Source organism: Coturnix japonica, chromosome 11 (assembly GCF_054131305.1).
Source record: "Coturnix japonica strain WE chromosome 11, WE-NBRP24, whole genome shotgun sequence".
Classification (NCBI taxonomy): domain Eukaryota; kingdom Metazoa; phylum Chordata; class Aves; order Galliformes; family Phasianidae; genus Coturnix; species Coturnix japonica.
This window is the reverse complement of record NC_140673.1, coordinates 2,919,283-2,991,371: the sequence shown is the minus strand read 5'-3', so window position 1 is coordinate 2,991,371 and position 72,089 is coordinate 2,919,283. Positions and strand designations below refer to the sequence as shown.

General features: G+C 39.1%; 1 protein-coding gene and 1 long non-coding RNA gene across 2 annotated transcripts; one reads left to right on the top strand and one right to left on the bottom strand.

The window, feature by feature from the left end:
* Positions 1-23,536: 23,536 nt before the first annotated feature.
* Positions 23,537-28,990, bottom strand: LOC146758929 (uncharacterized). Its single transcript, XM_085511986.1, has 2 exons — positions 28,799-28,990; positions 23,537-28,675 (listed from the first exon to the last, which is right to left on the bottom strand). Exon 2 carries the CDS (start codon positions 28,449-28,451, stop codon positions 25,479-25,481), a length of 2,973 nt encoding a protein of 990 aa, XP_085368112.1. The 5' UTR covers positions 28,452-28,675; positions 28,799-28,990; the 3' UTR covers positions 23,537-25,478.
* Positions 28,991-29,798: 808 nt separating this feature from the next.
* LOC107317315 (uncharacterized) lies at positions 29,799-53,201 on the top strand. The gene is made up of 4 exons (XR_014932931.1): positions 29,799-29,907; positions 48,933-49,024; positions 51,753-51,847; positions 53,021-53,201. It is a non-coding gene; the product is annotated as an uncharacterized LOC107317315 (long non-coding RNA).
* Positions 53,202-72,089: the final 18,888 nt, after the last annotated feature.

The following is a 72,089-nucleotide window of genomic DNA, read 5'->3' as shown; positions in this document are numbered from 1 at the left end:
TGCTGGGGCACTGTGTATGTTCACCAAACATGTCTGCAACAGAAAGAGCCACTTGTCATTTGTCACATGGAATAGCTTAGCAGAAAAAAAAAAAAAAGTGGGTGGTTTTGTTTGCTTGTTTGTTTGTTTAAATTCTTGCTAAAACTGCTGCCTTGTAACAGCAGGATTATGTGAAAAGTTTAGTCACTGTCTGATGCTCAGATAAAATATCATTGGAGGTGATTAGAAAAGCTAATTTTAGTCCTGTGAGATTAGAATTTCTCCAGTGTTTAAGGCAGTAGGTAATGCCATCAGGGAATTGCTAATTTCCATGTACAACTAAATGAATCGGTAGAAGGTTGTTAGGCAGAACAGCTTTCCTGAGTACTGCCTACCCTGACCCTCTTCCCCATCAAACCAATGTGAGTGCCTCCAAGCATCCACCAGATGGTTTCTCTTGGAAAAACATGGACAGTGTCTGGGGCAATTCCATCTGCACACAAGGCAGTGACACAACCTAGGTACTGTAGGCATATGTATTACCTCTGGCTTTGCCCGACACCTAGGAAGATTAACTGTGGCTCCTGTTAGTTAATTACCCGATGCACAGCCTTTTTAATGCAGGGTGAAATTGTCTCTAGCTTTCTGTGCTTTGACAAAAAAAAGAGTGAATGAGCCCAATTATTAATCTTAAGGTCAATCTGGAGATAATAAACTTTCCAGATTTAAGTGCAAATGAAGAATAAACCAACATGGGAACCTGGCTTTTCCTCCCAGGTATGTCACATGAGCATGGAATGAACGGTGTATCATTTCATTACCCCCATTCATCAGGTATGGACACAGCAGCACTGTGGGAAAATGTATGGTATTATCATGGTCTGCTTTTAGAGTATAAGGGAGCGAGAAAAGATTCAACCCATTCAAGACCCCATCTGGGTCTTGAATATCTCCATAGAAAGAGACTACAGAACCCCTCTGGTCAGCCTGATCCTGTGCTCTGTCACCCTGACGATAAAGCAGTTCTTCCTGTTCTTCTTGTTAAGTAAGGAACTTCCTACTTTCAAGGTTTAGGCATTGAGGACTACTTGCTTGTCCTATTGCTACACACCACTGAGAAGGGCCCAGCCTCATCCATTTGCCTCCAACCTCCCTTTAGATGTTTATCAACATTTATCAGATCCCCTCTCAGACTTTCTTTCCCCAGGCTGAACAGACCCAGGTTACTCAGCCTTAACTCACACAGGAGATGCTCCAGGCCCTTTACCAACTTTGCGGCCCACTGCTGGACTCCTTCTAGGAGATCCCTGCCTGTTTTGAACTGGGGATCCCAGAACTGGACAATACTGAATGCTGAATGAAACTTTTGAACAATGTAACAATTAGTGAGTCTGATGAGGAGAGAACTTCACCTACCAAGTCTGGAATCAGGAAGGGCTTTAACTTCTGCAGAGGAACAGGATGAGGATGCATAAGGATCGAGCCATGTATGGAATGAGATGACAAAGGCCTAATACGGTGAAATGCTATATTGACCTTAGTAATTTACTGAGGTCTTTAATAAGAACTAAAGTCACAATGCATCAAGATGATACTGAAATCAAAATAACAAAATACATGTAGAAGTTGGAAAATGTTGATAGTAACAAGAAGAAAGCAAAAGTACAGGCTTAGGCAAGTAGACCGAAATGCACTGACTGGGGACATCAGTTGCGTGAGCCATGATCTCTATCTAATAGAATCAAACAAATATAAGCAACTTATTGATCCAAAATGGCTTAAACAGATTCCAGGTGGAACACAACTTAGACAATTTTCCACTGGCAGCAGAAGGTAAGATTTTTTGCTATTCTGATCCATGTATTTTTTTGTATTTTTGAGCCCCTGAGATATATTTTAGGGACACCAACAGACAAAGAAAAGAACATATTTGTGGTTTGTGTTGTTTATTTATTTTTTTTTTTGACTGTTATGGTAATAGTGAAGGTCTTTGAGAAATGATGAAAAGCAGGATGATAGACAACACCACTACATTCTACATTCTTTTGTGTAGAAAAAGGCTAGCCAGACTGAATGATGTTGGTTATAGGATAAAACACAGACGTGTGTGCTTCTGTTTGTCTGCATCCAGATAAAACTATCCCCTTGCTGGGAATGATCCCTCAGATTAATACCCAATCACATCCATGCCAGTTCATTTCTTGTTTACAGGGCTTGATGCTGTGCTTAAATCCCTGCTTGAGGACATCCAGACTAATACTGCCAGGGAGTTTGGGCTGAAGCGGATCACGTATTACACAAAATGAGTACGCTGGAGAGCTCCAGGAGCAGCAGAGACTACAGGTGCAGAATACACCTCCCTCTGGAAAGGCCATCAGATAAGTGCTCTGAGAACAATGAGCTGTCAGAAAGGCCTCCTGGTCTTGCAGTAATTTAGCAGTCTTTGTCTACACAGACAGCTGAAAGCTGTGACAAGTAATCCTCTCAGCTGTCAGATATATGGACGTTGTTCCCTAATCTCCTGCTCAAGACTTTCAGTGTGGGAGAGACTCTCCTGACCTTCTGTGGGTCTCTGTGAGGGTCTCTATCTCTGCATTAATGGTGTGAGCAGAAGTTTGTGGTTAATTTTGGTTGGGTACTGATTTCTTTACATTCAGAATAAAGAAGAAAAAAAGGTAGTGAGGCAGAAACTGTGGCTGATAGGGTGGAGGGTCCGGTCTGCCAGCCAGGCGAGGAGAGTACTATTTTTGGGAAGGCTTCAGATCTGCTTTCAAGTGACCACACAAAGGACCATTAATTGCTTCACTTGCAGATCTCCCAGTGACACCTCTGCAAAGCTCAAAGTCTGTGTAAGATTTTGTGTGTTAAGTTTCTGGTGCAAGGGAAATAGATTCTGGTCCTGGTTATATTTGCATTTAGCTTTATAAAGAAGACTTATATTTGTAGAACACAGATTAATAAAAATTGAATAAATTACATCATTTGTGGGAGTTTATTTGGCCTGAGTATTGAATTCAGGATTTTGGAACAAGAGTAGTAAGGATAAATTACAAAGTGATTTTTTTAACATGCCACACTAAGGCACTATATAGAATCATAGAATAGCCTGGGTTGAGAAGGACCACTGTGCTCATCCAGTTTCAACCCCCTGCTATGTGCAGGGTCACCAACCACCAGACCAGGCTGCCCAGAGCCACATCCAGCCTGGCCTTGAAATATGCCCTGAGCCATTCAGTAATGAGAAAGTATATATTATTTGATCCTTACCACATTGTTGCTGCAACACCTTACAAGCCTTTATATTACAGAGATAGTAGTTTAGACAACATTCACTTAATGATGAAGAAATAATCCTAGGTGTTCTGGTTTAACCAGGAGATGGCTGAGCACCATACAGTCTTTCGCTCACTCCTCCCTTCCCAGTGGGATGAGGGAGAGAATCAGAAAAACATTGTAGAACTCATGGGTTAAGATAAAACTAATCACTAAGACAAAGAAAAGGAAAATAGTTATTAATGTATACATACATACATACATACATACATACATATATATATATATATATTTGAATGTATATAACAAGTGATACACATGCAATTTCTCACCACCCCCCAGCCCAATGCCCAGGTAGTCCCTGAACAGTGGAAGAGAGCAAGATGAACTCCTACACTCTTCAGAGCTCCTTCCTCATGATGACATATGACATGTGTAAGTCTGCTGTCCTCATACAGCTACCCTCTTTTTGTATAACTATAAGCATCAGCCTTTTTCCTAATACTGTAGGCTTCTTCAGGAAACAAACAAACAAACTGTACTCTTGAACTGATCTGCATAATTTTTCCTAAACCTGTAACCTTAATCCCTGACTCTGACATTTCCCACTGAGGCTGTTACTGTCCTTGGGACCTAATGATGTCTTTTGCTTCTTCTGCTCCAGGAACATATAATAATTTCACCTTCTGAACTATGAACCTTTTGCTCATCTGAGCCTGACTCAGACCCAGGTAATACCCAGGCTCTCCCACAGCCTTCAATGCACCAACGTGCTGAAGTAAACTTGGTCCTTGATCTTTCACTTTTCTTGGCCCTTACTCAAAACTTTGTGGTAGCTCAAGGAAAGCTTTCTCTGAGCTAGGGAAAACATATTTTCCAGCTATAATTCTAACTGATGCTGGTATTGCTGCCACCAGCCTTCTTCCTGTAAGAGTACATAGCCAGCAGTTCTGCTCTTGAATCTTATATTTTTCCTAATCCCAGTATAAATCCAAATCCTCATGTAAATTTGCCACAGTAAATACATGGGACTCCAAGTTCACACTGCTGAAAGAAAATGCTTTTAAATAGCATTGTATTTTAATTCACCATCAAAGTCATTTTCTATAGCTCTCCATTGTGTACCACTGAGCAGCAGAAAGACAACTGTGTTTTAGCTCCGATAACTTCAGTCAGCCCTCATCTCATTTCTGAAAAGACAGATTTTGTAATAGCATGTTTAACTGAAAGAGTGCTGTCTATGCTTGATGGTATAGTTGTCCTTTTCTCTCTGACTACTTCCTTTTTTTTTTTTCTTTTTGGCAAGTTTCTGTTTTTTATTCCAGAATATCATAAATTTCAGATAAACACTGTACAAAACATTGCGAATTGCCATAAACAACACTTAAGGATGTTAAAGCCATATTCTATTTCCTGTTCTGAATCGCTTTTGTCTCCAGTGCCACAATAATCTGTCTCACTCATATGCACAGTGGCACTGCTAATTGCCCTTAATTGAAACTGGTGGTATCTAATATGCAACAGTGGTTTTCTGCTGAATTTTGTACATGTGCTTACTGATAAGGGAATCCAGACTCAGACATTAGACCTTCCTATTGCTGTTCTGGCAGTCACAAGCACTGCAGCATGAGAGACCTCCTCCCTTTATAGGCAGTATTTCCAGACTCACATAATTGTTGACAGTTATCTAAAGATTTTAATATTCCCTTCCTTCTCTCTGAATGCTGAAATGTAATCCCTGTGAATATAACGACAAGGAGGCAAATTAGTTTCTTTATGTGGAATCTAGTTTTCCTCAATGTTTGTGCTGGGTGTTAAAGAAATAGAGGGATAATAAAAATATTTCTGCCAATGAAAGTTGATCTTAGCAGAGTTTTACATCCTCCATATTTCCCAGGTGGGCGTACAAAGGAAGGGAAAGACAGCATCAGAGATTTAATAGTTTCCACTAACGTGTGTTAAAGCCTGATGCAAACACAAATAATTCCAGCCAATTCTCAGGTTATGTAGGGGGCAAAACCCCATCACCGTCAGTAGCCTTTGGATGAGGTGTAAATACAAAAACACTTCTGTTGATCACAGATTCATCTTCTCCCCTTTCTTCTATATGTTGGCTATTCAGTATGCATTTTAGTCATGGTAGCTCTTCAAAAACTGCAGCAATTCCCTTTTTCTCAGTCTTGCAGCTGCAAGACAGAATTTCTTTTGCATGAATTCTGCTTGCCAGAGGTGTGAAGAGCTGTGACTCCCTGACACTGCCCCATCCACGGACTGTTCCAGTGCAAATTCAGCTGCATCGGTATCAGACAGCATATTTCAAAGTACTGATATTCTGTACAGGTACTAATGACATTTCATTATTAGTGCTGAATCCACCACAATAGCACTTTTCAGGTGTGAAATGCTGTACGTGTAACACAGCTTTGTTCTCAAATGTAATCTTAGTTTTGAATTTTACATTGTGCTTTGCACTGTACAGAGGCATACTTAACAGTGATAATTAGAGTGAAAATGTTGGAGTCTTGGCTTCTGAGTATCTTGACAATGACTGGATTGCAGCAGGCAATGAGAGCATAGTGCGTAATGGATGGAGGAAATGTGGGGAAATTTTTTCTTAGTGGTGTCTATTATAACTCAGTAAGCATCAGAATGTCAAAATACTTTCAAATGTGTTTTTATCTGGAATATCAGCAAAACAGAAATCAAACCCAACAGTTGCCAACAGTTTATACAACTTTTCCCAGGCAGTTTCTCTACTGAGAGACTGTTTGTTGATGCCCAGCTGCAAAAAGCAATTCGATAAATTTTCCAGCTTAAAAATGATTCATAAATTAGTTTACAGCATAGGTTATGTCACCAGTGGAATATTTATTCGGGCTGGCCCAAGTACAGTGTCAGTTCCTCTGGCATTAAATAACCTTTCTTTTTCTGACAGTCATTATTGGCCTTTCAAGCAGTGGCATGAAGTTTTTTTCTGTCCCTTACTTTCTGAGAAAGTTCTTATATTGTTCCCACTTGTTACAATTCAGTTTAAAATTCTGCTCCATACAGGGTAAAGACGTATGTATCATCAAGTCAAAACCCCATTAGAGAATCAGATGGTAGAGAACCAGTGCTAAAAGTATATGGCTTTATCTAATTGCTCATTTGTATTCCACCTTAGTGGTGGAGGTTATATTTTCTTCAGGAGGGTTAATATCTGAGAACAAAACCATAGATTGGGGAAGAGAAGTCTTTTTGAATCTGTAAAGGGCAAGCAATTAATTTATCTCATAGGCATGGCTCTGGGTGCAATGTGAAATCAAACAGCTGGAGCCATTTTGGCAGATGGAAATGGCACATGATAATTAGGATATAGTACAAGATAAAGAAGGATTAACTCACATTAAAAAAGTAATAAAAAAAAGCTAGCAAGGAAGTTCTCACATATGGATCTCAGCAAGTCACCATAGCAATTACAAATCCCCAAACTGCAGTTATTAGAGATCCCATCCAGCCCTAAAAACTGGCACCTTATTTTTAAGAATGGCAGATCTGGAATCTAGCAGACCATAAAAGGGAACCAACTGCTCTGCCCTCCTGCACAAATCAGATGACTGTATATAAAGTTCACCTTCGAGAACAATTGCATGGCATCCCTTAAGCTGTATCTACTGAAAGGTTTGTTCCTTTCTCCTTCGTGATAATGGTGTTAGGATCAAAAACACAAGAGACACATTCCTTTAGCTGTAGTTAATGTTTCTTTAATTCCAGGTAGGGTAGATTTACCCTTTCCTCTAACCAGTATATATAGGACTGATAGATTCTTGGAGAGGTGTAAAAAAAAAGGGTTTGCTAGAGCTTAGATGTCTCCAAGAAACTACTGCACTCATTTCAAAACTGACACAGGATATCAAATCCTACTGAAATTTGTTGTAGACATTTCTCATAGAGTTACCCTTTTAGCAGCCAGTGTTACTTAAGTGTTTTTCAGAAGTGATTTTTTAATTTTATTTTATTTTATTTTCCAAGAAACCCCTTTGTAATTCTACCCAATAATTTTTCTGTGCTCATTGTTTGGACAATTGCTATGACTTTTATTGCAAATACTCCAGAAGCACTTTATGGATCTTCTTGAAAGCAGGTCCTCAGGTGGGCAAACTGAGCTCAAGACAAAGTTGGTAATCCCCTGAAGTGATGGTAATTCTCAGTTTGTCAACATTCAAAGACTTTCCTGTGTATGTGTGCTTTGTTTGCTTGTTTAAACTGAATTGAGTCGTATTTCTTTCCTATTATTTTTGTTAAGGAAAGTATTTTTAAAAATCACCGATGTTTGGAAGATTTGTTGAGGAGAGAATACAGTAGAACCAAAGAATACAAAGTAGAGTTTGTGGTATGTAAGTAGCTTTTGTGTTGTCATCACCAAACATGCTTCAGAAGAGAAGGATGAATTTGCTCCCCTGCCTCTGACAGAGTGGTAGGCTGGGTACTATTTGTTCTTTACTTGCTTATATTACACACTGCATGGAAGGCTTTGCAGATTTTTTGTTTTTTGGGGTTTTTTGTTAGGACATTCAGGAATTCTGTCCAGCCTATTCTTCTGACTTTGAACTTTCCTTTTTTCTTTCTAAAGCTCTTCACAGTTCTACATTTGGTCTCCTCATCCTGCAGGCGTCTTTCTGCTCACCCTCAACTTGAGCACCTAGAACATATTTGGTTTTCCAAATATGACAGAAGATAAGTTTCATTAAAAAAGAAGTATGCTTAGATACTTCTTCATCAGCTTTGGCATATTGCCATGGCAGGAGACTACCAGGGCAGAATCTCCCTTCCATTCCTGGCTTTAAAGTTCCTTCAGAAGATCCGGCAGACCTGTGTTCACATATTTATCAAGTCACACTTATGCAGACAACAGAATGTGCAGTGTAACTTCTGTGAATGAGCCTCTGCGTGTGCCTGGACATGTTCCATTTTAAAAATTATGTCATGCTCCACCAGCATGGCATTTACTTGTGCTGTGGCCCTGTTTGATCTTGAATATGTATCTTTGTGGGAACTCCTGCAAGGAAAAAATGGTAGCTTAGTGTTTTCTGCATCTGGTGCCTATAAATCTGCCCTTAAGGCAGAAGAAAAATAATTTAACTCAGAGAGATGTCCTGGTAAGCTTGAAGGAAAGAGTCTTCTGCCTTATCATAAACAGCTGTCAACTTTCATCCTTCAAAGAAACACATCCATCCATGTGAAAGGCTCAAATCCTTCGACCCAAATCTTTTGGGGTCCAGGTGCACAACAGTCACGTTGATCTTCATTTTTTGTTGAGTTCATCTCATGTGTCAGATTGTTTGAAATAAAACATCTGAGTAAATACCAGAAGTGTTTATCCAAAAGACCTTTCTTTTGCTATTTTTAGTCTAAAGCTGTTGTTTTCTTTTCCCCTTTGATCATATTGGATGGAGAACAAAATAAGAGAATAAGGCATGCATCCATCGTACGTCCTGATTTTTTGAAGTGCCTCTGACACTCTGACATGACTTAAATTGTATTAGCATTTATGACAAAAGTTGGCAGCACACAGGATTTTGAGTGTGTGTTCCTACTTCTAGGCTTGAATCTCCCCTACTTGATTATTATTCTTTTGTCTCAGTTCCACTTGTACTTCAACAGTCACAGTGGATTCAAAGATTTTAATCATGCCTCAGAGATATTAAGAGAATAATTTAGCATAAAAGATCTCTTCCATTTTCCTCTCTGCATTATACTGTAAAAAATAACACCTACAAGTGCTTTATTTTGCTGTGCTACTCTTGCTCCTCATTCTCTGTCTGTCCTTTGGTTCATGGCTGGGTATGTTTCTCAAAGCAGGCAAAGGGCCATGAAAACAGCATCAGTCATCTCTTGTACTGTCAGTCCTTTCCCTAGATGGCCTTGCTATTATTTATATTCTTCTTGATGAATGAGAACATTTTCAGCCTTTCTCTCCCAAATGGAGTTCACCATCAGTCTGAAATGAAGAATAGTGGTTGTGAAAAATATCTTCAGTAATAATTTCAGGACGACACACCAAAAAGTCTCCAGTCTTGATAGTTGTTTTCAAGCATTGTTTAGTTCTCCGATAAAGGGCTGTTTTCCACACTCACTAAGGAGCATCAGGGCACCAGGATGGGGAGAAGAACCCATTAACCCAGTCAGAGATCTGGGTTGCTGCCCTGGCTGTTCTGGGAAGACACTGGTCCTGAGGCTGGAGGACTCATCATGGTGTGACCTGGTTCACTCATAAATTGAGGGGGCTCCTTGCTCAGAGGCAAAGGTTGCATCATTTGGGCTTGCAGGGAAAAGCATTTGGGGATTCTGTAAGCCTTATTATATGATGTTTAGCTGAGGAAGCAAGGGCTGGGAACATGTATTTCTGTGAAGTATTGAAGGTATTTCCAATATATTATACTTGCCTTGCTTTTAAATGGAAGTACAATGCAATGGCAAGAAGAGAAGAAGAAAAAAAAGAAGAAGAAAAAAGAGGGGGTAGGTTTGTTTGCTTTTGAAGAACTAAGGTTTTCTCAGATAATGAGCACTTTGAATGCATTTGCATCTGTTTAGGCAATGGTGCCAAGGCACTGCAGTCTGTTGCTAGAACCAAGATCATATTTCTCAGCCTGCCAGCATCTAAATGTGCGAAAAAACACATAACACAATGTCCCAGAGAAAGGAAAATAAGACATTGTCAACCCACAAATTGGCAAAAAAAAAAAAAAAAGAAAGAAAGAAAGAAAAAAAAAAAAAAGATGAGACAAGGGAGGAGCTGGATTTGCATGTTTTGAACACAGGGTACTGTTCTTTGACCTGTGTTTTATGATTCACCTACAGTGGTGCAAATATTTCACAGTAATAAAAGGGAGCAAATGACAGTTCAAAGGAGGCAGAAATAAATCTGTATTGGAAATTAAGGGAGTACTGAGAGATATAGCTGATATATACCCAAGCTTGGATATATATAACAAAACCTCTGACAGAATGCTTGCTTTGGATATGTACACTGGTGTTGCAACAGCTGACAATGTAAAAACTTTAGTAGTGATGGTGTAATTATTTTTTTTATAACAACATGGGGGAATGTAATTTTGTCAATGCCAAATTGCTGCTTTATAATGCAAAATAACCCCTGTCAGCCAGTTCAAGTTATTTTTGTTCGAAGAAATACCACTCAGAGACAATACTCTCACAGTCAGGCGCACACAGGCACCAATACGTGTAGGCATGTGATTGCCATCTTAATGAAACGGCCTTGTGTGTCCTTTTAAAGGGAGGGCATCCAGCAGCAGTCGAAAAAAGTGATGGCAGTATCTATTTGGTGGTAAACCTGACAAAAATTTCATTCTATGTTTGATGGAGTGTTGTATCAGGACTGGAGTTTTTGGGGAGGAAGACAGTGGGAAGATTAGGAGACAGTAATAAAGCAGTTGTTTCTCCCACCTGGAATTTTTTCACTGCCATTTCCTGCCTGCAGTTTTTTTCTAGACAAATATATTAATATCTACTTTATATATATAATAAATCTTTCCTAGTCAAAATAAATTAAGGTGATGCTCTGTCTCTCAGGCAGGTTAAGTTAAGATCAGTACCATCTCAAATGCAGTATTAAATCAAACTTATCCATGTTTTCTAATCTGTTTGACTAAGATGGTGAAGGGCCTGGAGCATCTCCCCTATGAGGAGAGACTGAGGGAACTGGGTCTGTTTAGCCTTGAGAAAAGAAGGCTGAGAGGGGACTTGATCCAGGTTTATAAGTACCTGAGGTGTGGGTGCCATAGTGGTGAGGCTGGTCTCTTTTCAGTAGTGCGTGGGGATAGAACTAGGGGTAATGGGATGAAAGTACAGCATAGGAAGTTCCGCACGAATGTGCGGAAGAACTTCTTTACAGTGAGGGTGACGGAGCACTGGAACAGGCTGCCCAGGGAGGTGGTGGAGTCTTTTTCTCTGGAGATATTTAAGACCCACCTGGACGCCTACCTGTGTGACGTGGTGTAGGGAGCCTGCTTTGGCAGGTGGGTTGGACTCAATGATCTCTAGAGGTCCCTTCCAACCCCTACAATTCTGTGATTCTGTGATTCCTTGCCTTTTCATAGAAACTGAAGAAGGAACACTGAACAGCTATGAAGAAGATGAGTGTAACTCTATGCAGTATTGAGCCCTAAGTGTATGCTGACATGGGATGAAAGCTGCTCAGAGACCTCAATGACACCCAAAAGGATGCTGACATTTGAGCAGGATAGTAGACTGTTTGGTAGCAGCTCCTTCCTGCAGCTGCATCCTCTGCCTGGGGAAGTAGCACTCCTCTAACTACCTTCATGCAAGCATCTTATGTTTGATCATATTCATAAAAGTAGTAGAGCCGTGACTTGAATAAACTATGCATATCTGAGTTGTTCGCCCTGTGGATCTTTCTCATGATAATGAGTAAGAACAATTTGACTCATTATTACCTCTGTTCTTCTGAGGTAACGATTTCTATCCACAGGCAAAGTCTCTGAGCAGCTGATGGTCTGCTAAGACAATTTATTATGAATTTGCATTTCTCTTTGGAGAAGCAGTACTTAAATATTTGCTTTTAATTATTTATTTAGATTGATCCAGCCTGATTCATTTACTTATGATGAATAAATACAAATGATCACCTTGCAACCAATTTTCTTAAGTGTTGGGTCACCTGCATTTCATACAGTTTATTATCAGAGAGGTGGCAGAGTATTTCAGCCACTGTCTCAACAGAGGCAGCGTAGGAGACTGAGAGATAATAACAGCTGCTTTCAGCTATCATGCTAGTGTGGGCTATGATGCAAATAATTGTTACTGCTATTATCTTCGAAGCCAGATGTTTGGTGTCCCTACGAGAGAAAACAGACTACTAATACTACATCTTAAAAAAAAACAACAAAAAACAATCTTTTTTTCCTCCACATTGTTGCTAAGGTATAACTGAACAGAGAATGAAATAGCTGAAGCCTGAGTTGAAATATAGAGGGAAAAATGTTTTTATAAATAACAGAAAGGATTAATTATATAATTAATTTATTATTAACAATTTATTAGTGGTATTCTGTTGTCAGAGTGTGCTAAAATGAACTTGTCAAAGGAAACAAATCACAAATTTTTCTGGCAGTGCTCTGTCAGGTGAACCTAATGTGAAAGCTCCTTAAAAAATCATCTGGCATGTTTATAAAAGAAAAATAAAAGTCCCTGTGGAGGCTGTTTTACTACACTGATAAACATGGGACAAGCTCATAAAAATACATGTGCTTTCATGGAACAGGACTTCAGAAGTTGTGTTTCATTTGAATATCATACTATAACTCAGATGTAAAGATGATGCATTTGTCATAGCAATAAGAGCGTGTTCAGATGAAGCTGGTAAAAATGAAAAGAAAGAAACAAAAACAGCAAAAAATCCCCTTGCCTCCTCTAAGTGCCCAAAAACATTAATTTGACTTTTGGAAATGTTATTTGCTAGTCCACAATCACCAAGCTAGATCCTATGGGAATAGTGCAACTGCTAGGTCATCTTCCACCATCTGCCTGGAAGGGTCAACAGTACGCACAGCTGGACTGTGTGCGCCCATGCCTTCTTGGTGCATTTCCCTCACTATATCACTGCTTGGCTCTGGATGCCTGAGACATGAATAAAACAATTCAAATCTTGCACTTGGTGGGAAGCAATCCCAAGCAGAAGGACATGATGGGGTACTCAAATGGGAAACAGCTTTGCAGGAAAGGGTCTAGGGGTTCTGACTGGCACCAGGTTGAACATGTCAGCAGCATTCCCTTGCCACTGAAAAGGTTATTGGTATTTTTGGCTGCATTAGGCCAAGTCTTGATGGGAGGTCAAGGTAAGATCTCTCTGCTCTACTCAGAACTGGTAAAGCCACATCTGGAGAACTGTGTGCAGTTCTGGGTCCCCCAGTACCAAGAAGCACTTATGTGCTGTGAGAGTGACAAAACAATTGAGTTGACTCTGCAGAGAGGCTGTTGGGTTATGGAGTCACCATCCTTGGAGATCATCTAAAGCCGTGGTCCTGAGCAACCTGCTCTGGTTGCCACAGCATGAACAAGAATTCAATCAAATGAAATCTGGAGGTCCCTTCCAATCTTAGCCTTCTTTCTGTGAATGAATGATACTGTGAATTGGTTGCTACCTCTCATTGAAGATTTAAATTTAGCAAAATTGTTGTATTAGGCGAAATACAGGGAGCCTTCACAACATGGCACTGGAAGAGACTATCTTGGGATCTGCTGTCCTAGAGAAATTTATTATCAGACAATCTCCTTCCTAAATTAATCAGATTGTCATAGAATTAGTTACAGTGCTTCTGCATGCTCTTACTCTTTTATTTCACAGAATCACAGAATCACAGAAACAGAATCACAGAATGACCCGGGTTGGAAGGGACCTCAAGGATCATGTAGTTCCAACCCCCCTGCCTAGCAGGGCCACCAGACATACACCTTTACTAGATCAGGTTGCCCAGAGCCCCGTCCAACCTGGTCTTGAACACCTCCAAGGACGGGGCATCCACAACCTCCCTGGGCAGCCTGTTCCAGGACCTAACCTCTTAGTAAAGAACTTCCCCCTAACGTCCAACCTAAATCTTCCCTCTTTTAACTTAAAACCATTTCCCCTAGTCCTGCTGTTATCAGCCTTTTCGAAGAGTTTATTCCCCTCCTGGGAGTAAGTTCCCTTCAGGTATTGAAAGGCTGCAATGAGGTCACCTCGCAACCTTCTCTTCTCCAGGCTGAACAAACCCAACTCTCTCAGCCTGTCCTCATAGGGGAGGTGCTCCAGCCCCCTGATCATCTTTGTGGCCCTCCTCTGGACCCTTTCCAAAATCTCCATATCTTTCTTGTACTGAGGGCTCCACACCTGGACACAGTACTCCAGATGGGGCCTCACAAGAGCAGAGTAGAGAGGGACAATCACCTCCCTATCCCTGCTGACCACCCCTCTCCTGATGGAGCCCAGGATCCCATTTGCTTTCCGGGCTGCCAGAGCGCACTGCTGCCTCATGTTAAGTTTCTCGTCTATCAGGACCCCTAGGTCTTTCTCTGCCGAGCTGCTCTCAAGGACAACTCCTCCCAGCCTGTACAGGTGCCTGGGGTTCTTCCGGCCCAAGTGCAAAACCTTGCACTTTGCCGTGTTGAACCTCATTAGGTTCACCCGAGCCCAGCTTTCCAGCCTGTCAAGGTCCCTCTGAATGGCATCCGTTCCCTCCACCGTATCGACTGCACCACTCAGCTTGGTGTCATCAGCAAACTTGCTGAGGGTGCACTCCATTCCCTCATCGATGTAATTAATAAAGATGTTAAAGAGCACCGGTCCCAAGACAGACCCTTGAGGGACACCTCTCGTTACCGGCCTCCACCTGGACATAGAGCCATTGACCACCACCCTCTGTCTGCGGCCTTTCAACCAATTGCTTATCCATCTAGTTGTCCACCCATCAAATCCACCTCCCTCCAATTTGGAGATGAGGATGTGATGGGGGACCATGTCAAAGGCCTTGCTCAGGTCCAGGTAAATGACATCGGTCGGCTTCCCTTTGTCCACCAGCGCCGTCACTCCATCATAGAAGGCCACAAGATTAGTTAAGCATGACCTTCCCCTGGTGAAGCCATGCTGGCTGTCTCGGATCACGTGCTCGTTCTTTATGTGATCAAGCATGTTGTCCAGGAGGATCTGCTCCATAATCTTCCCAGGCACGGAGGTGAGACTCACCGGCCTGTAGTTACCCAGGTCCTCCCTGCTCCCCTTCTTGTGAATGGGAGTGACGTGACCCTTCCTCCAATCATCCGGGACCTCACCTGACAGCCATGACTTCTCAAATATGATGGAGAGCGGCTCAGCAACCACCTCAGCCAGCTCCTTCAGGACCCTGGGATGCACGCCATCTGGCCCCATAGACTTATACTCATTCAGTCTAAGGAGGCACTCTCGGACTTGTTCTACCCTTACAGTGGGGAGGTATTTATTTGATTGTGATTTTATTTATTCATTCTTGCATTAATGAGAATAGCAAAATAAATCCTAAGTTTCTCTTAAAAATAATCTTTTACTGCTGAGCCATAAAAGACTTTTCTTAGCTGTTTTTATATCTACCTTAAAATAGTTGCAATAGCCTCTACTGTCTTCATCCTAACCAATAATTTTAGAATGTGACTTCATATGAAGTGCTTTGCTGAAATCAATATATTTCACCACATATTCTGCATACAAAAGTAAAATAAATCTGGGAGACCTAATATCCAATAGTTAGTCAAAAATATTTTACCTTTCTTGTTTGAGGGAAGAAATTATTTCAGCAGTTTTTGTATTGAAAGAGTTTTAGTATAGATGCTCTATTTGATTATCAAAATTTTCTTTCTTGTCCATTTCTGCAATAATTTATCGATTACTCTGAATATTTTTTCTCTTGGAGTTATCCATTTTGTTTATTTCCCATCTTCATTTACATCTGATACCATCTTCTTTCATGCAATTTGTGCTGTCTTTGCTGTGGTGATAACAAACCAAGATCTAATTCTCCATCAGCTCGAAAATACTGTATACAGTAGTTAAAACATTCCCATAGTCAAGTGCTTTAACACATCAGCTCACAGTGAAGGCTGACCAGAAACATTCAAATCATACTTTTTTGGAAGGCTCAGCTTTTATCCACTGAGACTACTGTTCAAGATATTAGTTATTCTGACTTTTCACTTAGACATACATGAATTTGAGTACACCTGCTTATATTTCCTTATATTATATATTCCTTGTTCCAGTGACTAATTGTAAAAAAATTAGTGTTTTTTATGGGAGCTATAGAATGATAGAATGGCTTGGGTTGGAAGGGACCTTTAAAGAACATCTAGTTTAGAATCCATGAGTTATCTCATATAACCTATGATTCTTTGATTCCATTTCCAAACCTCTTGCCATGGTCATAGGCTACTTTTACTAGATCTAGGTTGCCCAAAGCCTCTTTCAACCTGACCTCGAAGACCTCCAATAACAGGATGTGCAAAATAGATCTGGGCAGCCTGTTCCAATGCCTCATCACCCTACTGTACTGGATGATTACTATAAGGCATCTCTATAGCCTTCACTTCTTCAGTCTGAATAACCCCAACTCTTTTAGCCTTCCTTTATAGAAGCGATATTCCAGCCCTCTAATTGTATCTGGTCCTTGTCTGACCTATGCATTTGTACTGGTAGCTCTAGAGGTGAATGGAGCATTGCAAGTGGGATTGCACAAGAGTGGAATTGAGAGGAAAGATCACCTCTCTTGACCTGCTAGCTGTAATTATTTTGTTGCAGCCCAAGGTATGACTGACTGGCTTTCCAGTCTGCAAACAGTCATTCCTAGCTCATGATAAGTACTTCATCCATCTCTACCCCTCAGTTCCACATGGCTGCTCTCAATGCATTCAGCTGCCAGCCTATACAGATGTCTGAGGTTGCCACAATCCAGTGCAGTACCTTACACTTGGCCTTGTTGAATCTTACTCATTTAATATGAGGCCACTTCTTAAGTCTGTCCAAATCTCTTTGGCTTGTTTTCCAAATCTACACCACTTGGCTTGTTTTCATCCAAAACTTAATCCCACTGTCCATGTCATTCTCAAAGATACTGAACATTGTTGGTCCCAGTACAGACCCTTGGGGGACACTAGTTAAATTCAGACACCCTCCCTATGCCCCATCACCTTAATTTTACTGAACTAACATTCCTAATCTTACCTATTTTGCAAAATGAACCCCGCACAGCAATAAATCATTTGCAACCTACAGGGAGAACTAATTTAAAGTCCTGTGTATTTGCATTATGTCCCAAGATAGAGTAGCTGAAGACTCTGACATCCACATCCTGACTCTGAAAACCCCTAAACATTTTCTTTAAAAAATAAACAAAGATTTATTTTTTAAATAAATACCAGTTTAGCTGCCCTTTTAAAGTGCTGATGCTGTCATTAAGTCTCTGGCATGTAACTGAAGAGTGGTTTCTAATACTGCAGCTAAACAAGGAAGGGATCTTCAGACAAGAGAAGTTCTCTGACTGTTCTTAGTGAGGTAGTTTGAGTGCCACCAGTAAATATAGTGGGGTATATTATTATTCTAACTAGGACATTAATAGACTTCATCTTTGCTGAATGGTTTTGGGGATATCATCTCCAAATAATTCCAAGAGCAAGAAGGGAAATTATTATCTCAGTGACTATGGATGGAAGGCAGATTCACCTGCCTTCTTGATTTATAAAAACCATCCTGTGCTCTGCTTATGACTTCACCAGAAGTTGAAGCATAGGTAGGAAAATTTAAAAATCCAGTTGAAATTGTCTGAACGATTCAACTTCTAGTTAAAGTATCGTCTGAACAAAGTTGAATCACTAATTTCCTGTATTTTGCTATTTGGATTATTCAAATGCTCAGATCCTGGACCTGAATGCTTCTGAGGGCAGACTAAAACTGTGCTAGAACTTAACCATATTTATTTATTTAATCATTGCATATGCAAGAAGTAATTAAAAAGATGAGATTGCATACAGCTGCCACCACTGAAATTTACCTAGTACTCAGGCTTAGCAAAGATTTATTTAAAGGTTTTCTATTTCTACATTAGAGCCTTACTGTACAGTATTTGCTCTCCTTGGTTTACAGAGTAGATACCACTGCCACTTAATTGGTTATCCTGTAGATTTATAAACAATTAGGAATCTGCAGTAATCTAGTTCTGTAAAAACAGCTGTGATTTTCTATGCTCATGTAAACAGTTGTATTTCCACCTACATATGTATGTGTTTTTTTTCTTTTAATTAGCATTATTGTTACTTGCATTTTGGCATTACCTGGAACCCTCTAGAGGAGGAGAGGCACATAAATTCCTCATATCTGGATTTTACTAACTCAAAACAAGAGTTTTGGTTACAAAACAGTTTGCAAGTAATATAGAAACAAAGTAGATGCAACTAGATGAAAAGAAGCAATTTGCTCTTAGTTGAGATGAAGGTCACTCAGAAGAGGTGGAATTTGCCTCTGGGGCTGTTTATACATTGAGTGGAATGCTACCGCGCTTGAACTCATCACCACTGGTCCTTATAGCATTAATATTTGCCACTGCTTGTTTGATTTTCTCATAGGCATCCACTAACCACAACAACTGTATTTCTATGAAAGTATATCAAATGACTCCTATTTTTTTTATTTTTTAAATTTTTTCCAGTTTTAACCTTTTTCACTCTATTCTGACTTAACAGGAAAACTGGAAAATGTTTAAGTGATGTTAATAGAGCCCCATTTAGCACTCAGATCATATATTAACATATCAAACACAGTTTAACATTCAAAATACCTCCTGTCTAGCAGCCAGGAAATTATGTCATAATGTTAATGTACATGCTTTTATTAAATTTTGCCACTATAATAGATAAACTGTCACAGTGCAGAAGGAACAGCAATATATCACAGACACTACAACACAGAGTAGCACTGAAGAGATAAAATTTTAAATATTTATTCTTATACCAATACTATCTGAACATCACTATTTTAAATGTCTTTTCTAAATAACTTTATTGTTATGCACATAAATCAAGGATCATAGAAACACAGAGTCACAGAATGGCCTGGGCTGAAAAGGACCACAGTGCTCATCCAGTTCCAACCCCCTGCTATGTGCAGGGTCATCAACCAGCAGACCAGGCTGCCCAGAGCCACATCCAGCCTGGCCTTGAATGCCTGCAGGAATGGGGCATCCACAGCCTCCTTGGGCAACCTGTTCCAGTGCGTCACCACCCTCTGGGTGAAAAACCTTCTCCTGATATCTAACCTAAACCTCCCCTGTCTCAGTTTAAAACCATTCCCTTTGTCCTGTCACTATTCACTCTCATAAACATCCATTCCACCTCCTGTTTATACACTTCCTTCAACTATTGGAATGCCACAGTGACATCTCCCGAAAGCCTTCCTCTAAGCTAAGGACTCAGTGAACAGAATCACAGAATTATCAAGGTTGGAAAAGACCTAGAAGATCATTCAGTCCAACCATCACCAATACTTCCCAGTTAAATCATATCCCTCAACACAACATCCAAACAACAGCTACAGGCTGAGAGATTAGACATCATGGAAGGGGAAGAATGAAGGATAAATGCCATCATTCACTACAGAATTAGTGTAAAAGTAAGTAAGATAATGTGAAATCTGGGGGCAATCCCGGAGATGCTTTGCCACTTACAGAATTCCTGGATTCCCTCAGTTTTATTAAAAGTAGAGACTACATTAGAGACTACTATTCGCAGTGACATTGCCATTTGCACGGCGTAACTCTCTGGAGCCAAATCATCTGGGAGTTGGAAAGACATATGTTCCATGAGAACAGGAAGGAACACGTACACATTATCATACATACAACACATTCTCAGACTTATATAGCAGTCTGAGCAAGCAGAGTCCTACTGTTAGGAAGCAGGCAGAGAAAGATAAGTTATTTGAGCATATGAACAAAACTATCATAGAGCCTGAGAAGGTTCTAACAAACTTCAAACAAGTTCAATTTGTCTTTCTCTTAAGAAATCCAAAAGAATTTGACACTTCACAATAAGAAGGAAAACATTGGCTCAAGTATTAGATCTGTGAAGGAGGCCACCAAAAGAACAGAGAGGAAGTTAAGCCTTTGAGGAAAGGCACAGCTCCTGATTCCTCGGGTCGTGTCTTATGTGTTCATCTCACAAGGCCAAACACTGCATGCTGAAACTGCCAAAGAAATTGCAAAGCCACAGGAGACAAAATCAAAAGATTTTAAGCCAAGAGGGGCCAAAAATCTATCAGTCAAACATTACCAAAATACAGGTCAATTGAATAGCAGAGTAAGAAACTGAATATAGTAACAAGCTTTACCCAAGTTCTAAAGAACTGTGCTAGTGGAATCCAATGGGTGAGGCAAGATTTAACTAGAAATGTTTTGTTTAGATTATGCTGGACAGGAAAGCAATGTTCAGCTGGAGTTGAGGAGCAAGAACAAGCATATTATATACAATGTCATTTGATAGAAGAAAACCACTATTTTGTTAGTATAATATCTCTGTTTAATTATAGTAGTTACCAATCATCCTATATGTAATAGGTAATAATTAACAGTGGAAGCATTTTCCAGCTTTCAGAGCATTTTATTGTGAAATATTAGCTTTCTTTGGGCTGCAGACAGAATAGTGTGCTCAGCTTCTATTTGTCCATCTATGAGACAGAAGCAATATATTAGTACCTGCCCACACTGATGGAATAAATGTACTTTTACTAATAGTTTGCTTGTTAGGAAACTGTAGTGACGCATGCTTTCTAGATGCCTAGATGTAAGAAGCAATCAGTGCAATTGGTTTCAAAAATTGTCTTTAAATGCTGCATTGTTTATTCAGGAATTATTAGATTATTGGATGTAGTGTTACCTAACCTTTCCTATTCCAGTCTTAATCCTCTCATTTTTCCCTCATCCACTCTCATTTCCTGCCTTTCCTTCTCCTTTGCCTGAATAATATGATTTGTTGCGCTTTTCTTTCATTTGGCTCTGTTATTGGTTTCCATTCTGCTTACTATGAAGTACAGGCTTTTTGTCCAACTGGACAGCTCTCTCTCTGGTACCTACTGTCACCTTTACTCTCGTTCATCCTTGCTGCCATCAGATATTAAAGTACCAAACTGTTTGCCTTGTCGTGGGTTGATATTGTAGAAAAACATCAACTAACACCTGTGAATGTGAATTCAGTTGTATTATGCTCTTTCTGATATGGTAAATGGTGACCTGCAAAATTCTACACTTGGAACAGTGACATTCACCTGGGATAGACTTAATTTTCCTCAGAGTGTCTGGTATGATGATGTGCTTTCGCTTCAGAAGGAAAATGATATTGATAACACACTACTGTTTCATCCGTAGCTGAGCAGTGCTGTATAGAGCCAAGGACATTTCAGCTTCTCCTGTCCAGATAGCGAGGGGGTTGGGTGTGCACAAGGAGCTGGGAGGAGATGAAACCAGAACAGCTGACCTCAACTGGACAAAGGGATATACCATGTGGAATCATAAAACTATTAAAAAAAATCCCTACAAAACTGTTAAGTTGGAACTTGTTTTACATATAACTTTATCACTGCTATTATTATTCTCCCTTCCTTTTCTGTCATAATATATAGTCTTTATCCCAGCCTACGAGATTTACTTCTTTTTATTTTTGATTCTCTCCTTCACTAGGAAGTGGGGATGAGCAATGGGCTGCATGGTGTTTAGATGCCTGAGGAGTAACAACACTACCACCCACACTCCTGAAAGCCTTCTTCTGAGCTCCTGCAGTTTGGCATGTCCTCATTCCAGTGTCCTTGTTTCTCTTTCACCTTTGGTTTCCTTTCCTCAATTTAAGCCTTCTAAAGCAAAAAATACCTCTTACTGGATGTCTGTACACTCTGCAGCACACCAGGCCTGGTGAGAGTCAGATTTTCTACATCATTGCAAGTCTAGACAAAACCATCCTTTGCTTCTCAGTTTAATTATTTCTTTCTTTCACTCCCTAAAAGCAAACAAACAAGAGCAGCACCACTGAGAGCAACAAAACCAAGTAGTTTGATAGTGGATGATGAGTGCACTGAGTCCTGCTGTTAGCCAGTGTTACCATGCTATGTGCTTGTCAGCCTCCTGCATTGCACTGCCCTCCAGTTACCTTGTCCAGCTGTTTACAGTTTCCCCTCAACACACGTTACTTTGTCATTAAAAAAACAAAAACAAAAACAAAAGCAAACCTGACTACGTAGACTTTCTGCTAGATTTTCTACTTGTGGTCTCCTTGGGCTGTTCCCAGGACCAACAAAAGTCAACAGAATTAAAGCTTTCCTCTGAGTTCACTGGAGCTTCAGATCTTTCTGCTGTGACTAATTAATCTTGTTCATTAGTTACTCCCCAGGTCCCATTGCCTCTTCCTCATCAGTTTGTTTCAGTGCGAGTAATTTTTGTCTTTTAAACATTAATTGTTGCTTTGCATGCCCTTCCTGTAATGTATTAAGATTAAATCCCTCTAGATATCTGTCTTCTCTCTTTTGCCGATGCTTCAGAGACTGGGGAGCCAGGATATGGCAGGTGCAATACAGGCCTATTAAAAAGCAAATCTCTGTTAACTGATGGGTAATCTTCAGTGGAAATCACAAGTGACATTCTGAGATGCCTGGGGAAAATTTTAATTGCACGAATTTTTCCATTGCTGGCACAGCTCTGACACCTCTGCATGCTGTAGCTGTTGAAAAGTAAATTCCTTCTACTTTAACCCCTGGACTTCTTTTTGACCACTGGCTCTGTTGTATATACAGCCATATTTCTTTTTTGATACACCAAGAAACAAAGGAACTCAGGAGTAAAGTGAGTCAAACCAGGTATTCATCTACTTTATATTCATTTCCGCTATTATTTTATTTATTTCTCTATTAAACCTACCACAAGTAAGCACAAATGCAAAAACCTAATTCATATGTCAACCTACTCAATAGCTCTTATGGCCAGAATTGTTATTATCAGTATTATTTTCAAAAGTGGTGTCATCTATAGGCTCAATCAGTATCAGAAGCTCCTAACATGAGAGAAAGAACAGTGTATTTTGAAAAATCACTGGTAAAAATCTACAGTCACCATCTAAATGATCCTTAAGGTTCCTTCCAACCCAAAGCGTTCTATGATTCTGTGAGTTCTAGGAAATGCCGCCTTTGTTTGGTTGGTTTTGCAAATTGTTTTAAGGGTTCCCTTGTAGACTACTTAGGTCCCATCATAGCCATCCTCACTGCAACAACTTCAACTTGCTGTCATTCAGACATATACCATAGGGAGATTTGGGAATTCTGTGTCAGCAGATCAGTCCTTGTCCCACTCTACAGTCAGAGTTGTGAATAATACACGAGAGGCTGAACACCACTGAAACCAGCTCAAAGAAATGCCATCTCTGTGCATTGCACTGCACACAAACTGCACACAAAACATGGGCTGTCCCCCTGTCTCAGGTGAAAAAGCAGAACTTCAGCTCCTTTAACATGAGTAATTGGGACTGACTCCTCTCTGGCTTTTGAAATTTAGCTCTACATGTAGCAGTGCAACACATATGGCACCAGTGAGCCCTATCTACTTCAGTAACGAAGGGATTTCAACACACAGTATATATGAGTAAGGAATTCATATTTTCAGTGGTTGCCAACTGGCAATAAAAGCTTAACACCATCTTGTTGCAAAACGGCGGGAGAAAAGCAGACGACCACACCTGTCATTGACATATGATCAGCTAATCTCGTTTATTCCTTGGCTGCGTGTACCTTTATAATACGGATAATTAGCTCATACATATTGCAAAAGTGGAGCTCATCATTGGTTCCCAATTACATACCATCCCCGAGTATCTTTGCAGCTTGTTGTTATCATCCTGAAAGTTACTCCCTTGCCGAGTTCACAAAACCATGGTTAGTTTCTCACCATCCCAGGGCATCCTGTTGATCTCACTGTCCTTGCAGGTGGCATGGCTGCTTGATTAACTGCACCATGTTTACGACCCTTCTCAGCTAGCTGTAAAAAACACTCTCTACATTTCCCCCGTTTTCTTTTAGGATAAAAAAGGGTTTGATTTAACGACCGATTAATCATATTTAACAAGCAGTTCAGTTCATTTGTTCAGTCAGTTCTCATGTAGTTTTATCCTGCTTCATAGCTGCTGTTCTGTGAACTTCTCATCTGGATCCATGACTGACGCTCTGTAGAATTCTTCTTACAATACTGCCTATAGAATAGCAACACTACTTAAATTAATAACATAACTATTATAACTCAATCAAGGCCTCGATTGACAATACTCTAAAAATGAAAAATAGACAAGTCAAATACAACATAACAACATTACTATTAAATCCACTAAAAAGAACAAACATGTTTGTACTGCAACCTAAGTTTCTGCAACCTGAAAATAAATCCGTGAGGGTCCCATTGCGCTAATCTGTAACTGATCAGGAAAAGTCTTCAATTTTCATATACTCTAATATACTGATTTTAATGACCACTAAAATTTGTGCAATAAATGCTTTTAGGATGCTCATAACCATGCTCTACGAACTGGGTTATCCGGGCTAATAATTGATTAATGATCGCACAATTTAATGGAATAGCATGTCAAATAGAACCAATTTTAGAAGACAAATGTACTAGAGTATCACTAGGGGCATTAATACTTATTGACCCTTGAGAAACAGCAAGCCATGTTGGTGTTGGATGTGACAGGTAGTGCCAGCAGGGCGTCCCCTGCTTCAAGGTGCACATTTCCTCTCTCACCCATCACAGATTCTCTCCTGCATTCAGGGTCTGAAGGATTTCTTCCAGTTGTACACCATATCCGCATGGCCAGTGCGTGATACAGAGCCCAAGTGGAACATCTGCTTGGAAAACAAAATAAACTATCAAATTTAGTTCTATTAGCGTGCACTTTTGTCTAAAATGATGCATGGTTATATTTTCAGATCCCAATTAATTGGATGTAAAAGAGGTATCCGTTCTATGATACAGGGTCATCTCTTTGCCTGGGATTCCTTTCCAGGTTTTGTCTTTGCAAATTAAGAAAAGCTAACTAATAGGCTAATAACATCATAACCAAACAGTACTAAAACATTAAAAGAGCTATTCCTGTAGATTCTAGCATTGATTAGATCAAATCCTGTTTAATACACATCTGATCTATTACTAAAATAGAAGAAGCACACAACATCCTAGCTAATGCTTTAAACTCTAAATCTTGAGACTGCATTGGTAAAACAGAAAATCACAGAATCACAGAATTATCAAGGTTGGAAAAGACCTAGAAGATCATCTAGTCCAACCATTAACAATACTTCCTGGCTAAATCATATTCCTCAGTGCCACATCCAAGCGTTTCTTGAACACTCCCATGGTCGGTGACTCCACTACCTCCCTGTGCATTGCATTCCAATGCCTGACTACTCTTTCTGAAAAGTAATACTTCCTAATGTCCAGCCTGAATCTCCCCTGATGCAGCTTAAAACCATTCCCTCTAGTTCTATCACTATCACACACTATGTCAAACTATTACTAATATTATCTATAACACAGCAAGTTACAAAGCAATACCACTAAGTAAGAAACACACAATTACAATTACTATAAAGGCTGGATGTTATTTTCTGCCTTCAGATGAGACCAAACATATCATGCTGGAACCCACATAGGGCCAGTCCCTGTGGAAATACGAGCATATTCATGACCCCAAGTTGTCAGTGGTAGGGAACAGTTCCAAAGTCCTGTGGCCATATTCCAAACATTAACCATAGTCTGTTCCTTTAGCACTGGGGAAGCCTCAAAATGACGATCCACATAAGCTGTATCTGTATGAACACGATTCAAAAACTTCAGCACAAGCAAAACAAGCAAAATCTTACATAATATTTTCAAAAAATTCAGCACAAGCAAAACAAGCAAAACCTTGCATAATATTTCTTGTAGTGTGTCTCCCATATTCCCCCTTTTTTGTTTAATAATAAGAATGGATTTCAATGTTTGATAAATGTGATCAGTGATAGCTTGTTCAGTGGGAGAATGAGCAATGGCTGTAGTATGTTTAACACACCCTTCTTGGAGGAAAGTTTGAGTGGCCTTAGAGGTATATGCAGGCCCATTATCTGTTTTTGTAGTATGTGGGATTCCCATAGCAGCATAAGCAGATAACCAGTGTTTACGGATGTCATGACTGTGTTCACCTGTATGTGCTGTGGCAAATACATAAGAAGAATGAGTATCTATTGTTACATGTGCATATTTTAGACAGCCAAATTCAGGAATGTGAGTGACATTTGTGTGACACAGTTGAAGAGGTGCTGTGCCACATGGATTTGTCCCAATTTGAGGCAAAGAGGTATCAGTCAAATTATGTAGCTGGTATTCAATCATAAACACAGCGTATTGCATAGCAGAGAGGATCATTCTTAACACAGTTTTCCAATCGTGAGGGGTCATAGCACAACTGTCACTGTTTGCAACCAAAAGATTGTATGTAAAGGCTGACTGAACTCCGTATGTTCTCACTGACTCCCTTAGCTCCTTCACTGCCTCACAAGGCAGGGATTCTAAATGGGGGACCTGATTAGGAAAGGTTTGCAACGTGTCAGCATCACCCCTTAATATTGTTTCTTTTCTGCCTTGTTCTAAGACATCACAGTACGCTGTAGGGAAATTTGTCATTCCTGCTCCAAACAAAGTATCAAGAGAAAATGCGTCCGATTCGCTTTCTGGATCTACAGGACCGGGGTCACAACGATCCTCTGGTTTCGGTCCATCCGCGTCTTTAACCATGTTATACACGGGCTGCACAGACGCAGCCGCGCACGACGAGGGGGGGGCGGCATGGCGAGGCGCAGAGAACGACGTGGGCGAAGCAGAGGGCGGGGGGGCCGTAGAGACCGACAACGCGGCGAGAGACGTGTGCGGGGGGGCAGGCGGCCGCTGGCTGGGAACGGCAGCTTGTATCGGAGCGCGGCCGCTGTTCTTTCTTGCCCTGGGCTGGAGGTTTCTTGACCGGCGACGGCAGGTGACGGTGTTGTGGTTGTCCGAGCGGCAGTTCTGGCACCACACACCGACAGCTTGGCAATTCCGTCGCAAATGTCCCTTAACGCCGCACCGGAAACATTTAAAAGAGGTGCTTGGGCCTGCACTGGTTACCGCAGACGCTTGTAAGGGTGCAAGAGCTGCTAACACCTGATTCTGGGAAGCCTCAGCCTGTGCCTTTAATCCTGCCCCTAGCTCTTTAATAGCCTCAACTATGAAAGCCTGAGCCCCCGTGGGCACACTCGATAATCTGTCTAACGCCTCCTCTATTGTCCAGTTACTCCTCAAAGTACTTAGAATGCCACGAGCTGTAGCATTACAATTCTGAAGTGCACAATGTTTTAGCATTATTTCTCTCATGTACTCTGGTACTCCAGCCTTCTCTATGGCTCCAGCTACCTTATCTAGAAACGCTCCAAAATCCTCATTTCTTCCCTGCTGGATTCCCATATAAGACGGCAGCCCACCTGGCACCTTGATCTTATCCATAGCCTGCCTGGCCAGATACATTGACTCTCTACATTTAACTGGTCCTAATAAGGCCTGGGCCTCCGTCCGGATGAAAGGACCCATCCCTAAAAGTTCTTCAACGGTGACATTATACAAGGGATCTCCGGGCTGCCTAACTATCGCAACGCTCTGTTGGCACATCTCTTCCCAATAAGCATTAAATAGCAATTGTTCGTGCTGCGAAAAAATCAACCTAGCTATAGCCCGACAATCAGATGGCAACAAAACCTGAGTACTCCAGATATAATCCAGTATCTGTCTCGCTGGCTCACTTTTTACTCCAAACTGACTGACCTTAGACCGCAATTGTGACAACAACTTCCAATCTAAAGCACTGATAGCAGCCTGTGTCCCGCCTGCAGCATTAGGCGAATACCCCACCGACAGCACCGCCTGTCGCACCGCTTCCAACGCCTCACCGTCTCCCGCCTCTAAACAAGCCCGCGCCAGCGCAGCCCAAGCCCCCCCCCGCTCCCGCGCGACGGCCTCCGCCAGGTCACTCTGTGCCCCAGGGAGCGGCTCATTGCAAAGGGGGGTCGAGGGGGCCGGCTGTAGCGCCTTGGTCGATGCAGGCGGCTCGTCTGATACAGACGTACCGGGAGACGGAGACGGGGCACTCGGCTCCGCAGCCACTGGCAATGCAGGCTCGGCGGCCGGCGGCAACTTTATGGTGGACAAAGCAGGGGGTACCGGGCAATCTGACCATTCTTTATAATTCTTATTCCTCCCCTGCACAGCACTAGCTTGTTCTGCCGCTTCCTTTTCTGCCTGATGTAGCAACAAATCATTATAAACCACACGCCACCACTTCCCGCATTTTTTAGCTGTTTTATCCCCATCTAATATTCCCTGAAAAATTGCATCTCCAAATTTACGCCACTCAGCAAGATCATACACTAAATGCGGATTCTGAAATAACCCTTTAGCATACCCATACGCTAATAACTCAGGGAGTTCCTTTTGCAAGTCTGTCCCCTTAACCTGACACTTTCTTTTCAAAAAGCAAGAAAATACCTGACACCTTTTCTTAAAAAAGCAAGAAAATAATTCATAAACCGCTTGCCTTCCCATACCTATTTGTCAGCACGCTGTTGCAGCCTTAAAGGACGTCGTCGGCCCGTATCGGCTAGGCCCTTCTGTAAGGTCACGTAGAGCACCTGCACCTTCTTTTCCTGGCGCATGCTATCCCCACTGCTTAAGGATCCGAACACCTTCGCCGCTGCGATCCTTCCTGGTAGGCCACGTCGGGGTCACCAATTGTTGCAAAACGGCGGGAGAAAAGCAGACGACCACACCTGTCATTGACATATGATCAGCTAATCTCGTTTATTCCTTGGCTGCGTGTACCTTTATAATACGGATAATTAGCTCATACATATTGCAAAAGTGGAGCTCATCATTGGTTCCCAATTACATACCATCCCCGAGTATCTTTGCAGCTTGTTGTTATCATCCTGAAAGTTACTCCCTTGCCGAGTTCACAAAACCATGGTTAGTTTCTCACCATCCCAGGGCATCCTGTTGATCTCACTGTCCTTGCAGGTGGCATGGCTGCTTGATTAACTGCACCATGTTTACGACCCTTCTCAGCTAGCTGTAAAAAACACTCTCTACACCATCTGAGCTTGTGATCTTCTCTATTGGATAGCTGAATCTGTGATCTAGTATCTCAACAAACTGGACAATCCATGTATCGCTACATATGATACCTGATAATGTTTTATACTCTATCTGATATGCATATATGATAGAAGACATAAACAACCTAAAATTCAACTGCACAAACCAAAATCCTCAGTGTGCTGCAGTTTCCACTCAACACTTTCACATAGTGATAGAAGAGGAAAATATTTTTTCTCTTACAATATTCGGAGTTCTTAAAAACAATTTTCTTTCGTGTTACTTTGGGCGGGATACTGAATCTGAATTCACTTCGTATAACACATGGTGCTCTTGTGAATCTTAACATCATTTATCTTCGTTCATTTCCCTTTTTTTGTTGACACTGTACTTTCAGAGGGCTACCAGAACTCAGCATGCTTCTGGTGCAGGTGTTACAGCGTTTACTTTCTCTTTTGGTGTTTTACTGTGAGATAAAGGGAGTCATTATCTTCCTAATGAGTAAAAAAGCTCAGCAGTAACTTGAGCCAGACCTAAACACACACAAGACGCTCCTACATGTAACCAGTTGTTGGGCGGGTATTAAAGGCTGTAAGCACCTACAATTAAGGTCCTTCGTCCTTTGTTCTGCATCAGAGAGGGAGTTTTAGCCTCTCGCCGCACGCCTAAGAGAGCGCGGAGCCCTCTTGCCACAAATGGTGCCCTAACAGGGGTACGAAAGGTTGACCGGTCAGAAGCGCAGGGCTGAGAGAAGTGCCGTGCAGAGAGGCTCCGTCTAAAAAGAGAGAGCTGAAAAGTAGCTCTGGCAGAGTCGGGCTGGAAGAAACCCTGTCCTTCTGAAAGAAGATCAAGACTGAGAGAAGTCTTATCATCCCCAGCTGCTCCGATTGCCTCTCGCTGGACGAAGGTAAGTGATTGCATATTACGGGGAAGAAAATGACAACTGGACCGAAATATGTCTGTAAAATTGTGGGACACATCCACTAGAGGTGATGGGATGGCATCCGGGTTGCTAAGAACCTTGAGAAAAAATTCTGAAGTCTTACAAAGTCAGACATACAGGCTCATCATTGGCTGCCCCCGATACATCTGAGGATGAAGGAGCTGCTGGCTTTTCGTCGGATTCACCCGCTGAGCCATCAGCTCCTTCATTACCACCGCCGGGGCGGGTCCTCGCCGCCTCCTCTCCTAAAGGTCCTGACGACCCTTTTCGTTCTGTCCCAATAGACCTGAAGGAAAAGCTGGATCTGTTTCTCCCAATCCGCATGATACTTTTATGGGCTTTTATGCAGGGGGAGGCCAGGAAAGCTGGAGACGCGGATATGTTGAAGGCTTTTCTTGTCATTGAGGCCCCGGGACAAGAGCCGCGATGGGAGACTTTGACGTAAAGTGTCCTGCAGGACATTGTGTGGGAATCGAACCCCCGGTCGGTGTCCGTGCTCAGTCGAGTTAGAGAGCTCTCTTAGTTTCTTGTCCCATCAGCGTAGTGTGATGTTTATTGTGGTCAGCATGCATCTTATATACCATTCACTTACAAACAAGACATTCCTGTTCCTCTTAACAGTTTCTCTAATCAGTTAATTGGTCCCAGCTTCTCCCAAACAAAGGTGATAAAGGATGAAAGGTTTCTTAAGAATAACAGGATTAACAGTGCATATCAATGGAACCTCCTGTCTACCCTTAGAAGCAAACAGACACTGCTTGCTCATGTCTCACACACTGGTCTTCCAGGGTTTCACAGTGATAAGGTCTACCAAAGACTCTGATAAGCCCTTTAGTGACTTGCTCACAGTTACATCTACCCCCACAGGTCGGCACGAATTCAGGCAACTGAAAACGTGTTGCAGCCGCAGAGAAACCCGCTTTGGGCTGTAGATGTGAATGCCTTGATGGGGGAGGGAGATTTCTCCACCCCAGCTCTGCAGGTGCTAATTGCATTTGGCAGTGCGTCCTCTCCGAGCTGTACCAGAAGATGGAGAGCAAAGACATTCTTTTGTTAGTATTAAGCAACTGTCCCAAGAACCGTATATGACATTTCTGGATAGGCTTAAGAACTCGCTGAAAAAAAAAGGTTGATAATGAGCGAGAGGGATATCCTGTATTTCAACAGCCAGCCATTGAAAATGCGAGCGCTGACTTCAATGCTGACTTCGAAAAGGTGCTCCGTGCCCTAAAGAATCCCACTACTAAGGAATCTGAACAACAAAAGGCACTGGAGTGGAGGCTACCGGTGCTCAGAAACTCGAAGCAAAGCTTCATCTGCTCACCGTTAGGCTGCTTTTTAATAACTAGCTGAAAAAGTTTCTCCAGAGACTCAGCAGTCCACATAAGTAAGATGTTGATAAGATACTTATTTTTGCTGTACTTATTATTTCCAGTGACTTCAACTGTGTTACTGCAAATTTACATCAGTGAGATGGATATCATGAGCTTGGTCTATTGTGCCAGAAGCACAGAGATGAAAAATATCGAACTGTGAAATTAAGGTTTAAATGTTCCAGGAACAGAGTCTTGAACAGTAAACTTCCAATGCTAAATGAATGTTTTAAAATGGTCCAGTGGAATGAGCAATGCTCAAAGGAATTTCTTGCTTCAGATAAGGAGGACTAAGGTTCTGCCCTGGATGGTGATTCTGGATGTTGTATACATTTTGTGGAGTGGAAATAAAAAGATCTAAGGTTCCCTGCACTTTGACAAACAGAAGGGTGAGATTTAATTGTGTGAACATGTTTAGGCATTTTTATTCTTCTAGTACTGTGGAATATATCCTCTCCTACTTTTCCTTTAGAGACATGTTACAACCTTACTGAAATACATCTCACAACAGTACAGACTTTGATCTGCTCCATGTAGAGACAATCCTCAGTTTATTTCAGGGAGGGATTCATTTAGGAAAACCTGGCAGACTGTTTTTTGTATTGACTTTGCAGAAGGTTACAAAAGAGGCCAAGAAAAATGAAACTCTCCTGAAGCTGGCTTTTCAGATAGGTATCAGAGCGATTCTCCTAAATTCCTTTTTAGGTGGTCTTTAGCCCTTCAAGTACTGATACTTCCAAAGACAAAATTACCAACACATCCCATTCTCACTTATTTGACAGTCTTAGATTTGTCTGTGCTCCAAGCAGATAGACCCAATCTGTGCTTAGATAGTCTGTGCTACCCAGGGAGCATATATTCCCAGCTGGCACTTGTCTGTACCTATGTATATGTATAGTAAGTACCCTAAGTCTCACACAGACAGCACAGCCCTTACTAGTACCCACACTATGCATGCATCTCACCTGCACCCGTATGACCCCATTGTGCCCACTCACTGCAAGCAGCCTTATGGGCCCCCTTACAACCACTATCCCTTTCTCCAGAGGTAGCATATGGACCTCTTCAACAGACACTAGAGGTCAATCACACACAGTCTTTGAATGCACAATTAAACCCCTGAAAGGTCAACCTACTCCAGACAGTAAATCAAGGAAGTAACATAAAGGACAATAAAAAATTCTTATGTAAATATGCAGTTATGTAAATATGCAGTTGTCAAAACTATCCCTTGCTTATGCAAGCCATATGCTATATTTTTGACTATGTGGATGTACTTCAAAGGATACAAAGCTCTTGCATTGTGAATAATGTTGATACATGTAGAAATTGATTTATTCCTGAAAATGAAATGAAATTTCACAAATACTTAGATAAAGTGCTATACAGGTATAACACTTCATGAAAACATTCAATGTCTATACATATTTAGATACTGTATTTGTGAAAGTAATCAGCAGTATAATAATGTTGTCTCTATATACACTACCATGATGGACTTAAATGATTTTATTGTAAAAAATGCTTCTCTGAGACAAAGATTTATGTTATTTGCTTTGACATATTGTGTCTGTGTAACAGACAGCCTTTGTTCATTTTACAGATTTATTTTAAATAATTGTCTATACACTTGGGAGGAACTGCAAAGCCACAGTTGTGTTACACTCATTTCACTGACTCAACAATGTTTAGTAATGTGTTTTATTAAAAATATATACATATATATATTGGAACAAAGTAATACCTTGTTTAATGAGCTATCTGTAATCTAAACATCCAAATTCTGTAGTTTTGCAGCCTGAACAGTGCCTTGAGTATCAGCATCTCTCCCTGATATGACTTGAATCGTCATTTCTCGTACCTTTCCTTTCTTATTACATTGTCACTAAAGCTTGAGTATCTCAGTATTTCTTTTGTGTTTGGACTATAAGGCAATAGGGAAGAAAGTTCATTTCTTACAGTCACACATTGTCAATATACATGCCAGATTAATAGCTCTGGAGAGTGATGATCTCTGATACCATCAAGGAGATAGAATAGTGCCTAAGGAAAAGAAAGATAATAGTAACAAAACACATTATTTGTCCTCATTCAGTATTTCTCAACTCTTTGTTGCCTTGCTGGTAGAGGAGGCATGAACAAGATGGCAAGACTGCCATGATTTGGATAACTGACTTGTCCACAAAAGATGGACGCCATACAGTACTCTTGAAAATGTTTAGTAAATATTTCTCTACCGGTATTTGTGTGTTTCCTGTGTATAGGAACAACATTTGAGCTTCCCTAAAGTAATTTTAAATTGAAAATAATAATGATAATTGATAATGATACTAATTCCTTGAAAAATGTTTTCCTGGAAAACCATGGCAAATATCTTAAGGATTTCAATTTTACTATGTCATGGTTTTGTAATGTTGCAGTCAGTGCTGTCATGGCATACTATTTGAGTCTCTTTGAATGACTTGTACAGGAGACAGCTTATAATTTTGTTCCTGAAAAATGTTTTCTTTCTGCTTTAAATTTTTTATGGAGGAGAACACTATTCATGCTATCCTAGTATATTACAGAGCAACCCACAACATGCTGTCATTTGGTGGTTTCTTGCTTTGTTAGTCAGGCTGTATTTTGTGTATAGTGGCATTAAGTACCTTTTGTTTAAAAATAACAGAAGTCACCTAAAATATCAGACAGTGTTCACAAGGAAAAGAAGGAGTTGAGGGATTTAAATGACTACTAGAAAACCCAGTTGTTATACACTGTAAAAAGAAACACTTCTGGCTGAAAACATCGAAGATAGGTAATTATATTTCTAAATGAGGAAATCTTTGTTAGGCTGAGCAGAATGTAATTAATTTTATAACATTCTGTAGTGTTGTAGTCAATACAGATAACAGACTTTCAGATACTTGCTGTTGAACCACACCTAACTCATTTGAAAAACCTCATTGTGCATTCTCTTAATTCAAGTCAATAGTGATAAAGCCCTTCTATGTCACTCCGGTAAACTCAGCCACTGTCTGAGTTTTTCTTAAATGAATTAAACAAGTTCAAGAAACCATGTAGTTCCACTCAGCATATACTCAACCGGTTTCTAACTTTATTTCATAGGGTTTTCTATTTGCAGGTAAATTGTATGGTTTGGTATGCAGCGGACTAGATTTGTTTCGTGTAATTATATTTCACATGTGAATATGGTCTTCTACATGCTTATGGATGCAAGACTATAATCTCTAAAGAATATAGAGAAGATCTTAGTTGGACCCAGAGACATGTCTTTAAAGTAAAGCCTAGGTCTACTGAGACCTATACAGACAGGAACTTTTGAATGTAATAGGCTGCTTGGAGAAAAACCAAGAAAGTGTAGATTGCACTTCATTACCATTCCTGCAAAGCTTTTATGTTGCTGCTGTTTGTCTATTTTTAAAGCCAATAAGAGGCAAAATTTTGTCCTACACAATGAATATTTTAGATGGCATGATGCTTAAGGAGAAAAACTAATTCTTGTGGCACACGAGGATTCTTTTCCTGCAAAAGAACCTTATTATTACTGAGATAGGATAGATAAGACCAGTACATGAAAATTTTGAGACTTGGAGATCCTACTGAAATGAGATGATCATGGCTATTTATCATACAGCCCTTGGGAAGAGGGTGATGACCACTGTATAACCCTTTCTGTAAATTACTACTTCTTGTCTGTTTGCACAGGCACACGTCTTGGTAATCCTTAAGCCTAACACAGCATCATCCCCTCCTGCCCCCATGGCTGTCACTGGAGCAATAGGAAGTATCTGACCTCTTTTCAACAGGTGTGGATGAGAAGAAAACAATTCAAACTTGCCATCTGTTAGAAGGTGTTCAATACTAAGCATAAGCCTGCTTTCTGGGTAGCTGCACAGTTACTGATGAACTGGCGGCTCTTTCAGGAAAACAGAACTGATTTTCAGAAAGGATGCAGTTCTTTGTTATACGTATCATGGAATACTCTAGTAGCACTGGGAACAACATGAACTTCAAACATTGGTGTGTTCCTTGTGTAGAGACTCAAAGTAATACTGAAATCAGTCCTTGCACTCTACATTAAAGCCTTGGACTAATTCTTGGGTGAATGTGGAGTCCAAAGTACAACATAAAGCAACATAAAAAATTTAAGCACCACCTTGCCTGGTTTGGAATAGCAACCTGCACTACCTGAAGAACATGCAGAATCTCTACAGTTCCTGTCATCAGTCAGCTATATTTTCTGAAGCAGGCTGATACAGCATGCTATCAACAGCATTGGAGCTACACTACATATGTACTGAATGTGCAAGATTCATTTTTTTTTTATTCCACATAACCTTTCTGCTCTGCATCTTTACTTCAGAGGAATGGAAAAAGAAAAAAAGACAATGGCACTACATGTTAAACGCAAGCAATAATTTTCAAAGTGCAAGACCCGGGTAGAAAACACTTTTAGATAAGAGCTTTTGAATACTTTTCAGAATGCTTTCTGTAGTTGTACACTGTAGTGTAGGCCAGTTGATATCTATTATAAAAGAAAGAAAGAAAGAAAGAAAGAAAGAAAGAAAGAAAGAAAGAAAGAAAGAAAGAAAGAAAGAAAGAAAGAAAGAAAGAAAGAAAGAAAGAGAGAGAGAGAGAGAGAAAGGAGGGACGGAGAGAGGAAGGAAGGAAGGAAGGAAGGAAGGAAGGAAGGAAGGAAGGAAGGAAGGAAGGAAGGAAGGAAGGAAGGAAGGAAGGAAGGAAGGAAGGAAGGAAGGAAGGAAGGAAGGAAGGAAGGCAGGGAGGGAGGGAGGGAGGGAGGGAGGGAGGGAGGGAGGGAGGGAGGGAGGGAGGGAGGGAGGAGGAAAGGAAGGGAGGGAGGGAGGGAGGGAGGGAGGGAGGGAGGAGGGAGGAGGGAAGGAAGGAAGGGAAGGAGGGAATGATGATGAGAAAACTGTGCGTACAATTTAAATGTTAAGCACAGCTTAACATTTTCACATGTCTTTTTGGCTTCAGCAGTTTGTCTTTTCCAGGCCACCAGCAAGACTGGACTTGGCAACTTCCAACCCTAGCCAGAGCTGTTAAAGGTCCAACATTTGCTGGAACCAAATGTAGCTTGGGGCCCTACTTGTTCTCCACTTTATTATTAGTCCCCTCACTCCACTGACTTTTTTTGGCTCTTTCCTAACTTACAGATGATTGTTTGTGACAGGTACCCTATAAACTGGATGTTTCTTCAGCCACAATTTCCGTCTTCTGAGTAAATGCATTTAAATGCTGTAAATCCCTTGCTTTCCTTTTCATTTGTACTATTTCTGAGTTGAAATATGGGATGCAATTTAGTAAAGCAAACAGATTAATAGAGAGAAAAACAAGAGACATTAAATAATAGTCTCGGCAATTAGATGAGGAAGGGAATTAAATAGCTTAATTCAAAGGCCTTAACATTCTTCACTTCAGGGCTTAGTTTGAATTAATACTTAGTGTACACACATTTATAAATGTCATATATGGGTGGCTCTTTAACAAGGAATATTGAAAGTAACAGCAAAAAGGATTAATCCTTGTATTTTCAGTAAAAGCACTTATTTAAGGTCTGCTGAACTACTGCTTTAATGAAAAAGTTATTACTACAGAAACTGAGTACTGTGAATGAGACAACCCAGCTCTTGGAAGAGTTCTCAGGTTTTAAAATAAAATAAATGTGGGGTTTCATATCTTTTTACTGTTATTTTAGACTCATTTGGGTCAGCTTTCTGGCGTGATGTCCATTTGGACTGTCGCAGTGTAACCAGCACTATGATGAATGTCAGTGTTTTTCACAATCTGCTTTATTCAATTCAATGAAGCATTTTTCAAGGCTTAGATTAGCTGAGGCTGTGAAAATTGCAAAGTCATTATGCTATATTTCTTCTGCTTTCCTGAAAAAGCTTGTTATGCTTTTGCTCAGTTTTGGAAGTTTTAAGGCCAAGGTCAAGGTTTATGAAAAAGCAGATTTTCAGACATAAAACACAAAAGTGCATTTTTATCTGTTGGGCACGTGCCAAGAGGCTCATCCAAGTATGTGTAATAAAACCGTGGAAAATGTTAATGTATTTATTTGTTTATTTATAAGCTTTTTCTGAAGGCAGATTTAGAGAGTGCCCAACTAAAACATATTTATTTTTCTTGGAGGAAAGAAATACCAGCACTTAATCTCTCTAATAAAGAGTATGACTGTGAATAATGTGCTGTGCTATCCAAAGGGATATCCTTTGTCTGCCTTATAAGAAAAACAAATAAAGACTCTCGTAATGAAACTGATGGTTCTGGTAGTGTCCTTCAGGCTTCAGATTTGAAGCTGATGATATCTTGACTAAATGAGTGAATTGTGGTCTTGCGGTACTTCGCCAGTCATCTTCACTATTGATGCTTAGAGCAGTTAGCACCATTTCTTTAAATTTTATTTCATTTTTGTTGGTCAAAATCTTTACTATGTTAGTTACGTTAGCGTTCAATACAGAAGGATATTTATCTTGTAAGTTCTGATGAGTACCCTCACACATAGCACATTCCTGAATTACAGAATATTTGTGGGCTTCCTGCTGAAAGGAAAATAGGCTGCTTGGCAAATAAATGTGGTTTTCTTGTTGTTTTGTTGCTATGGTTGTTTTTCCCTTGCTATACCTACATCGATTCATTAAAAAAAAAAAAAAAAAGCAAACAAAAATAATGGCAGGAAAAGAACCCTTTACTTCATCATTCTCAACAGAAATACCAGTTTTGACGACAAGGCAAGCAAGTAATGAGAAGGCTGCAGGCAGAGAAAAATCTACTAGATAACTAATACAAATAATAGCAAAGAAACAAAACCAGAAGCTGAGCTTTCCATGTGCCTTAAAACTCACAGAATATATGCCCCACCATGATTTAATGACCTTATTATAGGAGCATTTTCACAACAGACTTTTTTTTTTCCACAGCTTAGTCACTCAGCAGTGCATTTCAGTCTCTTAATAACACTTTTTTTTAATAAATATATCTGATTGATTTCTACAGCTTAAAAAAAATAAAAATTAAAAAAAAAAAAAGACACTACTGTGGCATTACAAGTGAACACTGATACATACTGGTGAACTTTCTTCTACGCTGAGTATCAAAAGAAACTCAGCCACATGAATGAACCTCTTCTAATCTCAACTCCTTGGTAACAAGACCAAACAAAATAAGTTCTTGTTACTCTTTGTTTTGTATGTATTTATTCGAAACATATGTAGTTTCTGGAATCTCTTCTCAACTGGGTAGATCTCTTGTGAGAGACATGCATACTTAGCAAAAATGTATGTGTCTTTTCTCCTCTTGAACATACAGTAATTATCTACTTACAAGTGTTATAATTGGATAAGATTGTCATCACCTGCCACGGGAAACTGATTATAGGAAGAGTTGAAATGTCTGTTATGTTAATACCCCTTAACAGTGTAACCTTCATTAGCACAGGAAAGCCATGTTTATCAAACCTAGAGTATTTTAAGTAATTTTTCTGATTTTTTAGCTTCATATTCTTTTTTTTTTTTTTTTTTTTTTTTTTTAAAAGCTATAAACAATTGATAATCCATAGATGGAAGTTCCTGAGGTGGCAGAGACTGGAAAGTCATGATTTGTTGATAATTCATCTAAGGGTTTTCTACCTCCAGGTCTGCAGTTACAGACAGATTAATATGCAGATGAGGAAGACAGCCTCCTTCAGGGCAGATGTCAGAGCCAGCTGAGCCCCAGTTGAATATTCACAGAATGTTTGTCAAATAAGCAGCGTGGAAGCTATTGGAGACTCGCTCCTGCAGGGAATGGATGCTCCATCTGCTGACCTGATTTGATGTCTGGGGAGGTTTACTGCATATTAGGCAGTGAAGTTCAGAATACCACAGAAAGTCTACTGAGGTTTATCTGAGCTGCTCATCCCTTTGGGCAGCAGTGATTCTGCCCGGGGAGTCCCCAGACATTCATGGATGATTGCCTGGCTCTCATGACGAGGGTGCAGGACATGGGGGTCCCAGATGCTACCTAGGCAAGCTGGAAGAGCAGTGTGTGCTGGCGGCACCAAGGCCAGTAGCATCCTGTGTGGCCTGAAAAGAGGCATAGACAGGAGATGAGGGACAGAGGGGTTTATTCCTCTCTGGTGAGCACATATTAGAACACATCATGACACTGTCTCCAGTTTTGGACATTGACAACCTAATGTAAGGTCAGTGGGGAACCGCAGGGCAGTCAAGATTGGAGTAGCAGTCCTAGGAGGAGAAGCCATGGGGGTGGGACTTGATGAGCCTGAGGTAGGAGAAAGCTTCAGGGAGACTGAAAAAAGGCAGCCTTGTCTGCAGGGGAGGAATGAAAGGCATGAAATGTAGGCAGGTCACTTACCATTGCACATGACTGGAAGCTAATAGGCATTGCTTTTTATTGGTCATAAACAAACAGGATGCTTCTGCAGAGTACAAGGAATAGCTTTTTCCCTAAGAGGATTTCAGCAGTGGCACAGTCTGCCCACAGAGGTGGTACAATTTCCATCCTCCAGCGTTTTCGAGACATGACAGGATCAAGCCCTGAGCAACCTGGTCTGATGCCAAAGCTGTCCTGCTTTTGGAAGGAGTGCAAAACTTTCCAAGGTCCATTCCAGCCTGAGTGATCCTGTGATCCTATGAAATCTGATCCTAATAAGTACAAGAAAAGGAATTATGTAGACTTCTACGTTTTCATTTTATAATTCAGCTCTGAGAAATGGGTGAGGAGAAATTGTAAATCTCATAGAAAATGGAGAATTAGAACAGGGAGGCAAGAGAGAACACAGGCATCCTATCTATCCTTTGAGAAGAATCAGGTGTCCTAGTGCAGAATCTGCCAATTTAGTCTCTGAGTGCTTGAAGATTTCAGAAGTCATCTGGTGTGTTTGCTGATTCAAAAGGCAGTGTGAAGATATCCAAATGCCACTCTCATCTTGTCTTTCCAGTGCTGTGATTGAGACAATATTTTCTTACGTTAAAATAATCCTCTTTTGTCCCTATCTTTATATTCAGAAGAAGATACTAATGCGACACTGTGCCTCAGTGGGGTGGGAAGGTTATAAACTATGGTTGGATTTTCAGGCAATAAGGTGCTGCAAGGCTCAGACTTCAGGGTCACTCCACAAATAGAGCTTGTGGTGGAAGACTGCCCTAGGTATAAACCAGGAGCACTTGATACAAAATGGGACATAGCTAATCATTTTGGTTGCCCAGAAGTGGAATGGTATCCAGTGTATATTTTCTAATGCTGGAAAGTGCTAAGTGTAGATGTTTAGTATCAGTTTGCCTGAAGCATTCATATTCCCAAAGTTGCCAGGCTCTACACCATAAATATCTGCTGTTTGGTATTCTCCAAACAACTTCAACCTTTACAGTGAGCTGTGCAGCCATGCCTAAATCTATCAAACAAATACATTTCAGCTGGCTATATTTCAGTGACAGATAGATTTAAACTCAGCCATATTCAGCAGGCTTTATTTTCCTTTAAATGTAGGGAGACTCCTCAAGAAAATTTTGCCATTTTAGACTTATCTTCATAAGAGTTTGACATCACCCTCACATTCTGAGTGAAGGGTAAGGTTAAAATGTGGAAATGGTAAATGAAGAGTCACATTAAAATCTACATCAATGTGAATGTATCATTGTTTATCAGACTACAGAAACAAGTAAATTCAGAGTGAGCAAAATATGGATCAACATCTGGCTTCTACATGCACATTTTATTTATGGCAGCTATTTGTATATTTTACACATACATAAATAAGGAGACACATAGAATCACTAGAGATTCACAAGAATCACTAGAGATTCTAGTGAAGAAATATCTGTGGGCTGTCTGAAGAAACTGGCTTTATTTTACATTCAGGAGAATATTTCTGGGGGAAAAAAAAAGAAAAAAAAAGCAATTTTTCATTCTTAGCTTCCCTTGTAAACAGCTGAGAAAAAAAGAAAGGAAAAAGAGACTTATTTAATTATATTCTTGTTCTTGTTAATATGCTCCCATGCAGACATACATAAATAACTTTAGAAAGCTCTTTAATTACAGCATGCAGGAATGAGGTAGTGCATTCCCGTTGTTTATATCAATCTAAGCAGAGACTAGGTATACCAGGTTTATTGATATCCTGATATATTAAATCAGACAACAACCATTTGTACTAATAAGGTAGTACAAGTATTTGCCAATTTATGTACTGCAGCAGAATTTTATACTAAAGTAAAACGGAGACTTAGCAACTTTTTTTCCTCCTTTTTTTTTTTTTTTCCCTCCCCCTTCAACCTTCTTGACAGTTTCTGAACAATTCCTCGCTCTCCCCAGCAGAAAGGCAATAATTGAATAATTGCATTTTCTAATCTTTCTTCTAGGAGATGTAAGATAGCATAAGGTATGCCAAACACATAAATGGCAGATTTATTCTACAGATATAGATGCAAAATGTGAGTTCTCTTCCAGCTCTTTCAGCTGTGTTTACACATTTCTACTCAGTATCCTAGAAATACTTCTGTACTGTCAACAAAGACTGTCTTGTGGATGGCTTCTCCTGTTCCCAAAATATGTTTATCATATATCCCTTATGGCAGCAATAAAAACCACGGTTATACAGATAACAATAAGTGTTAGGTTGCACACAGCAGACACAAAATGAAAATAAACTTACCAATATATGTGAACACATGATTTTATCTGTATGCAGTATTTTTAGCTATGCTTTCTAATTGCAAATCAAGCTCTCTTCTCTAATGTGTTATAAGAGGATTCAGACTTTTTTGGCAATGGAAACTTTTGTGAAAAATTTAATGAAAACACATAAATAAGTCCATTTCCAAAATATAAAAATATTATTTATTCTTTCTGGTTTAAACTGAGACAGGGGAGGTTTAGTTTGGATGTTAGGAGGAAGTTTTTCACACGCAGAGGGTGGTGATGCACTGGAACAGGTTGCCTAAGGAGGCTGTGGACGCCCCATTCCTGCAGGCATTGAAGGCCAGGCTGGATGTGGCTCTGGGCAGCCTGGTCTTGTGGTTGGCGACCCTGCACACAGCAGGGGGTTGTAACTGATTGAGCATTGTGGTCCTTTTCAACCCAGGCCATTCTATGATTCTTGCCAGTGGTTATGAAACTTCTGCTTTAATGGCACAGGAATAGTAATATATAGTTATATATATATTCCCTTGATTTTTATTTTTTTTTTAACTTATTGTTCTGCAGCTACAAAATTAAATTGCATTTTAGTGTTACTCTTTAATGGCAGTCTCTAGTACTTTATAAGATGAGCTACTGCTAGATATTCTTCCCATCAAGGGAATGATTTTGTGCATAGAGGTAAAGTGTTAGAATACTTTTAGTCATCACTAAATAGATATTTAATCTTAAAATATTTGCTGACATAACTGAAAATGGGTCCAGTTGCATCACAGACTGCTCCACATGCATTCTGGCAACATAGTGAATATAATTGTTAAAACTTCTGCTAACTTACAGTTTCTGTCAGGCTTAAAGAGACTTATTTACTATCAACTTCCCATTAGGCAAAGACTCAAAGCTGTCATTCAAAGTTAATCAGGTCCCCTGAAAATCTCTCCTAAAAAGTGTAATTTTAACTTGTTGTAGACACATACTTTAATCCAAGTGTCACCAGCTTTCAGGGTGTTTGTACAGATCAAGGAAGAAGAGTTTTAACTTTAGGTTTTGCTTTTTATTCTGCTAATAGTGTTAGTGGGATGGAAAATATGATTCTGTAACAGGCAGTTGCTTATAAATGTACAAGACAGATTAAAGTTGGCAGAATATTAAATAAAGTTAGGAGCCTTCAAGGTTTGCAACACTTATGAATTTACCTTTCCTTTGAAAACTTTTTTTCAGCTGTTGATCTGTTTAGTGAGTTTTTCTTTTTTCAGAGGCCTCTCTCATCTCTCTGACCTCTCTCATCAAGACATGACCTTGCTGTTGTAACACAGGAGTTCCTATGTTGCTCTGAATCATGTAAGAAAAGAGAAAAGGCGAAAATCTTCCCCCTTATACCATGTTGCAGGACTAGGAAATTCATCTGGTAAATCTGAATGCATGCTGGAAAAAGTTATAGATGATTTAAAACAAAATAATTTTTTAAAAAAATCAAGACAGAGAGAATTTAGCAAGTTAATAGGAAAGAGAAAACAGGACAAGGACAGTTTGAGGAGACATTCTATCATCAAATTTTCTCATTGGAAAAACATTTTAGACACTTTATTCTTTTTTTTTTTTTCTTATACACATCAAGGGTACTCAGACAAGCAGAAATAATGGCCTCTGGCTAATGACTGAAAGGTAATGTCAAAGAACTGGTAACCCAGACACGTGTGACATAACAAATTTCACCCTTTTCCTTTATTTTCTCCTCTATCCGGGAAAAATCATAACACTTAGCAAGTATGCTGCTGTATCTTGAAGACACAGAGTAATATTCTAGGTTGAGAGGGTTCTTCAGAGGTTATCTAGACCAATCTCTCTGTTAAAGCGACTACAGTTACAGCAGGTTGTCAAGGTCCTTTTCCAGCTAACATGCGGTTTTCTTCAGAGATGCCTATAAGAAACCCATGCCAATTCATCCACATATGTGGCAAACACATTTCCTTATATTTAATCAAAATTCCTCATGTTCCAGTTTGTGACTGTTGTCTACTTTTTTTATTGTCGTGAAGTTCTGAGAAGAGCTGTTTTCTGACTTCTTTACACCTTCCCTTCAGGTAGCTGTGGACAGATCTAAAGCCTTCTCTGAGTCTTCTTCAGGCTGAAAAGAATGAATTATCTCAGCTTATTTTTATACTTCATATAGGTATTAGGGCAGCATCCTAATTATTGCTGCATTTGCTGTAGTATGAACAAGTCTGTCTCATAGTAGGCATTAAAAAAGTGCCCCAAAGTAGGCACAGTACTACAGACATAATCTCACAAGGGCCAAAGAGAAAGGAAGGATCCCTCTATTCATGGGAGACTTCTTTTGAAGACTTCTTTTTCTTTCAAAGACCAGTCCAAGACCAACAGAAGTGACATCTGCTGCTTTTTCATTGAGACGCAGAGTTTCCCCACAAAAAGTAATCAGGCTTGGTTAACCCTTCTATTATCCATGCTGGCTCTTTCCAGACTTGAACAGTTCTGTGCATTCCTGGAAACACATGAAGAAGAAGAGTTGTGAAGAATATGTTCTCCATAGCCTTCCCTAGGATTAATTTGAAACTGAAAGGTTTGTTCTCTTTGTACTCTCCCCAGTTCTCTTTCCTGCCCTTCTTGCAAATATACTGGACACTTGCATTTTGGCAGTCAGTGTTCTGCATCTCTCTGACCTCATTCATTATGTACCATTCAAAGCCAAAATGAATTTAACAATTAACATTGTGATTTTTGCAAGTGATACACTTGTTGCCTTCTATATATATATTTTGCCCTTGTTAAGAAGGGCTCTTATAAATGACTTTGATGTCTTGCAATTTTCATTAATTATGATTAGTAGAGGAGTCAACAAGTATGTCAACAGGATTGACCAAGGATGATCTTGATTTTACTTAAGCTGAACAGAAAGTCAGTAATGCAAATACTTAGATGACAAGGGCAGATCAATTGAATTATCATTTTCTTTGCTCTTCATTTAGGAATTAAGATGACCTAGAAAATAACTTCCCTTCACATTTATTGTATTAGATATCAGAGGGGGAAGGGTCCACATTAGTTGTCAGCAGTTGTCTTCTGGCTTTTATAGGAGTTTTCTATATGTGTAAGGATAGAAGATTAGAGACCTTTAAGGCATCTGCATTTTAACAGGGTTTGGTAAGACATGAAGAAATCAAACCTCTTACTTTTTCATACATCATAAAGGTTGTTTAACCAGCAGCTGTATTTGTTTTGAAAGATGCAATTGGATTTAGCCTAATCCCAGAGGCAGAGAGAAGGAATCTCAGTTTATTCTCTCCTCTAAAGGGAGGCAACCAACTAAATTCTGAGCACTTTGTGATACTTTCAGCACCCAGAGGAGCAAGACAGCCTCAAATGGAGTCATACTGTTTATTCTACAACAGTGTGTTCTGATATATTTTAAAACTGATGATCTAAGAGTGTGGGCAGAAATTACAATTCATAACACGATAATGCTATACATTTACATTCAATCAGCGAAGAAATCTACAGCAAAGTGCTTACTTATATGCAAAGGGGAAACTTATTTACATCTACTTCACAATTCACGGAATTGTAAATGTGTTGCGACTGAATAGAAAGAAATGAAATCCAATATCGTGTTTTCTATCTATCAATTTGTGCCTAAGCACAGAAGGGATCCAGTGGTGCAACTTAATAGGTTGTTATAAATTAGCATGTTATGAAAAATTGTCTCACTGCTTTCATAAATGAACGGTATTAAACTAGGTTTTAGCAGACCAAAGGAAGACATTTTTTAGACAAACAGGGTATGTGTACTTCACTGTTCAACTGAGAATATTTTATTGCAAGGAAATAGTACTCATAAAGAGGGATTTTAGTCTTTCTAGGCTTAAGCTGTGTATAGTCAAGAAAAAATGCACCCCAGAAAGTGCATTTCGGTGCTAATATCGCATTTATGGTGCATCATTTTCATAAAATCTTTCATGCCCTACTTTCTCATAAAGAAGCTGGAGAACCATCAGCTGAGTTCTTCCTTCTCCTTCCCAGAATGTATCTCTCTCTAAGTTTTTCTCAGCTCAGTCACTTTTTGTTGTGCCTTCCCTCCTTTTCTTTGAATGGATCACCGTCAGCATTAATCAGAAAATACATTAGCTAGAAAAAATAAATAAATAAGAGGGTGTGAAATGAATTGAGAAATAAAAACCAAGCACCACCATATTTGACCTTCTCATGACTGAGGACTGTGTAACTGTAACTTCTCCTCCAGGGCAGTCAAGATGCTACAATGCTGCTTTCCAGCTAGATGACACCCACCTTGTGTTGTTGCAGATATACTATCCTTGAAAGTAGACTTCAAAAAGGCCTCACAATATCTCACACTTCTGCTTATCCACCTTCTTTTCTCTAATGCTTCACAGACCCGTCTAAATCTTCTAAAGCGACACTAAATCTCTAGTAGCTCCATTAATAACTTATTGTTTTTCATCCTTCCTTATGGCTGAAAGAATTGCTCTCTGGCATATAATCTGACTGAATCTTGACTGCAAGGCTTCTAATGCGAAAAGGACAAATAAAAACCCTAAAAACATTCTTGTACTTCTGAGGAGTCTTGTAACTGTCTCAACATAGCCAGAAGTTACTTAAGAACTTCTTCCAAATATCAGTATGTTGAGAAAGCTCTCTATTATCAGCCACATCAGCATCCACCTTTCTACGTCTGGGGTGACAAGCTGCCTGGACTTATTAACTGAGCTTTAAATAAGATTCGATGGGGAAGGGGAGTGGTATGTACATCTGAGTGACAGAGAAGATCCAGGGAATATTGTCACTTTAGGAAGCAGCAGTGATAAACCTGTGAATCATCCCAAAGGAATCAGAGCTCCTCTAAGAAGATAATGTGGCCATTAGCCACATCCTTGGAGGTGTTCAAGGAGAGGCTGTATGGGGCCCTGGGCAGCCTGATCTAGTGAGTGGCAACCAGCAGATGGCAGCTGGTTGGAATTAGATGATCTTTAAGGTCCCTTTCCAATTTGTTGTGGTTTTGTGCTTTCTGTTGGTATTCCTCATCAGAACACCATGCAGAACAGTGGCAGTCAGAGACTTCATGTCCTGGTTCCGTGTCACCGCCTTTTGGGGCATTTTGGGTTCCCAGAATGGAGGGGCGGCATCCCCAGAGGACTTGGCTCCGAGAAGAAGCGGGGTGGGACTCTGGACCGGACCCCAGCCGCTCTGTCTCTCTCTTCCTCTGTCCGTCTCAGCTTGCCATGGAGAAAAGCACATGCTTCTCTCGCACTGTTGTGGTTTGACTTGTACTTTAGGTGCTCTTGTCTCTCTGGTTTTGTTTGATTTGGTTACATTTAGTCAATTCCTGTTCCTCCTCAGATTGTTGCCATTGAGTTTTCTCTGATAAAACCGCCTGCTCGCTCTCTGCCCTTCCAACTCTCCCGGAGCTCCTGGCCCGGGGCCGGCCGGGACGTGAGGTGTACCCTTTCCTTTTTTGTTCATGCACTCCTTTGTCTCTCCTTTTTTTAATCTAAAATACCAAAAAATATTACTATTATAATGAACACCAAATTCTCCACACACTCTAAGGAAGCATGATGACAGAACAAGTATTTCCATCAATATCACCTTGAAAGCCCATGTTTTCCCTTTTCTATCCCTATGAGAATATCTCAAGAAGAAAATATTTTCTTTATAACTCATTTCAATTTTTAACAGCATTTTCTGTGTTGCCTTTGATTTTCGTTTTGTCTTATTTTTAAGAGGGAAGATGGAAAACAAAAGAAGACATTTAGTTTTGTGACTTCCATCTTTTATGTCCTTATTATCTGGTTGGTTACATCTCTTTGTATACTGTGTGTACTTGAGATTTATGCTACTTATTTTTTTTAATGAAAGCTATGTTTTTTAACAAAGAATGCTATTCAGATTTAAATGGGTGGTTTTATTTTTACTTTAGGGACTCTTCTATTTTCCAAATAATTAAAATTATTCTGCTGTTGATTTCATTGAGGGGACATGGTATTCTATGGTAGCACGTGGCTGAACAACAAAAGAGGTCATAAATTGGAGATAACAGTTGCATTTCTGGAACTGTAGCTGAAAAGTGCAGTACTAATAAATTCAGTTGTACATGAGAATGACTCGATCTACTCAACAGACAAAACTGCAAATGAGCAAAGACAACAGGAACATGTTCAATGGACATTTATAAGAGTATGAAAACAGATTCTTAATACTACACAAAGAATGTCCCATTTTTGCTAATGAAAGGTTCCTACAAAGTACATTTTTCTGACCCATATAATCAGTAATGTGGTGGCAATTACACTGCAGAGCTGCTTATTGTTTTTTCAACTTCCCAATTCTTAATTAGCATAATGCATACATTGCTACTTCCAACAGTGAAATAAGTGAATTTTGTGCCTAATACTGGTTCGGTAAGATATGTTTCCATTATGTTCCAAAACCTGAAAGGAGCGTTTAAACAGGATGGAGAACGCCTGTTTACAAGGGTGGATGGTGATAGGACAGGGGGGAATGGTTTTAAACTGAGACAGGTGAGGTTTAGGTTAGATATCAGGAGAAGGTTTTTCACCCAGAGGGTTGTAACGCACTGGAACAGGTTGCCCAAGGAGGCTGTGGATACCCCATCCCTGCAGGCATTGAAGGCCAGGATGGATGTGGCTCTGGGCAGCCTGGGCTGGTGGTTGGTGACCCTGCACGTAGCAGGGGGCTTGAAACTAGATGATCATTGTGGTCCTTTTCAACCCAGGCCATTTTATGAAGAATAGGAGGCTGTGAGTGATTTCATCAGTAGGTGTACAAATATATGAAGGGATAGTGCAAATAAGCTGGAGCCATGCTCATTTAGTTGGAACCAAGATAAGAAACAATGAGCAGAAACTGATTCACAGAAGACACAGCCTGAATATCAGGAAATATTTTGTAATTGTGCAGGTGATGGGGGACTGGATGGAGCTGGTGGATTTTCTCTCCTTGGAGATCTTCAAAAGCCATGAAGAAATGAACATTTTCCTGGGTCATCTACTGTAAGTTGGACAAGATGATCTCTGGAGGTTCTCTTTCAACCTTGAACATTCTGTAATTCTCCCATTCATTTCTTACAGTTGTTTTCTTTTTCACAAAATGCTGTACTAAGATCAGATGAGTGATTCTGTTTTGTCATTCCTTAAAGATATTATCTCTTTATGCAGTGTAAGAAACTATTTAATACTACGCATAACTTCTGTTCTATAATGGATGCTGTAATTCTCCCTGATAAATTTTGCTTTCCCATTCCAGCTATTCATGGTGCCGTTTTTTTATAAGTTTGAAACCTTATTAAAATTTTCAGTAGAGAATCACACCAGGATATGATAGACTTTAGGGGATAAATTAAGATTAAATACCAGGTAAAGGAGTCACTGAGATGTTGTTGGATGTTTTAAAGCCTTTTTAAAGGAAAAGCAGCATTTCTCTGTATCAGCACAAAATTCTTGCTGTGGATTGGAAAACATCTGAGATTTCACAAAACCTTTCGATTTCTGCCTTCTTTGAGTGGTAGTATATAGAAAATTGGTCAAATCCGATGAAAGATAATGCCTGCTTATAAACCATAGTTTAAGTGTCAGCTATAGAAAGGAGGAAGAATAAGGAGAGAACTGGAGAAAGCAAGATGGTTTTTTCTAGTGTGAATTCTCATTATTCTGTGTTGGCTGTCTTGCTTTATATGTATTCCCTTCTGCCAAGACTGTCAAAAACAGTATGTACCTAGTAACAATAAATCATTACAATATGTACATGCTAGGAATGCAGAGTTGATGGAATTTAAATGTATGGATGCACCAAAAGTTTAGTGCTTTCAGAAATCTGTGATCCAGAAGTTTAAACATTTGATAAAGTGAAGTCTTGTATTTAATATTTCTGTTTCAACATTAAGATTTTACTATAAGTAGCTAATAAATCTCCAGATGCGAGGTATTTGTGTTCTGCACTAAGATTAAACTGTTTCAAAAGTAGTTGTAAATTACCTCTATTTGTGGCCCAACTGTAAACTGCAAGATATAGCTTTATCCACTGTAGTTAGATTTCCAACCATGCATTTCAAGGCATATAATGTGTTTGCAGCTGTGTTATTAAAGTGAATTAAAGCTGAGCATAAGTAGCTGCTGGCCTTTGAAGATGTCCTCCAAACTGTAGAGAACTTGTAGAAAAGTCCTGATTTATCAAGTGCTCACCAAAAGCATTTGTTTCACCCTTCTATGGGAAGCTTTAATAGTACTGCCATCCTACTGATCTGGACAGGGCATCTATAATACACCCAAGAAAATATGTGTCCTCAGAGAGACTGAAGAGAATAGTGAACTGTAGAATGAAAAGTAATAAAGAGACCTTGTCAGCCTATAGTATTTCTTTTGTCTCCTGCTTCTACTAAAATGCCTTTTTTTTTTTTTTTTTTTTTTCCTGGTATGTGTGTCTCTACTCCAACTGCAACAAAACATACCTGAAACCCGTCAGTGAATTGTGTCACATGCCAAATAGCCTTATGGTTAAATTATTCTCTAGAGAAACCTGCTCTTTAAATTCTTTCTCTCTCCTTTTTGCTCCTCACGCTCAGCCAATGATGTGCTAGAGACCTGTTGACAACATCAGCATATTTTATAGCCGGGCTGTGGAATGACTTCCTGGACTCTCCCATTAATTTTTACAATTCAAAATGTTAGCCTTCTTTCAAAGAAAGTGTAATAAATAAATGTCTATGATATTAATGGCAAACACACTGCTGACTCCTGACATGCCCTTGAATTTCTGAGTGGTAGTACTTTGCAAACCTTGTTACTAATGCTGAAGCTCTGGCTGCAGAGTTATATGGGGTTTTGCCCTCCCCCATTGTTGACAGGATGACATTTGTTCCTTTGTCTCTGGAAGGATGGTGTGGAGCCAAGGGAGCAGACACATAAACAAAAGGAAGGTTCTTTTTAAATGCAGAACGATGAGCTTCAGTCATGGCTCACTTCTGCCTGTTAGGATCTTCACAAGGCAGGTATTGTTTTCTCAGAGAATAATTCTCAGTGCAGAGTGCTATTCAGGGAGGTTTTTTTCCCCTACTCTGTAATAGATACACGGATAACTAATGACATAGCTCTATGTGTATTTTAAAGACCTAAAATCTAAGCTGGCAAGGCAACCCTCAACAAGAGGCCTGTATATCTGTATATTACAAAATGCTTTTTAACATCCTAACTGGATTTCATTTTTTGCAGAACTTCTGTCTAAAGCACACGAGCTCAGTACACCTGGGGACCTCAGAAAGGACCCTTCCACTTTGCCAGAAGGAAAACGGGGTTTTGATGTCTGCTGATAGCACTTACTGTCTCGTTAACATTTCCTCTTGCTGCATGCCTTTTCTTAATAGCTGTTCCCTCCTAAGTTCTTGCTCTTATTGACCCTCTCTCTGAGCCATTACCATTTGGAGAGGGTTTCACAGACCAACATCCTGCCTCAGTTAAACCTCTTTACCAGAGGGCTGATCCTTACATTCCTGCCCTACATCTTCGGGAGCTGACAGACCATCCTCACGAAAGATTCCTCATATGCGTAAGTGATATAGATTTACATGATTTGCCTGATCACTTCTTCTTTCGGGCTGTTGAATATATCTTGTTTAGTATTACTGAAGCCCTGGGAATCTGGAAGAGTCAAACACAACAGGAATTCAGAAGCATGTTCCTGCCTGTTGATCAGGGCCACAGCTAAGACCTATTCTTTTTCATCCAGATACTCTGCTGTGATCTTAAAGCAGGGACAGTGGTACAACGAAGAATGCGTAATGGATAATTTCTGCTGGAAAAAGGGACTGCAGAAATTACCTGGTAAATATCAGTGCCACGTATATGATTAAGAATTTTGGTTAATTATAATGAAATGCACTTTAATTACTCTATAATAAATAAATACCAAACTGTAGTGATATCGTAGGGGGAAAAATGTGACAGCTTTATATCAACAGGAATCTGACTAGGTTAAATGATGCGCATTAAATACTTATTTAATCAATATACTTAAAAAAGTATTTACAGGCTGGTTTTACTTTCAGTATTTTCATAGTTGAATTTACTGTGTTTATTTTATTCTGCATGTATTTGATTTTCCCCTTGCATTAGATCATCACATTTAAGCTACACTTTGGAATTTTTCCATACAGCACTCCAGCTTATCTCCTGCAACACCACAATTGTATCACTGAATTTTATAATTGCAGGGCCAGTAACAAAGAGGCTAGTGTAAGAAAGAGATTAAAAAGGGAGGATAAAGCTGCAAGTGCTAATAGAGAAGAAGAATAACTCTATTGTTGTGTTAGTAATTACATACTGCTGCAATTCTCTCCACCCCTGGAATTAGCTGCTGCACAAGTCAGTGCAGGCACAGTTGCCTGTTCAGCAGCTGAGGAGCAGGCAGAAGCTGAGTGGAAAAACTGCTATGTACAGTTACTATCAGATCGTCTTTCAAAAGAGCCAGGGCTCAGAGGGAGAAAAACAAGGTACTGGAGAGGATAACTGAATATTTGCCTGAGCCTCAAAGCAGAGTCAGTACTTTTCCTCTCACCTGGAGCCAACATCAGTACAAGATGTAAGGATAAACTATGTATGTTCTCTCTGAAAGGGTTTGTGCCTGAAGAGCCTCAGTCACATATGGCATGGGATAGATATCTCAGCAAATGTCTTCTTACCAGCTCTCCTTGCCATCCCTCATTTATCAGCACGTATGTTAGAGATTAGGTTTGGCATTCTTGCTGAAAGATAGTCAGCATTAGAAACTATCATGCTAGTAATTTCGTGAGATAGAACAAACTATTCATAGCAGTGTAAAAAAGGATATTCACCTTGGGCAAACTGTGTGTGTGTATGCATATAGCACTGCTAATCTTGAGAATGAGATACCATTTTAAAATAGTGATGTATTGCCATTCACAATTTCCATGACTATGACATTTTTGTATAACTTTTTCTACCAAAGTATTTCATAATCATCCGTTTTCTTTGTAGTGAACGATGTTTCTGAGCCCATTTGCAGTACAATATCTGAATGTGGCTGAAATGCACCAGAGAGAACACGCCGACTCTGTGAAGAACAAAGAGAAGCTCCAGACTCATTCTTAAGTGAGAAAGGACAATACCAGCATGGACTGGGCAAGTGCTGGGTCCTACTATGGCCTGTCAGTGTTGCATCAGGTAGCAAAACTTCTGTTATGTGCTTCATCCCCCATATTTAAGAATATAATTTATGTATAACTGTAGCTACAGTTTTCATCACCTCTTTTAATTTTTCTAAATGATGCTGAGGTATTTCATATATTTTATTATTTTTAGAAGGCTTCTGATTCTGAATCTGTTTGTGTATTGCTTTCATTTATTAAGATGTAATTGTTAGAAGAGCTTTGTGCATCACAATAAAAAGTCCAGCAATGGCATTTAAGAAGCTTCTCTTCCCTTCCATTAAGAATGATAGCATTTTGTTACCTTGATTTCATCCTCTGCCAGTTTTAGCTCAGGTAATTGAACTACATCCTCATTTTTTACTTGGGTTCATTACTCAAAATAGAAAAGAATAATGAAGTAATTATGAAAACAGCACTCTTTAAAATGGGTGGAAGGAACGAAAAGAAAGTTCATGTCTGTAAGTGGAAGGACACGGTCTCTAACATTTGCTGGATAGAACTTAATTATACTCACCCTAAATTAGTGAGATTGTTAGATTTGAATAACTTTAACAAGGAAATAGGTTTCCACGTTTCTGCACTTCAATCGGTGTTCTATTAACAATTGTCTACAATTAATTTTAATACATCCTTTGAAAGGTCACAGCAACTAGGGAAAGAGGACTGGAAAAAAGCAGATCTTAATCCTGTCTTCAAGAAGGGCATGAGGAAAGATCCAGACAACTATGGACAGGTCAGCCTAACGTACAATACTGGGAAGGTAACTGAGAAACCAGGAAACCACTTTCAAAAATACAAAGGACAAGGAAAGTAGTCTGCATGAATTTACAAAGGGGACGATGTGCTTAAACAACATGGTAGCCTTCATTAAGGAGATGACTAGTTCCCTTATCCCCACAGTCTTTCTGTCTTGTGATCACCTGGAGACATCCCTGCTCATCCCACATGGACCCAAAGATCCAGAATGAGGAGCACAACCATGCAGAAGATAGTTGGAAATAGGATATAATGAGAATATAGTATTGATCACAGGGATCAGGCACCTCAGCCAAGCAGCACCTGGTTTATCAATAACTTTTTCTCACTTTTTCTCACTATTTTCCCACACTTTTCATCCCCAGTCCATTTTCACCTCTTTCTTTCCCTGCCCACGGGCCTTCTTTTTAGCAAGCCATATGAAGTCCCACTCTTTATGGCTGGTGAAATAGACTTTATGCTACTCCTTAATGTCCTTAGCTTTCTACATATCCTATGCCCTTGTATGTCGTAACTCCTTTTATTTTGCATGCTGCTAGGTGGAGAAAACGTCTTTGCTTGAGGTAAATCTTTCACCTTGGGTCACCATCAGGCTGACTCACTTGGTGTCTGCAGCTCTCCTTAGCTCGGCTGCCTGCCGCTGTTCACCTGATCCTTGCTGTGCCTTTGTGTTTAATGTGATTAGCTGTTGGTCAGATAACCTGACTGACTGCAGCTCCAGGGAACCAGGCTACATTTCAAGTGAAAATGTGGTTTCCACAAGGCTGCAGTTTTCTCAGAGAAATATCTGTTTTCCTCCCACTCCTTCTGCATGAAGGAATTAGGAAAATACAAATGAGCTGCTTTGTGTCACGTTGGCTCAAGTGGAAAAATTGGCAAGTCTGACTGAACTGTAAGCACTAAGTTTGACATGAGTCTAGGCCTGTTGTAGCTGTGGTCACGTCTTCGGGGGGTTTTCTTTTGGCACACCGATGTTTTTTCTTTCCCCTTCATTAGGCAAGTTTGTCATACATAAATAATATGTACAGTTTCAAAAATATATAGAGTAAAACTCTGGTATGTTATTGATAAAATAGTACAGTGCCACTTAGGATAAAGATCTTAACCAGACAAAGTGATCCAACTACTTCTGCATGAGATGCACAATGTAAAGAAATGTTAGCAAGTTAAATATAAAACACCTACCAGAAGATACGCTTAAAATATACATATAGTTTAGCCAGTTATTATCTATATAGTTAAAAAATAAGAAGAAAAGTTCAAAGGTAAGCAAGCTTAAGAAATTGTCCTTTAAAAAGACATTATGCTAATTTTTTATACTGAATGTTTTAATAAGAGTAGAAGATGAGCATGACTGCTACTGCTCATATAACAGTTTTCATTTTAGCTGTATTTTTAACAATGTAATGCTGTGGTTTCTATCTGCTTGTTGGAGTTCTTTCGATCCCAGTATATTTCATTTCCTTGCTGAATGCCTGCCTGTGTGAGGTAATATCATTCCAAAGTGAAGTGGTTTAACCTCTGCAAAAGTGCTTGAGTTGATCCTTAATCTTTTCTCAAAATGAATTTTTCTAAATTATTTTTAAATGAGCTTTCAGTGCCAGTGAAAGGTGTGAGCTCTATTTACTCACATTTTTTTTCTCCCTTTTCTCTCCCAGCCAGGACACGAGATGCATATCTCATTGCAAATGACAATTTGGTAGATGAAAAATTTCTCCCATTATATCCCATACAACACAACTGCAAACTTCTCCATACTACAGCCCACACTACCAGTATCTCAGCACCTCATAGTCTATAATGTTTCATATGAGTTTATTAACCTTGAAAATGACTTCTGCAGATCCAAGAGAACACCAGACCAATCTTTTTCTCCCTCACCAGCATGTTCATCTCAAAATGTTCTGTGCTTTTGCATCCTTTATCCTTTCTAGTTGATACTTATTTCATTTACAGATTCAGCAGACGCCTGCCCTCTAAAACACAGTCTGAAATTTTGGTATCGTTTCACAAGAGCAACAGAAGAACTCCAGTGAGCTTCAGGCTATCCCAATAGAAGTTTGGTTTTAGCTGGTAAATACTGCATTCCACTTTCCTATTCATTTATTCAAGATGTGTGTGCATGTGTGGGGGGGGCACACTAAATACAGTTAGCTTAGGAATCAGTACTTTTGAAGCATAGCGCAGGCTCTGCATTCAGTTGACCAAGATGCCAGACCCTTGAATTGTTGGCCATGCAGGACTCAATGAGAACTTTTAACTGAAGATTCCTCTTCACACTGAGTCACTGGAAAGTTTAACAGGTCAAGAAGAAATAGAGCCAGAAGCTCAGCTTAATTTCTGAATGTCATTTTCTATCATGATCTCAAATCTAAGGACTACAGATACTGGAGACCTCTCTGAAAAGTGACAAGACTTAAAGACACTGACCCTTGCAATAAAGGCAGTATTTGGCTACCTGCTTAACAAGAACCCCACAGACAGGAGCAAATGCCGCACTTTCCTTGCCCCTTAATCTGTTCCTTGAAGAGCTGCATATAAGGAAAGGTTAGGCTGCAGTGTAGCAGGTCACCAGAGAGGTGGATCTAACATACAAAGAAGAACCAGTAGGAGATGATGTTATTTAAACCTAAATTTTCTCTCCAGTAATATAGTTGGTTGGTTTTTTATTTGTTTGTTTGCTTGCTCATTTTATAAAAACAGTGGCCATAAGTCCATTTCCTACAAGTCAGATGTCTGCAAAGCCTTGTTTTATTTACTTTGCCTGGAAGATTAGCTGCACTTTATGTGGCTTTACACAACAATGGCTGCCTCATAAGGACCTCAGAACAACACAGCTACTTTGCGCAACACAGAACATTTATTCTGGCTTATATAAAAGTGACTCTTCATATCTTCCAAGCAGTGGATGGGAGACAGCAGTAAGTTGTATGTACTGTGTTAGAACTTCATACTTGAGACTGTAGGTAGTTTTTTAGAAACTGTTCAGACATACTTAACATAATAGGAATTAGGAGATGAAATGCTGTTGTAATAATCCGAAGGGTACAGCACAAAAAGGCAGTTTACAGGTTTGGTGCATTTCATTTATCAGTGAGAATTCTGTAATTTTAAAATTATAATGTTTTTATCAGAAAGAAAAATCTCACAGATCTAGAGAAACTATTTACCTCTGTATCAGATTTATTGTTTATTTATAATGTAAGAAAAGGAGGCATGGAAAAATATTATTATTATTATTTTACTATAACAGCTGAGTAACTTCACAGGAATTCTGTAAAGCAAACAATATTCAAATATATTGAAAATACAAAATATTTTTAAAATGCTGAGTCATTTAGTCATGGGCCCCAAATACCATATTTTGGTAAGATTTGATTCAAGAAGGTGATCTGTACTTTTTCCCACATAATGTTGTTGAGTTTACACATCATTATTTCTGCAGATTTTCCTTCTCTTTCCAACACCATAGACAGGATCTAACCATACAACTTAGAGTTCATTCTCAATTAGGATTTCCTGTTAATCACTGTATTTGCTCTTCTATAGCAGTGCATGTACATCATTGCCTCGATCTGTCATGTAGTTTTATCAGAACGGAATCAGTCCTGCCCAGCGCGATCTGTCCCTGTAGGTCCAAGCTGCTACCTGTGCCTTGAATCAGTATTTCTCATCCATTCTCTTTCAGCTTTCAGTACCTAGATTCTTTTCATAGCTTTTGTGCACACCTCACCCTGCTCATTGAAAGCAGCCCGATGGAAAACTCGTTCAGATTGCGTGCTTACAGTGGAAGCAAAAAAATGTTCACATCTATTTATTATGTGAAAGATGTTCTATTTCTACTACAGGTGGAAGCTTTTCTTAAAGGAGAATGTGTTCTTTAAAATTCTAAACTTTTTTTCCTTTGTATTTCCTTTATTTGTAGTTCCCTTTACCTCAGACCAAATACCAGATTGAATAACTTCTCTGTTAGTTCTTACAGCTTATTTTGCTTATATAACTGCAGTACCTTTGGAATTTCAAAGATACTTTCAGCTAATGCAACACTATCTCTGCCAGAGTCACAGAAAGGCTTTTCACTGGTTACTCTGGGAGCTGACTGACAGGCAGAGGTCTTTCTCTTAGTATCAAACATGCTGCAGATGGCTGGTCATTAGCCTCCTATGACCACACATGTCAAAGCAGATGTTCACTCAGAACTGGAATTTGTGGGTATGTTCTTCTGGGGCAGGGGCTGAGGGCCTGGGCTGAGCTCCCTGGCCTCATGCAGGGGCAGAAGGTCCCATGTGATGCTGGGAAAGGCCATTGTTTGCTCTCAGAACTTTGATCATATTAATGTTCCTTCATAGACTGAATACTAGAAGCACGTAGTTCACAAAAATGAAGGCCACAAAATTACTAGAGAAACTCAGAATTCTTGGGCAAATCCATATAAAACAATTGCATCTCAAATCTTTGGGTATAACTACCCAAAAATAAAAAGGTTTTATGTGTGATAAGGTCAGAGTATACCCCAAAATTATAAGTAAATTTCTCGTAGAAGTGAAACAGATTTTATACAGCAGTTCTCCCATTTGCTTTATTTGCCACCTATAAAACAAGACTGCAAAACCCAATTATTCTTCTTCTAAGAATAAGCAGAAATTACATCAGTTGTGGAAACAAAGGGAGAGGAAGATACGATTCTTGTCCTTACCATCATAGAGGCATTAATGGCTTAATCAGAATCCAGGTTTCTTATTCTGCATCACTACACAGCCCAGATAAGGCCACATTTACAGTAGTGTCCTGTTCTGGGGGTCCCAGGTACAGGGAAGTCAGCACCCCTGGTAAAAGGATGTTGTATTTCTTGTGAGTGTGAATCCATTCCCTACTGTGCTACATTTAACTGGAGAGGTTTCCATTACTTTATTTAAACTCATTTATTATGAGCAACATTTACTTTCTTTGAGATTTAAGTAATTTAAGTCATTTCAGAAAGCAAGATCCTATCGTACAATTTTCACTCTCAAATTTCAGTCACCTTGAGCATAGGAACAATCAGTAAAGAGAATCTGGGGAACCTGATATCTGATTCCTCTACCTTACTTGGGGATTCTGTGATCTGTATGGTCACAAGGCTCTATAGCTCTATGTCAAATGTAATATATAATAAATAATTTGAAAAAAATGAAGTCAAGCCTAAGTTCCCTTATCCATTCACAGTATTGCAGAAGCATCATAATATATTTAAAAGTACTGGGACAAGTACTCTCTGAGCTTTCAATTCCATTTGAAATCACATTTAAGAGTTTGATAAAGGACATATTTTACATAATTCACAAAACTTGTTTGCTATTACTTGGGAATAGATAAAATACATGTTAGTGGTTTCTCATACTGATCTAAGTTTCTTTTTGTTCACTACATTTTTTTTTCTTTCTCTGAAAGTAAACCAAAACAAAACCCTCTGCTTTTTTATTTTCTCCTTTTCATTCAAACAACTGGCAGACTCATATATTTCAATAAGCCAAAATAAACAACACAAAAATATTAAGTACATTCTTTTTGTAGCTTGCAATATAAATGCACAATCCGTTCGGCACTGAACAATACAGTTTTCTCTCAAAGAATGGTCAGCTGACTCTTCCTACACAGAAAGGTCAATATGATGAGCATTAGAAGTAGAAATAATAATACATTTTGGCAAAATATCAAAGACATTCGTGTACATTGAATTTCAAAGGACAGTGGCACAATTTAGGAATTCTAGGCTCTTTTTACTTGAACTCTGTAGAGTAAGCAGACTACATGCAGATTGCACAAAACTGTGACTTTCTGACAACACTGAAGTGACAGCACATGTGTTTGCACATAGGTTGATGACTGTTCCCTATGTCTGCCACACACAGTGATGCTTTTAGGTCCCCAAAGTGCTCATGAACTTGTCAGAAAACCTGAGGGGGGCCAAATGTCCACAAACTTAATGGCTCACTGTTCCTGAAAAGAGAAATGCGTGCAAAATGAAGGTCTATTCATATGTAATTTAAAATATTTGAATATAGACTAAAATGTACTCATAAATATGCCCCGTATACTTTTAGACAGGTGCCTCTTGGTGATGCTAACTACTCAAAGGTTAGATTTTTAGACAAATTCAAGTCAAATTGCAAAAAGAGCAGACAGAGCATGGATACAAACTCAGTTGTGCTTATACAGAGTGTTTGAATTTGATACTTACGAAAAACCTTTCATAATTTTTCTTTTTACGGAATATATTTCCAGTGTTCATTCTAATGCATGATAGATTTTATGAACCTTTAATTTGGTAGAGAAGAAAAGATAAAGATTTCCAGCTCTTATTTGACAAAATAGTATAAAGTTGTAGATTTAGTGTATACCTGTTAAATAAAATGCTATGCAAGAATATGGATTTTCAAATTATTAAAACATAATTTTGGAAAAGTGTCACATTAAATTATTTTTTTCCAATTCATTTAATCTTGACGTCCTTAATTTAAAGATCAATTATTTCATAATAACACTGTGCATGATTTTATGAGCATAATAGCTGAATGGAGATATAAGGTAGAGCGTGTGTGAGTTAAAGAATATCTCCTAAATCTCCTAATCTCCTAAACATCTGGACCAAAGACCTCACATTTTCCTGTATCTTCCCTGATACTATCTGTATCTTACAAGTGCTTCTTGTCTGAGGTTTTGTCAATTCACTGTTCACCTCAGTGAATCAGGTAGAGGAACAGCTTTCTGTATGGTCACAGAAGATGAGAAAAAAGAAGAAAAGGTAGATATGAAAGATCCTCATCTCTCTCCAAAATGAATCATTCTACAGACCTTCACTCCTTTCCTACACAGTCAAATGCTTTCAACTACAACAAATCACACACAAAAGAAATGAACAAACAAGCAAACAAACAAACACAGCCCCTCTCAGAACAGGATATTTTTTTTTTGCAAAATTGAAGCAATGGTGCTACAACAGCACAAACTACAATCAGCTCATCCTAGAGCAAATTCACTCTCATTCTGAGAATTCTTACTTCTTACTCAGGTTCAGTACCTGTTTTCTCACAGAATCACAGAATCATGAGGGTTGGAAAGGACTTCTGGAGATCGTCTGGTCCAACCCCACAGATAAAGCAGCAGGTTCCCTACAGTAGGTTTCACAGGAAAGCATCCAGGCAGGTTTTGTATATCTCTGGAGATGCACAAAAGGGGGTATGCAGAAGGAGATTCCACAGCCTCATACATTCATAGATAAATTTCATTCAAAGACATGCTGTTTTCATCTATCTCTGTGCTGAATGGTGAAAATATAGGCAAGGATTTTTTGCTTATAAAATAATGTTGATGACCTTACTTTGTAGTTTTGTGGCCCGTGGGCTACAGGAAATTAAATATAAGACATCACTAAAGAAACAACAGACTTTTCCCACACTGGTGGTTCACATAAACATGTTCATCAAAAAGGCCTTTACTGTAATTTCTGATTGTATGGCAGTTAAAATTGTCTGCAGTGAGGTCAAACACATCACATCAGGAAAATCTGTCAGTGACCCAGATTAGCTAAACCTCTTCCTAAACTTCATTTCTAGGTATTCTGGTTTGAGGGCCCCTTCAGGGAGGAAAGGTAAGCTTTTCCTGCTTACCAAATTACCCAGAGACTTCACAAGTTCAGTAGAATAGTGTCTTGTAGTAGCTTTAGGTTCTTCAGCCCTGCTCCTGACGAAAACACTAACCTTTATCACATTCAGCAAAAAGACCACATAAAGTACTGGATTCTCCTGGCATATTTTCTTGACTGTATTCTTCTGGTCCAATAGAATATCTAATTTTAGATACCAAATCCTATCCTTAATTAAAATCATCACATTGTCTGTAACACTAAAAGGCACCATATGGTTTTATGTACCTAGAAACCGCCATCTCTAATAACCTTTTTCCTGTTGCAAGCAATGATACAAACTGGAATTGAAGAAAATTGAACAATTTCACTTATTTAAGTTTATTTCCCAAAGGCTTCAGTTCAGCACTTCCAGAATAATATCTCTGTCCTAAGTCAGTGGGTGGGAAGTACAAAAACAAGTAATAAACTGAGTTCTTGAAACTTTAATGTCCCAAACCCCAGCTGTAATTTGATCTACATTATAACAAAAGAACAGAGAATATAAAGCCTCTCCAGAAAGTAGTCTTCTTTCTACCTCTGCTGGAGAATCCAAAAGCCATCTGGGCTCCTGAGGTTTCATGTTCACAAATGCAAACACCTATCCAGTTAAAATGTGAGAACCCCATGTTGAAGGTAGCAAAAAGAAATCCGATTCTTTTTGCCTTTACCCACTTTTTTGTTCTGCAGGCAGTGTAGAATGCAGTCATGGGCTGAGTTCTTGGACATTTCATTTTGAGAGTCACATTCTAATCACAAAGTTCACTATACAGCTCTATAAAGGTAACAGGGGCCTAGGCTAAAACAAAACATGATGCACTGGCCTATACAAACACCAATCAACTTCTTAATTATGTGGCCATAGAAGAATAGAAATATATCGCTCTAAATCTGCAAATCCAACTCAAATCTAAACCCCAAAGTGATTTTACATCAGGGAAACATTGCTAAGTGACAATTAATCTATTCTTTAATGAAAACATTTTTCTGTGGGTGTAAGAAATTCAGTAGTAAATGGCTTGCTGCAGTACTAGATTGTCAAATACTAATCCACCTAGAATTACATTCAAGCAATATTAACCTACAACATGAGGCAACGTAAAGCATTATCCTTTTTTGGTACAGCCCACTTCTAATTTTTCAGGACCCAATGGCATCTGGGAAAAGAATGATCTCAAATGTGAATGATAATGTCCACCATGATACAGTAGAAATATTATAAAATATGGCTATAATCATCAGTAGCCTTTTTTTTCTCTTATGGTTTTTCAGCACATATATAAAATAGCTACACATTTTTTTTAAATTAAAACATGCTTTATTTTTGCTGATAATCTAAAATGAAGGGTAACTTTTTGCTACCAGCTAGCTCTCTAACCCTTAATCTATAATGTTAGGTTACTAAAAACCACATATTTCAGTTTACAGCAAGTAATTTTCTAACTCTGAAGCTTTTGAAAAAGGCCTGAAAAAAAACTTCAACCTCTGGATTTTTTTAACCTAATTTCAAAGCTCCCCAGATCTGAGAGGTATCACTGCCTTCTCTACTAATCTATCTGCCCCAGGAATTCTGGAAGCATACAGCAATGAATTGGTCTACAGAGGCATTAGATGTAATAGCCCTAGCATTTAATCCTACTTTGTATCATGCTCCAGATCTACAGACCTATACTAGATGTTTGATTATCTCCTAAATCCATGCTAGAACACAAACTCAGAGGGATTTGCTGAATCTGTGTACTCATATTGATGAATATAATGAAAAATAGGATTGAACTGTCATAAAATATCTTCCTAATTTTCATGGTCTTGCAGCATTCAACATTACAAAAAGATTCTTCTGTATTTTACTGCTCTCATTCTGGCCAAATACCCTACCTATGCAGTGAACAGCAAATAGTAAAATCTGAAAAATGAAAAAAAGCAATGTAGACTTCTTTTTTTTTTTCTAATTCAAGAATCCACAAGCATCTAGCAATGAAGTGTTCAGCCAGTGAAAACTGGATATTAGGAAAAATTACTTTTCCTAAATTGTGATGAAGCATTGACAGAAGCTGCACAGCAAGGTGGAGGCATCACCGACCCTTGAGATGTTCAAGAAACGTGTAGGTATGGCAGAGACTCATGGCTTAATGTGCGCGGTGGCAATGGGTTGATGGCTGAACCAGATGATCTTAGTGTTTTTATCTGAATGATTCTGTTATTTTAAGTGGGTTTCCTAACTGCTGAGAACCCCTTAAACCTCTAGTCTTTATTTCAGCCTGTGATTATGCATCCATATATTGAAAGATGTGCCAAGGCTTTGACCTCGTGAACCTGTTTCTAATTTCAGAGCTCGGCAGTATCCAGTCATGATCGGTTTACAAAATCATAGCTATAATTACAACTATGTGGCAGCGCATTCAACATGATACAGCAAAATGCAACTTAAGACAATGACTATCTAGAATAACATCAAAGGAAAATCTAGTAAAAAATGTGTTCCTCACATCTTCCCTCAAACCTTAACCCTATCCTAAGTCATAAACCAGACTTGAATTTGCTCCTGGAGGCTATGACAAAACTCAATATGTGTATCAGCACACTTGATGAAGTGAATTTTTAAATAACCTTTGATATTGAATCCTTTTCTCAAGATCTGCCCTCCTCCACAATCACAGCAAAGATTTCAACATGATTACAATTTCCAAGGCTTTTTACAGGACTGCCGTTTTAGAGTGGTAATAAAATAATGAAAATCATTTAAGAAAAAATGAAAACGATTTTTAGAAGTTTAGCTAGATGTGCTTCCAAATGAAATACAAAAGAAGTTTTATGATGAAATGTAATAGTGCTAAGTGCTGAAAATTTTCTATGATGGAAAATAAAGCACTCCAAATCAGATATTACTTAATAAATATATACATTGCCTCAGCTACAGCTAGCAGATGAAATACATTCCTGACTCTATCAGTACGTACACTGGAAATAAAGCACAACAAGAAGAGTCTGAAACTTCCGAATAGGTCTTGCTTGAATCTCAACACTGAAAGGACTGGTAGACAAGCTCACTAAACACTTTCTTTTTATAAAGATTTTCTCTGTTCCCAGAGGAAAAAATAATTCACCTGGCAACTGTAATCTATTCTGTGGAGCTGAATCAATAATCGGCAGGAAGCAAAATAATAAATAACACTGCCCTGCTGGATGGAAAGAAATGGAAATAAGATTTCTGGTGCAAATGAGGAATGACAGTAGCAAAGGGGAAAAAAAAGAAAACCAACAAAACAAAACATGCTGTATAACTCCATTTGCAAGAAAATGGGGTTTGCCTGCAGTCTAACTGTGAGAGAACTAAAATAGGAACAAAATACCTTTATAACATGTTTTGAACAGAATGTATTTTCTTTAGTATAGAAACACAACTGTTCAGTAAAGTCATTTTTATTCCAGTTTTAGAACTTGAACAGGCTGCAATGCTATTACTTTCACTGTTACAGATTATCTCATTATCAGTCAAACAGTACAATTCAGAGTTGTACAACTACTATTGGAATCCTGCTGTAAAGTAGATTAGTGCTGTAGGTCTTCAGGCTTGACCCAGAATGGCCATCAGTTCTACCACAGAAAATCATTTGCTCCAGCTGTGCAAAGTGTAAGGCAGCCAGCCTTAGTGGGAAAGGGGTGGGGATGGAAAGAGATCCTTGCTTATTTGTTTTCTTTATACTTCTTGTCTCCATATGTTTTTCTATTTGTGAAATCCATGTGTATGTATTAAAAAAAAAAAAAAAAAAAAGAAAAAAAAAGGAATTATTATAATGAGTAGATAATATTATAATAATAACAATTTACACTCACATCCCTAGCAAACTGCATGAAGATTTCTATGTCTTACACATGAGGAAAATTAGGGACTACTTCCGAATATAACAGAAAATAATTTTAAATTCACTAGTCTTATACTTTGCAATTAGAATTTATTACTTCTCATATAAGCGTGCTAATATTTGTCCACTGTTATAGCCCATACTTTGAGAGTCTCCATTCTACTAAGGCATCACAGTTTAACAGATTTTTCTCATCTCTACTTTTTTTTTTTTTAAAGTGCTTAATTTGGAGTTTTAAATTTATTTTTATTTTAAAAGTTGCTGCTGTCTGATGTAATGATTGCAACAACCAAATGTAGTTACTCATGTCTTATTAGAATGTATTAGTACAAACTGGAATGCCTACCCAACAGCCTTACTGGACAATACAGAATGGATCAACAGGATCAGTCTCCAAAAGCAGAAAAAATATGCAAGACTTACAGCTGTGAGTGAAATCCGAAACGCTGGTCATATGCCAATAGAGCTCATTATTATTAACATATTTAGTACTTTTTCTCACAAATAAAAGTGTGGTATATTTTACTAGGCGTCATAAGCACTAGTTATAATAAGTTTTCAAGCAGAAAATGTATGATCACTCAGACAAAATTATGAATAATGAAAAGGTCAAAATAATCTTTCACATTATTACAATTCTTACTCCAATTATGGGAGACAATGGTATTTTTTCCCTAGCACACAAGATGAGCCACTGTTCATTCTTCTGATAAAGTTTATGAAAAGAATGAAAATTTACATTGAATATATTGACATTGGAAAAATCTGACCTCCAATTTAGCGGTTCTTCGTTCAAGATATAACATGATCCTTCCTGGCTCTTTGCATGTAAAATGATCTCTTCAGTTATTAGAAACAGATCTGTAGACTTCTTCATTCAGGCAACAGTGTTCTGGGAGTTTGTGCTTATCAAAAATAATAGTGCTCCCTACCTAATTTTTTTTTTAATACTTGCCAAAAATTGTGAATGGAAAGAGGAGCCTATGTTGTACCGGCAGATGTTTCAAGTTAAAAAATTTAATGGACATTGTTTTCCTTAAATATGACAAAGTTAGATATTAGACTTGAGAAATGTAGCACGCTGTCATCTGTACCGGAGATCAATGCATAGCAATATCTTTTTATTTCATGAGTTGTAGTTTCTGTCATGTGATTGCAACAGAAAAGCTAGATGCTCGCATTCATTTGTTTCATTTCTCTTAAGTGAACTGACAGCTAATGGAAGATAATAGATTTGTATCATCACTGAGTAGCCGAACAGATTTCTAATGTGTGAAATGCTTAGTATGTTGAATATTAAACCAATATAGAATTAAGAATGAAAGGAAGGGAAAATAATAGGGAGAGGTATTCACTACACATAGAAGTATATTTCTTAAAAATCTGTTCTGCAAATAGCTTATAACAAAAACAAGAACAAAAAATCCCACAACACTCCCACCAAGTGAAAAAAAGCAACAAACCACAACACATTAATCTCTTGCAGTGATGCAGATTCTTCCAGCATGTGGCTGGCATCCCTTGCAATAATGGCTTTTTAGGCAAAATGTGGTGACATCTTGGAAACATCTTGCTGTGACAAACATGAAAGTACAGGAGTCTGGAAAAAATCTCAGCGCCTCTTGTTGCTGGAAATTGCATTTTAGAAGGAAGCAGTGAATTTCCATTTGATGCTGAAACATGCGCTCCATCTTTGTCTGTCTTCTAGGGTATTTATGAGCAAATAGTTTTTGGCAAGGGAAAACACACCTGGCTTTATGGAGTAATCACTGCTATTTGGTTATGATATACACAGACATAGACTGTGTTAAAATGAAAGATATTGCATTGTTTTAGTGTATGGAAAAATAAGAATTATAATGATGTCCTTGTCTGTTCGGCTGTTCTGAAGGACAGTGTCTTATTTTGAACACTCTCCATTTGAACTAGCCATAAACAAGAAGTAGAGTGGTCCATTCCCTTTGAGAGTATACAGGACTAGTATTCAGGTCCAGGCAGTGATGAAATTGGAAAGGTGCCATAGGAATAATGATGAGTGGAATGTGTCCAAGGTAGGAAAACCACATGCCATACTGATCAGCATTAACATGGAATATTGTGCTGTTTTTCTTGCAAATTTTTGTATTTTGATTCCTAGTCAGAAACGAACTCATGGAGATGATAGCAAATCTCAAATGTAATTTCATCCAGTGAAGAGCATTCATTTTGAATCTAGAAGCTCGATAGAAAGCCGTGACAATTCACTACTTGCTCAAAAATAATTAAATCTAAGGGAAGGAAAAAAGACTTGCATGTTATTGACATAATTAAAGTGCAGAGTTGGTTTTCTTCTTTCTGTGTTTTTAACTTTTAAGGATGCTACACAGTGTCATTCATTGACATTAGAGGAGGATTGGAAGCATCAACTGATAAGTGAAATCTAGCAAACAATATTACACAGCTTGCAGATTGATTTCTTAGCAATCTTCTCTAACTTAAATACTTTGCAGCAAAAACTTTGTCTCATTTAAAACTCTGAAATGGAGACAGAGGGCAGTTAAAAGAATATCTATTAGCATTTGGAAAAGTGCATGAGTGATATACAAGCAAGTGCGGTGTTAATTTAGGTCATAAAGACATTGACTGAAATCGCTCTGCAAAAATAAAAAATGAAAATAAATAAAAATTATGACCAACAGCTCACAGGAAAAGATATGTTCGGAAGGCTGAATGTTATTTCTTTGTGGTCAATTCAACCACGGATGAATGAAGCAGATTCATTGAAAGGTAACATCCTTAGAAACCTGTGTATTTCATTAAATGAGCTTCAAAAAATCATTTAGATGTTTTATAGAAATGACTATTAAAAAAACATTGCCAAAGGGCCACAGTTTCTGTACTACAAACTGAGGGAGAGCATTCTATGAACTGTGCAATATTCATGGAAGTTTAAAATTCACACTACAGAATCATCTCTGGAAGAATTTTTTGGATCTGTTATGAAATGTCATGTATAAGTAAAAACATCGTAAAAAGGATGTAAAATGAGAAAATTCAGATTAAAACAAACAAAATGGTTATAGTGTAAGTTCCATGAAACTGTATCATAGACAATTTGCATCTTGCAGCACTGGATGGTGTGAAAAATCAGGGACAGCACTTCAAAATAACAGCAGTTTGAGAACAAAGGCAGCCTATCTTTCTCCTTTTCTCATCTCTCATTCTTTTATTTTCTGTATTAAAATGCTATCTTACATTATAAATATAATACAAATATATGGAACCTTTATATTTTCTTATAATTTAATTTAAAGCAACTGAGGTCTTTCAAGATGGATTACTCATGGAAGGAGATTGAGTGATAGGTGACATAGTCCAGCTGACAGTAGCTATGTAACACAGGTAACCATTAAAAAATAAGCAAACAAAACCAAACACCTCCAATCCCATCTGCAGGTGACTCAGCCTTACATGATACTTGCATAATCAAGGCTCATCACAGGAAAATAAGGAATAAAGCAGAAACCATACACAGCAATGATCACATGTATAATACTAACCAGATGCTCAGTGTTTTAGCTAGGTTAAAATTTGTCACTCCCTAGAAAAGGAAAATTGAAGATTGTGATAGGTTGACCTTGGCTAGCTGCCCACACAGCTGCTTGTGGTCAAGATAAAGACAATGAGGTTACTCACTAATTGTCTAAAGAAACTGTGGCTGCCCTATCCCTGGAGGAGCTTGAGGCTGGAAGGGGAAGGGTTTTGTGAAGTCTGATCTGGTGGGTAGAAACCCTGTCCGTAGCAGAGGGGTTGTAAATACATGGTCTTTAATGCCTTTTCCAAGTCAAGCCATTCTATGATTCTCTAGAGATTAATTTGATTTCTTGCCAAACAAAATTGGAATAGAATGGTAAAACCACCTTTCCTCAGCCCCTCTTCCTCCCATACTCAGCTTCACTCATCCATTCCTGATGACATGACAGTCACTTCATATTAACTATTTTTTGCCATTCCTTCGTCCTCAGTTTTCCTCTGCTCCACTGTGGATCTATTCCATGAGCTGCAGTCCTTCAGAAGCAGTTAGTTCCAGCTTGGGCCCCCACATGGACTTTAATTTCTGCTGGCATGAGCTCCCCCTTAGTCTGCAGAGTGGATACCTGCTTTGACATTGTCCTCAGTGGGCTGCAGGATGATAGCCTGCTCCACGCATGGCCCTCTCTTTGGCTTCAGAGAACTTCTGCTCCTCACATGGAACTCCTAAATTTCCTCCTTCTGCACTGACCTTGATGGCTTCAGGGTTTTCTTTCACATTTTTCTCATTGTGTTCTCTTAAAAGTTGCTACACAGCAATTATGCTTTTTCTTAAATACCCCATTTACCTTGCCATTTAATGACACTGGTGCATTTTTATATTGGGTTTATGCATATCCTTCTTTCTGAGATGCCTCTGTGTTACCAAAGCTTATGGTTTTATTGTTAGTCTCAAGCTACTTCACACTTTTTAATTGAAAGCCTTCTGGTTTATATGGAAGAATCCAGACATCCTTTTGGTTTGGAATGTATTTCTAGACCTCAGGGCAGCAGATTAAATTTGGAAAATGTGACTTTTAACAGATCAAAGAGCAGAAGTCAATTAAAATGAAATAAGTTGCTACTTCTAGAGCACATGGATATAAAGCAGATTTCATGATTAATGGGTACTTTCCATTAGTAGACAAGCACCTCAACAATCTAGATAAAGTAGAGTAGCCCAGGATCTGCAGCATAATGCTGTAGGCATGTATCACCAGTTTCACACTCAAGAATTTCCTGCTTTGGCAACACTGCATGTTGTCTTTGTAGGAGCAATGAAGGACTGATTTAAAACAATTTTAGCAAATCCACAACCCCTGGAAAACATCATCCAAAGACTTGTTCCATTTATTTTGAATTTGAATTTATAATCAACAGGCAATCAGGAGTACAGTATTTTGTTATTTTGTGTAAACTCTGCTTCTACAAAAACATTTTTATCCCTAGATTAGACATTGCAGAAGATATAACAAAGCATAAAGACATGGCGAGTCACAAGTACAGTACGGGTCCTCCCTAATTATTACTCAACTTCTTTTTCAGTGCAATGCTATGTTAAAAACGCATGTGGATGCCCCTGAGTGTGCAAGAGAATGCAATTAACTGCAAATACTGAAAATAAAAATGATCAGTTTCTCAATACTGAGCTCTCAGCTACAAGTTAGAACACTGAAAACTTGTTGTTCCCATGTTTGGAGGTTTTGCGCTGAAAATACTGAGTGGTCTGTGAACAGGCGTTGATTTACATTGTGCACTGTGTACTACCTGATCAAAGAAGGGATAAATATTCTTGGAGGTGTCAGACCTCTGTCCTTGATGATGGAAGTACACCGATGCTGTTCTTTAAATAATAGTTAGAAGGAACCTTGACTTGTTGGTTTTTTAGCATGCTAAATTAGCTTACCTGGCTGCAAACATAGTAGCAGAACTGTTCAGCCAGACAGTGAACTTACAGATTTTTCACTTAAATTACTTATAACTACAGCTCCTAATATCTCACAGAAGCTTATGCTTTGATGCTACCCACCAAAATACTAGAGCTGCTGGTGTTTCAAGCTCTCTGTGACAAATATCACCAGCCAAACACAACAGTGACCTGCCACGGTAAATCATCGTGGAGATAACTGATTATCATGGTGTGTAGTATCAGTGAACTATGTATTTCCAGCTGGCCATTTGTTATACACCTATTGCAGATAACAGGTGTAACAACCCCTGAATGTGTTCCTGAAGGTGTTCAGGCCATGCATAATAATTTTAGTGGTTAACTAAGAAAGCATTTAATGAAAATGTTCACTGACTTTTGGATGCCAATGGCAAACCTTGGTGAGACCTCTTAGCTAATTTTGAGCCACCTCTGATGTGCTTTTGTAAATAGATAAATAAATAAATAAGAATTAGTGTGTTGTATCTTTGGAGGGGAGTTAGGAAATTGGTACACCTTTATACATACATACAGAACACAATAACAATTCTAGTAGCTCCACAATTTATCTGCCAGTAAGAATATCAGATGTGTTCTGATGGCAGTGAAAGTGATAAACCATTTTTTCTCTGAAGTGTTTATTTTATATCAACCTGAGAAACGTTGATTTTCTAAAAAGATTTAGATCTCAAGCTGTTCATAACTATTCTTAGCACTAAGAATTCAGAGCACTGCCTGAATAGTTTTCTTTCTCACAAACTGACTGAATTCATTTTAATTAAAAAAAGTTAATGCATAAAAGGGGAGGAGATTCCTTTTTGTCAGTTAGTTTTTTTGAAAATGAGTGACTTTCACAGAATCAAATTTCCACTAATTCCCCTATTCACCCATTTCAGCTGCATAATTGTGCCTCTTTAGTATCCTAGAAAGTGAATTTCTGGAAGAAGGAGAGAGCGGTAGAGTTCAAATCAAATAGCTGGACCTTTCTTACTTTTGAAAGCTTTCCCTGTGCCATGGCATTTAAACAGGCTGGCACTGATTTAAGGGCAAGGTCGGTCATGTCTCTGAATCAGCAGTGTACATACAACCTTATAAACTGGTGTCCATGAGAATTTAAGCAACATCATCGACAACA

What these genes read in the sequence shown, in the direction of transcription:
- LOC146758929 (XM_085511986.1), bottom strand. Translation starts at nt 28,451, where the DNA reads ATGGGAAGGCAAGCGGTTTATGAATTATTTTCTTGCTTTTTTAAGAAA.